This window comes from Rhagoletis zephyria, unplaced genomic scaffold, assembly GCF_001687245.7.
Source record: "Rhagoletis zephyria isolate East Lansing unplaced genomic scaffold, Rhagoletis_zephyria_1.1 Rzeph_scaffold_00140, whole genome shotgun sequence".
In the NCBI taxonomy this organism is placed as follows: Eukaryota; Metazoa; Arthropoda; class Insecta; order Diptera; family Tephritidae; genus Rhagoletis; species Rhagoletis zephyria.
Genome location: NW_016157224.1, coordinates 76,653 through 148,741, shown reverse-complemented (window position 1 = coordinate 148,741; position 72,089 = coordinate 76,653). Strand labels below are relative to the sequence as shown.

At 36.8% G+C, this 72,089-nt stretch overlaps 1 long non-coding RNA gene across 1 annotated transcript; it reads left to right on the top strand.

Moving 5' to 3' along the window:
- The first annotated feature begins 28,623 nt into the window (after positions 1-28,623).
- Positions 28,624-56,079, top strand: LOC108381674 (uncharacterized). The gene is made up of 4 exons (XR_001849642.1): positions 28,624-28,673; positions 55,012-55,572; positions 55,742-55,882; positions 55,998-56,079. It is a non-coding gene; the product is annotated as an uncharacterized LOC108381674 (long non-coding RNA).
- Positions 56,080-72,089: the final 16,010 nt, after the last annotated feature.

The following is a 72,089-nucleotide window of genomic DNA, read 5'->3' as shown; positions in this document are numbered from 1 at the left end:
CATTCACGCGCTAATGAAGCGAGCTAAGCAAATATTTCCTGCAATTATGTCCTTTTTCCACAGATTTCCAGTTGCGTGACCGGCCGTAAGCAAACATACTGATAATATATACACACATGCACGCCGACATGCATGGATAAGCACAGAGAAAAGGACATTCACTTATGCGGCAACTTTTTCAAAATAGAAAGGTATGCGTGAACTTAGCCAAATCTGTTGACGTGTTATTTTTCTTTTTTTCAATTGCGTTAATGTAGGCGGCAATCGGTCACAAAGGCATGAAAAGTAAATATAATTTGGATTTCTGAGAAAAGGCGAGTGCATTTTTCTTCCTTTGCCTGTTTACTAACAAAGAAAAGTGTGCCACTAATTGAAATCAGTGAATGGAACTGAAATGGATAAAAATTAAGATTTACGATCCACCACCTACAAAGAAACCAAAAGAAAACATTTATAAAAGTGAAAGAAATGGGACTGGACATTTATTCACGCAAATGTCCTGTCGCCGTCAATGGCCACTAATGCAGCGGATACCAAGTTGATGGATGTCCCTCGCATTTTAGCCACACTTCAAGGCTTCAAATGGTCATAAAGCATACGAACATACATATGTACATATGTAAAATACATAACCATATACAGTCCATCAGTCACCTCATTTGTGCTCTTAAACGTTCTTACCCTCATTTGTTAGAAACTCATGCAAATCGTATTCATTCATTTATGTACTTACTTACCATTCATTTTGCTCAATCAAATATTCAAGAACTTGTTTTCATCATATCATATCGTATATGTAATTAAAACACAATCTTATCGCTGTTGGTACTCAGTGAGTGCATCCGTTTATAAGTTTTTGACATGTACACTAAAGAGAGAAAGAGGAAAAAGAGAGGAGAAAGAGGTATGTTTGTTTAAAAGTGTTGTGCCCTATGGTAAAAACTGCTAGGTCAGGCCGAATGCTAGCTTGCTATATACCTGTTTATTTTGCAGATAAACTAGTTTTGTGTTCGCACGCACCCCTGAGGCAAAATAGTTTTTTTTTGGAGGAAAATTTTTTTTTGTTCCAAATTTCATTGACCTTTAGTACCCATTGTAATATTTATCACCAGCTCCATCAGAACTGTGAAGGACCCCTCCGAGAAGTTTGATACCAAACGAGATTTCAGGGGCTACGTCTGTTCTGCCTTCTCGGAATTAGAAAGACAAGACAAGTGGATGTGTCTGGTGGTGAACGAGAACAAAACAGTGTATCTCCTGTCATCAGACAAACAGTCATAGCATAACGTTGGCTTAGTTCGCAAACGTGCTAAGTCCACTTTTTAAGAAAATTGAGATTTTAATGCAGTTAGATAGCACAACTGAAAAATACATCATTACAAAAACAAAAGCTACCGTAATGTCGTTCTTACTTGTTGTTATGCAGTGGTATGGAAATGTGCTAAGTAAAAAAAAAATAAAAATCAAGAAAAAAAATATAAACGATAATTCGAGAAAATATTAAGATATCTCAACGAAATTTGGTATGTACCTTTATACAAGGTAGGTTGGTATTAAAATGGGACCGAAACTACGCCCACTTCACATATAAAGGTATTTGCGAAAAATGCAAGGACTACGATATTTCAGTAAATATTCGATGGAAATTGTTGAAAATTGGTATGTGAAGTAGAATTTTGGTAAACGATTATTATTATGAAATTTTTGGAAAAGGGCCTTAAACCGATGCTTTTAATGGCATTGGTACGAAAAAGAAATTCGTTGCAAATTATTCAAATCGGACTAAAATTGCAAAGGCAGTTTGGAGAAAGTTGAAACGACGATATTTCATACCTGCGCCGGGCATATAAATTCGGTGTCGTCCAAACTTATACTTTACTTGTTTTTAATTATTTTCCTTTATAAATTGTACATAAATTTACGACTTAAAATAGTTATTTTTGTTAACAGCAATGAAATACGACGGTATTAGGTTATTATTCATTTTGAAACAATAAAATATATTTAAAATAAACAACAAAATCTTTTAACAATAAAAAGTAAAAAAGAAAATGTCCCAAGTCCACATTAAAAGAGCAAAATCATAAAGAGAAAATGTGGTAAGTCCCAAAAGATCCTAAAATTCCGGAACAGCTACATTTTGAAATTGGCCGATTATTGGCACTGAAACAAGGCGAACTAAGGAAGAAAACTGCATTTACAGATTAGGAAAATATTAACAACGAAAAGAGTTAGACGGCTTTTGTCCCTCCTGAAAAATCGAAAAAAATGGACTTAGCACGTTTGCGAACTAAGCCAACGATAAGCGTCTTGATAACCACGTAATTTTTTACATTTGAAAGTTGAATGGCGCGGCGGCATGGAGAATGAAAGCATCTGCCCCGGCTCTTGGAGTTTTCGAGTGAAAGATACTTAGAAAGTTTAAACTTGGCATTTCCAATTGGCGTCGATTGGCATAGAAGGGAAGCGAGTGGTGCACTCTTCTGTACTCGGCCCAAATCACTTAGGCGATTACAGCGCCAATAAAGAACAAGAAAGTGTCACCGAAAAACCTAAAAAGGCGAAATGGCCTTGCAAAAATACTTTTTACTCAGGGTTCTACGGCAGTCTAATGTATTATAAACAAGTAAAGAAGTATAAGTTCGGGCGAAACCGAACATTATATACCCGGCGCACATATTAAATATCGTTTTTTTCACCTTTCAGTAAACTGCATGATAAGCAAGAATATTTTTCCAAAAATTTCGATAATATACTATGATTTATTGAAATAATTGGACCAAGTTTGGTGGAAATCGGTAAGGCGGTTATCAATATACACTTATGTGGTAAGTAATCAATCATCTTGTGTCTTATTATGTGATTGTTGTAAGTAGCTTATCGTCTTAGCTTATTAAAAAATCGGAGTTTTCGTATTTTTGAAATGTACCGTTATATGATAAGTGGCAGTAATTTTAGTCCGATTTCAAAAATTTTCAACATATCGCTTTTTTGCGCCTAGGTTGATAAATGTACGAGTTTGATAGAAATTGGTAAACCGGTTACCGAGATACACATATGTAGGCATAAGTGGGCGGTGCCACGCCCATTTTCCAAAAATTTCCCTAATTATAATTTTCTGCTAAGAGGTTATTGCATATATCGATTTTGAGTAAATTAGCTTAAATAGTTACTAATTTATCGCAGTTCTCGTATTTCTGTAAATTACCGTTATATCAAAAATTTTCAACAGGTTTCTTAGTCAAGCCCTAAGTAATGTTCTCAGCGAGTTTGGTGGGGATTGGTAAAGGGGATTACAGAGATACAGCTTTTTATCTTAAGTGGGCGGGGCCACGCCCATTTTCCAAAAATTTCCCTAATTATAATTTGCTGCTAAGAGGTTATTGCATATATCGATTTTGAGTAAATTAGCTTAAATAGTTACTAATTTATCGCAGTTCTCGTATTTCTGTAAATTACCGTTATATCAAAAATTTTCAACAGGTTTCTTAGTCAAGCCCTAAGTAATGTTCTCAGCGAGTTTGGTGGGGATTGGTAAAGGGGATTACAGAGATACAGCTTTTTATCTTAAGTGGGCGGGGCCACGCCCATTTTCCAAAAATTTCATAACTGTCTTATTTTATGCCAAATTTCTACTTCGCATACCAACTTTCAACAATTTGGATCCAGTATTTGCGGAAATATCGTAGTTTTTGCATATTACGAAAAATACCGTTATATGGGAGGTGGGCGTGGTTATTGTCCGATTCTGCCCATTTTCAATCCCAACCTACCTTGGATAAAGAGAAACCTACTTACCAAATTTTGTTGACATATCTCAATGTTTTCTCGAGTTATCATGTTCACTGACAGACAGACGGACAGACGGACGGACAGACGCTTAATCGATTTCTCTTTTCATTCTGATAATTTATATATATATATGTCTATATCTATCTCGATTCGTTTTGGCTGTTACAAACAACCGTTATGTGAACAAAATTATAACACCCTTGTGCACAAGTGCGCTCGGGTATAAAAATTATAAAAAAATAGTTAATGAGCTACGTTAGAAGTTCCAGTCTCTAGCTCATCGGGAAGTTGATGCAAAAAGTTATTACACACAGGTTAAACGTAATAAAAGCTTTTAAAAAAACTTTGGACACATTCAGAAACATGTGAAAGGAAAACTCACTGAAGTCTTTCATTTCCCTAATTATACATTTCAAAGTGTTCGCATTCGCTTGAAAATGAATAAGGTTTACGAGAGAAACGTGTAGGGGGACTTATTTGCTGCCTTAAGTCTCCAACCACAGCTTACCACCCCTTTTCGCCATTGTCACACTCAAAAATATTTAAAATCAGCGATTAAATTGAAAACATAAATTTTAAAGTCCCTTTGTTAGTATGACATTAATATTTTCTTGAGATAAATTTATTTGTGTTTTTCTGATTTTATGCGATTTAACAGCGCAGCAGATAAGCGTCATTCAATGGCAGCCGAATCCCATTCCTTGTGATTTATGTGGTCACAAGTGAAGAAAACTAATAACAAACGAAAGCTTGCAAAGGGGCGTCAAATAAAAGAATCCGCAATTTTTAAGAATATTCCCGAAATGAAAATATATTTATTATTTTGAGAGAATATCGCTCGAAAAAATACGCAGTAGGTTCCAATGTAATGTACTAAGAAAAATATTAAAGAAAAATCTACTAAAGCAACGTTCATTCATGGAAAACCCGGCAGGGAAATAAAGTCATCGAAAATGCCTAAATTTATGCAACGCCTTGTCCATATTGTAAAATATGTAAATATGTGCGCTTGTATAAAAACAAATAACGCTGCAGGGGCAAATAGCTCAAGCATACCAAATGGCGAATGATACCGCCGGCGGTTTTATCAACAACAACAAACAAACAACCAAATGCTGTTGCCAATTACTCCTATACTCGCAAGGACAACAAAGGCATTTAAATATTTATTTCGTGCGACGAAAATTTGCCGTTTTGATTATCATAACTCATCCACAAGTAGGCAGCAGTCAACGGGGCCTTTATGCAGTCAAATAAGCGCTCCTAACTAGGGGTAATAGCAGCTCGCAGAGCATAGCACCAACAAGTCAAGTCAGTGAGCTAACGCAATCTATTTGAATAAGCGCGTAAATCCATATACTCAAGTACACGCACACAGTCTCGTAATTCTCCTTTTTCTACTATAGTCAATGTTTTTGTAAGGAAGTTGTGTTGTTTTGGGTCTGAGCTTATGAAAAACGCCTGCGTTGGCTTTAAAAATATGGGCGCTTGTTGTCATTGCGTAGGCGAAAGGATGCTTAGTGGAATCCAGTGTAATGCTGGTTGGTGTGATGTTGAATGCGAAACGGGCTGTTATGTAAGGTGTGGAAAAGGCATCAGCTCGTAAACTGAGGCTAACAACGAAGCACAGCTGAGATTTCGGAAATTTAAATGGGAAATATATTTTGGATTTTTTCAGATTCGTCGGAATATTTTTTTTTTATGTATGTTACCGCATAACCTTGGACTACGTCAACCGATTTCGAGGAAAGTTGTTACCTCAGAGGTGTTCCCATATTTATTTGGTTTAAATCCAATCATTAGATCAAGGAGAAATTAACGATAATCTTAAATTTTTGTATGAGAATTGAAGTCGGTTTTTTCCCTTAAAAATTACGTGTTTAATTAAACAATACTCTTCGAGGGTCTTCTGCAAATCGATCAATTGTTTCAGTGCCCCTCCCCAGCCTGGGTACCTGCGGACGCCCATGAAAATAGTACAGCAGCAATGATTGTGACCACGATAACCAATGGGTTATAAAAGACTAAAGTATCTCTTTGCAATATCACTGCCATAACATCCCCCGCTTAATGTCAGATTGATAATTTTCAACTGAAAACCTCAAAATTGTTTCCGAATTAAAATATCGCCTCCCTTGCTTGCATTTGTGTGCTTCCTCCTGGCGGCCATATTTCATAGCTACAAAGCTTCCCATATCAGTTTTCCATCTCTCATTTCGTATCAACATTGTTGCTCATACGACACGGTGGACGGTCGCCAAGCAACAAAACTGTTACAATAGCAAACAGCTCAAACGACAACAGCATAGGCCTACATACAGCTCGACTCCTGTCTACCACACGCCAAATCATCGCCTACTGCTACGGCATGGAGTTGAAAGTTCAAATTTCATTTTAATAATAAACGCTATAAATTTCATATTATGGCGCATTGTTCTGGTGGCGCGTCCGAATAATGTCCGTGTGCCGTGTGACGCCGGTGTCTTCTGCTTTCCATTCATTTTCAGTTCGGTTCTCAGTAGACCGTATCCTCCTTGATTTTATGTAAAGCGACGGTGTGTCCTGCAGCAACTCACTCTACTTGTCTTATGTACATCCTATCTGCTCCGTCAGAATGAAATGAAACTGAAAATCTGTTGCGTTGATATGAAACCAGTGGTTTGAAAATAACGATGCTGCTCTCTTGCGAGGGGATTTCGAGACATTTGGAAAATAGGAAAAGCGAGAGAAAAAATGCTTAAATCCCTATCTACTTCTCACGTTTTCATCGACTTTTCTTTCGCTCCTTAATTAATGCACTTCCCGCTTTAATACTAAATACTAATGGTGGGTGGAAGTATTTCTCCCACACAATAGTAGGAGTACAGTGGGTGGTTCTTATTTGCATACAAATGTTTTGAATTTTTTCTTAATAAAGCCACCTTAAATTGTCCCCTAAATGGTTATTCACCCTAATGGTATGCGCTGTGACTTTTTAACCGTATTTTAAGATTTCTCAGCTATTTTTAGCAAAAAATGTCGCTGACTGTTGAAGATTTATTAAGTGTGAAAATTTTCACAGCCATCAACTTCAGCAGTTGCAAGTACTCGTACTTATTAATTTCGCGAATCATTTTATTTTAGCGTCACTGCAGTCGTTAAACTTATAAATTGTGAAAAAAGAAATAAAACCAGATTTTGGTGTAAAACGTAAATTTTCCCAATCTACTAAATTGTTACATACTTCTGTATATGGAAAGTTTATGGAAAATGAACTCACACTTTTACAGTTTCATAGCCCTCACATGCGGGTAAATCGGATGAAAAAATTCACTACGGCAAAATGTAATTATGTACATCGTTATAGATATAAGCCTTTGAAGGAGTATTATTATTTCTAGGTAACTCCCTCATCACTCTTTCCGGGGACACACATGTTTTTGAATGAAGATGAGAGAGAGAAGGCAGGCCGTTAGCTGAGTGAGGTCAAGAGAGTAAGTGAAGAGGCGGTTGGTGTTCTGTGGAGTGCCTTCACAAGCCATATTTGTTATGAATTGTCGGGTCGATATTGAATAAGCAGAAGTCTAGCCTGCTACAGGATCCAGGCTTACATCCTGCTTGTTCCTGGACACATACTTCACGAAAACAGAGCCTCTTAAGCACAACAGAAAAAATACAGGCCAATGTCGAAGAGTTGGCTGCGTCAGAGATCGGTAGAACTCCCTCCAGTTGCGGAGAAAGCTACACAATTTATGAGTTTGATTGTAGTGAGGAACAGTGTGCTGGGTGCCGGGACACAGTTGGATCGAAGACAATGAGTTCGCAGGGGAGTTGACACGAGAAGACTCCTAAAGTGCAGTTTTAGGAAGGGGGCCATTTCGTGGTCTCAGTTCTTCCACTTCGAGAGACATAATTACTGTGAAGCCCTTCTGAATGAAATACTTGGGAGAAAAAATTATATTATTTTATTAAATAAAAATTACATCAGGATACTCGCTCGGTGTTTCACTTATCACAACCGACTGTGATTTCACATGCACCGCGAATTAGAGTCAAAATGCCGGCTCTGCCTTGAGAATAGCGCATTTTAAAGCTCCAAAGATAAAAACTTTTGTAGTAAGCAATTTAAGGAAAGCGAATTCATCATAGGCATGCTGGGTTAACACTAGTTTAAACAATTTTTATATGCTTCATTCAATCACTTAAATAAGTAATTAACTAATTGTAGTTGGTTCACATGTTTCTTTACTGTTGGCTTAGAGGTTTATCTCAAAAGCGGACTGATTTTTTACCGCTCAGTTAATTTGCCACTTCAACCACTTTTGTCCCTCTAAGAGTATCGCATTATCAATGAGTTATAGTAACGTGGAATGGCAAACCGTGTCACGAGTTTTTGGCAAATCTAACGCTACTAGAACTGTTCTTACAACAGCCGATTCTAAGCACCAGAATGTAACGGGTTTAACCCAGTTAAGGGCTGTTATTTCTGTGATCAAATCTTCCTCTGATCGAGGAACTCTGCCAATCGCTCAGTGACTTTAGGCGAATACTTGTGCCTAATTTTTTTCGAAAGCAAAATCAGTTCTCTTAAACATTTATGGTGATTTTTTTTTTTGAATTTTTAAGCTACAAAAAATCACTACAATTCGATTGAGTATAATTTTGGCATGCGGTGCCTTTGCTTACACTCCGATTGTTTGCTGCCTACTAATCCTTTTAATCTCAGAAACTTTAGTTTTTCGCTTTAATCTCCTATTCATATAACTTAATTCACTCGCAATTCACTTCAACTGTCCAATACTATTCGCTACTCCAACAAATAGCGCCACCATTTAAATTTCTCAGGTGCACTTAATCTATGTTATGTGTCGTGCTATTGGTTCTTGTTTGGCCATGGTGATCAATTGTCGTTGGCGATACAAAATTGCAAACGGAAGTGAATGGCATGCCATAAAATTTCGAAAAGCAAAGCAAAAGCAAAGCAGACAACGCTCTCTGCATATAAATTCTGGTGGAATGCTTGCTGCAAAGGTACTAAGAAAAAATGGCGAAAAAACGAATGCCATTTTTCTTGTGAACATCGATTTGGACTGGCAACACCATTTTTGTACACCTTTTTTAACTTCCTATCTACAACGCACTTTTTGCTTGCTCCTGCCCCAACAACGGACGCGCTCCAACTAAGTACGTGCCGCTGCCAAGTTAAATTATTCATTTCTTCTTTGGTCGAAAAGTGTTCGATGCTCAAATGAATTTGTCATTTTAAATTTGGTCGGTGAACAGCGGCGAACAACTGCAGCAGATTGCCGGAAGTGGCGACGGAAGACTCGAAAGCGAACAACCAGTGCAATAGTAATGAACGGCAACTATTAAGAGTAGGGTAGAAGCAAAACCAAGGAAAAAAAAATTATCTACACAGCCCGGATGCTAAGTTGAAGAAGAGACAAAAAACGGAAATGACAGGAAGTGCAAACGGAAGCACAGAAAATAGTGTTCAACAACCCAGCCAGCAAGCAATTGAGTAGTCAAGCTTCCCGAAGAGCAAGCAGCCAAACAGGCGTGCAAACAAAGGAACAGCCAGGCGACCCAAAACATGGCCGCAGCATACAACTGATGCGGTCTTTGAACCCAAGTGGTTGTGCGCTGCCTCATGCGCCTGTTAACTGCTCAACTCCTTCTCCACTTGGCTCCTTTAGCGGCAACCTTTATTTGGTTCACTTGGCTTCACTTTGCTGGCGAATGCCCAATATTCGCAAATTTATTTGAAGTCGGTCGCTGGGCTGGCCGCTCTCGGATGGTTAAATTTTCGGAAGCTGGGTGTTGTGCACGCTTGTCCGCAAACCCCTGGAGCGTTGTTGGGCCAGCTGTTGCCTATTCTGTCATGTAAACTCACATACATCTTGTGTACATTTTTGAGTATTTTTGTATGGTTATCGATGCCTTTCGACTGCCAAACTTCACTTATGTGTAATAATTTCATTAATATTGAAGTGTGATCCGGCACAAGTTAAAGAAGATTTTAACTTTTACTCTTGTTAATTTAAAAAATTCTGGTTTTATAGCCAGTGAAAAATGATTTTTTTTCATTACAATTTATTATGAAAATTACCAAACGGGAGAAAATCGTTTTTCATTTGAATTGGTGGTGAATTTAAACTTTAATATCGTAAATTAAAAAAAAACTCGCATTTTGAATTATTTTTAAAAATTGAAGAAGTCTCTCAAAAGTGTTCTAATAAATTATATATCAGATGTATAGATATCTACACCAACCTATGCGTCGTTTATTTGCAAACCAACCAAAATTCGGATAAAGCATATTAACCGCCACATTTTCAAAAAAATAAAATAAAAAAAAGTAAATTTGATTATCTCAAAACTATAATAGTTGCAAAAATGCTTCTAGTTGTTTTAAATGTGATATTTGGCGCTATTTAAAGAAAATACATTAAAGAATTCAAAAAAGTAAATAAAAAATTAGAGCGTTTATGAAATTGGAAAATCGTAAAAGCAAAAACTTATACAAAAATGTAGCTAATTTTTTTGATACAATCAAATTTTCAAGATGCCGTTTTGCTTATGATATGAATTTGTGATATTTGCAAAAAAGACTTATTTTTGCTAACTCTAAATTTAAAATAAATTTAAATAAAGTTAAAATTGTTGAACAGCACTCTAATTAGAGTTGTCAAACATTTTTCTTTAAAGATTCAAAAATTAATTACTTAAAAAAGACCTTCCTGAAACTTTCTGCATCTTTTAAGGTCAGGTAGAGGTGTTGCATAAAAAAATTTTGCCAAAAATTTTTAATAAAAAATTCTGTAATTTTTTGTTTTCCAATATTTTTAAATATATTTTTCTTTATAACCCTAAATATCGCGAAATAACGAGACAGGAATAATTTTTGTAACTATAATAGCTTTTGACATACTTAAAAAATGAACTTGAAAAATCACAGAAATTGTGAAATTTAGAGATCTGCATTGACTCGTATGTATATTGAGCATATTAGAAAATCCCACGAGTAGTTTTTTTTTAGTGTCACTACATTCTCTCAGCAGAAAAAAAAACGCTAAAGCATTCTTCTTGCATTTCTTTCAATCAATGGAGTTCCAGAAACAAGTAGTACATTAAAAAATAGATCAAGTAATTGAACAATTTTAGCCCTGAAACATTTACTTAGGCGAAAAAATACCGAAATTACTAATTTTTTGTTTTCGCTGGCCAACTCTGGATTAAAATGTCAAAATTAAACGGTGAAAAAGTTCTTGTTGCCAAAACGAACGAGTCTAGTGTACTAAAACTTGTGTCTCACCAAATAAAAAAAGATTACATTAAGTTAAAGATTACTCTGATTTGAGAAGCTAAAATTCCGTTTTTAAATTTTTTATTTGAACACTCGAAATTTATTCTAAAATTGTTATATACATGAAGAAAATAGTATACATATATCCATGGCCAATCCTTACTAAACGAAGTAGTAAGGATCACTAAAGTAGGTGTTAAGGATTAGGCATGAATTAGCACTTGAGACATGAGCCACTTAACGGGGTTAAGGGTTTTTATTTTTTGAGTTTTGAGTAAACGTTTTAGACGGCTGCGTATGATGCTGCAGGGCGTATACGTTACATGCTTTTCTTTATTTATTTGGAACGTTTCGAATAAACTTTTTTGTTCACTTATTCTTTAGAACGTTCCTGATGATATCGAGTCCTAACCGCCAAAATAACGCATCAAAAATAAAATTTTGAAAAAAAATGTCGCTTACGTTATTTTGGCGGTTAGGGCTCGATATGTTAACGTATAATGTAACGGAGTGTACAAAAAACGCAGCCAATATAAAGCAACGTTTGCATTGTTCAACTTGTGCGTTCAACTCAATGCAGGGTTGCACGAAAAAATGTTGAATGGCTAAAAATATCAATATATAAAAAATAACAAAATATTCGCCATAAGAAGGCGTTTGCATTTTTCAATTTTGCATTCAACTTTTGGTTGAACGGCCTTTCAACTAATCGCTTTGAACAAAAATGGTCGCCAGCCAATAATTAGCAATTCAATTTTTTTATAAGTATATAAAGAGATATAACCCAGCGATATAACACATATCGTCACTAGACACGAATAAAGGCGCGAACTCAAAAATTTACCGCGAAAAAACATACTTAACATAGTTGACGGGGAAGAAAGACGCGAAAACTTATTTTCGCGGTCAACTATGTTTGCGAGTGTAACAGTATATAACTTCCCCAAAGAGTTTTTGAGGCATAATGCTGAAGTGACAGTCCTTGGTCAGGTTTAAATCTATTTCTTGGTCAACTAGGTTACGCGACTTTCTTCGTATTGTTTTACGCGTCGTTTTTCGCCGCCAAAACACTAGCACACCTTTATTCGTGTCTTGAGATGACATTTACTATGTGATCGTTTAAGTAATATTTTCATAACTTTTTTAAAAAGAAGAAAATGTATGCAGGTTACTAAGTTGATTTATCAGCATATACTGGTTACAGTGTATGTATGTATATTCAACTTTCGCTTATCAGTTATTCTTGAAGATATAAAAAAAAAACACTTCGTACATAAGTGTGCGCATTTTATCCTAGGAAGCAGTGTTTGGCCGAGCTTCTCCTCCGATTTGTGGCGTGCGCCTTGATGTTGTTATACAAAGGGGAGAGACCTAAAGTTTTACACCGACTAGAGATAAATATTTAATACCGATCCCACCCATCCCGAAATTCAATTTTTAAGTCCCGAACACGCCCATACCGAAGTTTTCAGAATTGTACAGCGGGTCCTGTGGGTCCCGAAATCTATCACTAAGAAAAATTCACATGAGTTTCAAATTAATTTTAAATAAAAAGGAAATGAAAGACCAGGCATTTTCCGATTATTTTGCTTTGCTTTGCTGTTCGTTTTCATCTCAATAAAACATAAAAAAATGCCTATTTCATACAACGCATTTAAGGAAGATGTTTGGATTTTACGGAGGCTGTGGTTTTATCGGGAGTGTCGGGAATGGATTTTCGTCCCGTCCCGCTCGCAAAATTTTTACAGAACTTCCCGATACCGCCCATCCGAGCCAATTTGAAATCAGTACCGATGTCCCGCGCCCATCTCTAAAGCCGACTCCGAACGGCGATTGCATTTTCATGAGAAGCTGGCAGAAATACACTCGGAGGTTTGCCATTACCTACCGAGGGGCGACCGATATTAGAAAANTTTTTTTTTTTTTTTTTTTTTTTTTTGGTTCTATGTTTTGATGTTGGGTTAAACCGGGCTTGAACCCATGCCCTGCGGAGTTGTAGTGCGCACTGTTAACCATTGCACCACAGCGGCCGCAGGGAGCAGGATAGGGGATAGACAAAAATCTTGAGCAGGGAAAAATAATGGAGGTTGGTCATGCATTTTATGCTCCTATGAATCTTTCTTTGAAATGGTGGGGTCAATTTTATAAAAATGTAATTTTTGTATCGGGCCTTCCAAAGCAGAGGAGATAGGGCTATGTTCACAGGAAAAAAATGTTGGGGAAGGAAAAATAATGGGGGCCTGTGGTATATTTGATTCCATTAGAGCCAAATCTTGGGTAACCTTATGACCATTTTTTTGGTACGGACTCTGCTTGATATATTATGGAGCTTGACATTGTTGCAAGGTAGTGCAAGGTTTGGCTTAAGCAGTATCTAAGAGTAAGAACCATGCAGAGTCTCACAAAAAAATTTAAGAAAAGTATATGACAGTACGGTGTTTATATTGTCCAAAAAAGGTCGACTTGATTGATATCCTTTGACGAAGAAACCCCTAATTTTGACACATTACTCTACGGCCCTTATGGTATATAAATTATTTTTATTTTATAAAAAAGTATCATTTTCTATGCCAAATAAATTTTTTACAGCCTCCTGGTATGCCACTGCGATTAAAAACAGACCACTTTTTAAAAATGTCTATTTGATTTTTGTACTTCATAGAAAACAAAGTTTCAAAACTTCAAATTTGACCCACAAAAATATAAAACCAAAGCATAACTTTTTATATGTAATTGGGCATTTCTTGACAAGTTGGAATTATCATAACATCAAAATGGTACTTTGATTTTTTCCCGCCTAAAATCGTCACATGGCCCACGCGTCGTGCTTGTTAGAAAGTTTTAGATAAAAGCGAACTTGAAGGATTAACTTTTACTCAGCGAATAATTGTAAATAACTTGAAAGGAGCGGAAGCGATGTACGCGCACAGTTACAGCAACGGATAGTAAAAGCACTAAGGCCCAGCAGTAATTTCCCGCCTTCGTATATGCAAACACATGCACGTACATGCACAATTAAGAGTAACCACAAAACAAAAGGGGTAACTGAATTTGTCCCAGTTTCACCAAAAACTTAGTCGTTCAATATTTCCTTCAACGCTTTTTACTCATATTTACTTGCTATTACAGCAAACGGCAATTTTTTGCAATTTTCTGTCACTTCCGCAACCACATCCTCTGCTGGTTTTCTTTGTCAACATTGGCCCTTTTTATTGCATTTAGCCTATTTTGTTGCTGCAGGCCACACTTTGCCGCTTGCTTCTCGACGTTGTTTTACTTTGTTGACTTTGCATCATGCAATTTCCTGATTATGCTTCTTCTCGCTCCTATTCCTCTTCTTTTTGTTCTTCTTCCAAGCAGCTTTGTCATTTACTGCCAATTGAATTACGTCGACATGAAAGCCAATTTTATAATTGAAACACTTTTATTGCCTAAGGCAGAAGTCTATTTCAATTTACTCTTCAAAAGTCTCATTTCAACGGCGGCAAAGGCGAACATATGTACATACAAGAAAATATGGAGGCTGCTTGAGTTTGCGAAATTGCATAAAAGTTGCACATGCATGCATACTTACATTCATAGGCATTTTACCAAAGCAGCTTGCCTCACATGCATACCATTTTTCCAAATCGACATCAAGGTCTATGTTATCGACATTTCGACTGCCATGTCGTTAAATCGTCGTAATCGCAATTTTCGGCAACCCAGTGCAAGCAAAGTATTTACATACAATCATATCTACACACATTTGTATGTACATTTCCAGGATGTTTTATAGAACCCCAGACTTACTATCATTCAAAATCCTTGTATCTGTTGGTGGCTATCAAAATTAGCTGAATTGCCCGCTCAACGTTCGGATGCTAAGAAAAGCCAGTCAGCAAACCAATGTCAATTGATTCTACCAAGTTATTATAGCCGTCATCTATTCGCCAACAGTTCGCAGCGAGTGGCGAAACGAACGAACTCAATGAGGTACAACCAAACTCGCTATCGTCTATCCGTGCTAGCTAACTTTGTTGTTGCTTTCACATGCAAAATTTTTCGTTAAGCGCCCGGTACTCAAACATAGCGAGCGAGAAGTGGCGAATCGATGACGGCTTATATGTATATCTGCATCGCATATTTCCGAACTTCATCTTGTCTAGTCTCTTCCCTTTTTTTCTGTTTTCATGCCATGCTTTTGATGGAAAGCTTGTGCTGCAATTGAAAATTTTTCCGTTTACATACTTTGAATAACTGGAAGGAGGGTGAGGAAAAATGCACCATGCGCTAAAATACATAGACGCCATATTATACATACATATGCGCCATATTAAAACACCCCAACAAGACGCTAGGATATCGCGTTGATTTTTAGTATTTTTTTTTTTGGCTGACGGTGCTAGGCATTTTCTTCCATATAAAATGCACTATCCTATATCTTATATTTTTAATAAACAATCTTCAATATGGACCACACTAGAAAGCTCCTTTTTATATAAAAATTCGTACGTGCCCCACCCATTCCAAACTTTGTCCCACATGTGACAGAGGAGTTCCGGATTTTTTTTTATAATAAAGCGATCATTTTGTGTAAGTTTTTGCTTTGCTAGCATTCGTACTTATTTCACAGAAAAATTAAGTAAATTCGCAGAGTTTCTGTAAAATATATCTGCTCCAAAAAGAAGGTTCTTTTTTTTTGGTCCAACCCGTGACAGAAGAAAGTACTCAGATTTTTTCCCATACAAAAGTAAATCGGAATTTTTTTCATATTTGGTTATAACTCATATTGGCACTAGACACGAATAAAGGCGTAAGCTCAAAAGTTTACCGCGAAAAAAGACGCAACTATGTTTGCGTGTGTAATAGTATGTATGTACATTCCCCAAAGAGTTTTTGGGAAATAATGCTGAAGTGACAGTCCTTAGCTAGGCATAAATCTATGTTTACCCGCCTTTCTTTGGAGTAAACTAGGTTTACGTGTCTTTTTTCGCCGAAGTTTTTTTCCCTGCTTCTTTTTTTGTCAATGCGTCCTTTTTCGCCGTCAAACAATGGCGCGGTTTTATTCGTGTCTAGTGACGATATAATAGTGAATACCGTCAGAGGCAACATGTAATTTTTAATTTTTGACTTGGTTTTTATTAATTTAGAAAAAGCATTTGAGAAGTGAAGAACAAAAGCGTGTACAAACGAAAAAATATAACAAACATGCCATTGTTAATATGTTGGAGTAGTTTTGTGCTACTCTGATGTAATGCAGGGATGGAGTATATGGTCCTGCCCTAGGACATAGCAATGTTAATTGGACCATATTTTTTATATGAATTGTGGTTAATTTTGGAGTACTCTTTGGTCCTTAGGGAGTACTTTTTACGCGCATGCATGGAGTAGTCGCGATTTTTGCAGGGTATTAACGATTTAATGATATGTACGCACTTAGTCAATGCAATTTCATGTGCGGCGTTGGCAGGCAGGGAGAGTATTCGCCTAACAAAACTGAGCACCCCGGTTCGAATATCAGCTGTCGCAAATTTTAATTTTTATTTTTTAAAAGTGACTAGTAGAATTGTTGAGTACTTTATACAACAAGAAAGTACATTTTTACTTTACAAATGTCCTACCCGTGACGGTGGAATACCCCAAAAACAAAATTCTAATCAAAATGCATCCAAATTAAAAAGGGTCGATTCCAACCATTGGCCGATTTGACATGGATTAACCCATATGTAAAATTACAATTGCCAAGGTATAACTGGGGCTTTATGTTGTTCGTGCCATGCCATTAAATCTCTACCACATGCGTAGGTAAGTATGTTAAACAATCGGGATAGTAAAAAAAATGCGCAATGTTGAAACCGCAGGTGCCACAATACATATGTATGTATATATGAGTGGGATATGATTCTTATATTCCGTTAGATAGGTATGTGTTTGCCACAAATTTTCCTACATATTTTTATTAAATGTTATAAATTTCAGAATATTAACATTCCATATCCGTTCAAGGTTTGTCATTTACAAGAAGCCATATAGTGGTTGTGTGGGTACCATTTATTTTGATTCATTCTCAACCTTCACTCTAGTGTATTTGTAAGCTTATGTTTAGCGTTATCTACAAACTACGTACGTACGTATATAACTCCCAACGACCTCTGCCAACTACCATTAAATTCATGTGAAATTTGTCTTTTGAATTATTGATGAATTATGAGCGACGATTTCTTTTTGTATTTGCTCGTTCATATATTCGCTTGATGAACATCTGTACAAAGCTTAATTTGTATCCTAATGGATGTATATATTTGTGCAAGTTTTGTATATACATAGGTACATACATATTTTTGTATGTCGAATATAATGAATATAAGGGTATTCAATATTTACTGAGTTACTCGTACAAACGTAGATTCTATGTACTTATGCTTTTGAATCGGTTAATGCGCATGGATGAGTCTTTCATATGCGTTTGTAATGTACATAAATCAGTGACGCACTCAACCATGCATAAACTATCAGTATAATTGCATACTACATACCTACTTGCTTTCAACATTTCCTTCGCTTTAGTTACTCTTGCGGCGAGGACAGCATATTCAATTGGGGCAGCTAGGGTAAGTTAGTTTTGATCAACATAGCTTCACAATCTTAGTGAGAGCAGCTTTTCAAGGCTGCTAGGCACTTAATGCATGCTTTACTTCTTGCTATTTTATCTGTGCAAATACTCTCAATAAAAATTATGCGATTCATATGTTAAGTAGTTTCATATCGCATATTACTTAGATGTGCCACACTTGCGTATGCATTAGATATGTATGTATGTATTCAGATAGTATTTACATACAAGGCTACATAAATGGGGCACAACGTCATATATGTACATATTTATACATATATATATTTATATTTCCTCCTTATTCTGGGCGCAATTACTTTACCCACACTCTCTCGTGCTTATTCGCAAAATAAGTAATTTCTGCTTCGCATAGTGTTTGCTTGGAATTTGAATTGCCTTTCCTAGATCACAGCAAATATGCCTACAAGCTCGTACGTATACTTTTGCTTTGATTGCCAACTGGGCTGGTAAAGTTTTGCAACCCTGAAGTTTACTTAATAAAATTCTGTGGCCGAATTTCGTAAAAGGGCAGAGGGATTTCAACATTTTTAAACTTGCAACGTTATAATTGTGTATAACGTCAAATATAACGTTTTCTGTTACGAAATATGACCTACATAATCGATATTTCGCAGTTCAGGAACATGCATAACTATTTCATGCTTTGAATTTTGACGCAGATAAAAACATTAAATACACATACATACATACATATTTATAGGCATGTTTATAGACTACGTGGTTAAAACGAAGTCAAACGAGCCAATTTTTCAGTTTCAACTTAAGATTTAAAAACATAGATCAAGAACTAGTACCGGTACGTTTTAAAGCAGGTCAATACTATGCTTAAATTCAATATGCAATTCGAATATGCAATTGCTGTAGCGTAACTAGATTTGAAGCTGAGAAGAGTTTGAGATGTAAGATAAATATTAGGTATGAATAAGCATTCCATAATTTTTTTTACTGAAAAAAAGGAAAAGCCCATCACGACCAACATCTTTGCGGGATATAGGCACGAAAAAGGACAACAAAAGGATGTCAAAGTGGGACACATTTTCAGATATTAATACATTTTATTCGTTCAAGGAAATTACACTCGTATGATTTTGGCGTCTAAACGAAGCTTTTGAACATGGTTCCGAGGAAAAACAATTGTTTTTTTTTCTGAATCACCCTAATACATATATATCTATCTGCGGGCTGAGTATTAACGAGCTCAAATGGAAGCACTCCCAAATATACATACATATGTATGTATGTATGTATTTCCCTACGCTGCTTAACAAATTGAAAGTAGAATACGAAATTCGCCATCAATGTTGCACAACTGGGTTGTCAGTTAAGAAACAAGTTGCAGCTAATATACATTAACACACGTAGATATGTATGTGTAGTTAAAGATCGTTTAATTATCACTTGTGTTAGGTATTTAGGATGCTATGAAAAGTAATGCCTGCTAAGCCATTGGTAAATTTTTCTGTATGAACGCGCATTCATAGCGCTTTTGCAGCCTTTAATACTCGTACTGACACTGATGTTTTCATACCTACACATAAATACATATACAGTGGTGGAAAAACTAATAGAAACTTTTTATTTTAACCAGTTTTGGCCATATTTATTTTATTTATTCGATGTTCCAAATTTTTTTTATGAAAGTCTAGCTCGTTATATATTAACACGCACATAAACAAATCCACATTTCAAACTTTGTACAAAAGTTATTAAAATTCAATAAATTTTACCAAAATCCCCCTAATATTTAAAATTTTTTATTCAGAAATTTAAAAAAAAAAATTAGGTATGCAGTTTTGTAGCCCAAATATAGCCAAAATTTCAAACTTTATAGTCAGCCATTTTCAAAAATTTTGGGTATGCAGTTTTATAGCCCGTTAAATTTTAGTAGGTCAAAGTGCCAATCTCAAGCCGCTTGAAAATGATTTTGAATTTTTTTTTTTGACTGACGGTGGTGTGCATTTGCTTCCACATAAAATAAGCTCGACCAAGCTCAAAACTTACTTTTATATGAAAGAAAATGTCTAGCAGCGTCAGCAAAAAAATGTATTCAAAGTTAAAGCGATTTTTTGCGTCTTGGAATATGCCTTTTAACCTCCTAAAATTTAATGGAATATAAAACGTCATACCCAAAATATTTGAAAAAAATCTGATTATAAAGTTGGGAATTCTTTTTCTTTTGAGGTATTTAATTTTTAATTTTTGGCAAAGACCGGAGATATATTCTCCCCACGCAACATAATAACGGACCTAGAGTTTATGTGTGCCTTAATATAGGACATCGGATGCAAGGAAACCTTTGCAAACTATAATAGGTCTAAAGTTTGTAATTTACTACGAAAAGAACTGATTCGTGGATGCGTGGGGCACTCCAAAGTATACATATGTGACCTGGTCTACGAAAAGGGAGCTTACGTGCGAAAACTAGTTTTCTGTGAAAAAGCTGTTAAAAGTAAGCAACTAGTTTCGTCAGTTTCTCATTATCTCGTTAATTGTTCTCCGCGCCGGACGTCCAGTAAGTGTTGTTGTTGGTCCAGTAAGTGTTGTTGTTGGTCGGAATATTATTATAGTTCATCGTGTGCGCCTGATCGTTACTTCGGTATTTTCAAAAGTAAGTATGCTGTCAGTAACATCGACACGTATGCAGATTTACTGCAGTGTGTCGAGGCATCATCACCTGGGGGTTATAATAAAGCTGTATCGGCTGAAAAAGTCGTCTGGTATGAATGGGACAGCTATTTTAAACCACTGTACAAGTCACTTGTTGGAATAACGCAATTCCATCATTTCATAATCTCTACAGATTGTGTAAAAACAAAGAAATTCGCAGACAGTGAAGAAGTGCAGTCCTTTAAGCTTCTGTTAAAACCTATCGATCCTGAAATGCCGAAAGTTATACAACCAGCCGGTTTATCTTTGGAACGTCAGTGGTACATCTATCACAATCTTCGCAGCTTAGTTTCGGATATATCTAAAGTAGATATTGTGGCTCCATTGCCGAAAGATTTGCCATCGAAGAAACGGAAGGCAAAAACTAGTGAAGATGTTCTCAAACCAGACGTATTTTTACTCTTCTTTCTCTACATTTTTAGTACACTTCTAAGCAAGTTAGGATTTTCTGCTTTTCACCACGTGAAAAAGCATCTCATCTTCCATCCGAATCAACCAAAAAGTGAAAATTGATTTTTTGACACCTAAGCCCCATTTCCGTAGACCAGGTCAAATATACTTATACATACATCTGTCCAAACAATTAACAGTATTGACAAGGATTTCGTAACAGCTTGTTCATATGACTTGTTACAACTTTGCATCGGTATCCATGACATCCATTAGAAATTTGCAGTATTTTCGTTACATACATACATACATATGTACATATGAATGACGCTGCATCCCATTAAATGCTTGCATATGAGTGTGCGACAGTATGCGTGGGAGAGCATATGTCATGTATGAACGCTCCAATGAATTTCTGTTCACATTGCAATGAGTTTGTGTCGTACGCAGCATGCATACCAAACGCTTACGCGCGTCACTGGTTCAAGCTTTTATTGAAATTTATTTCGAGTTTTTCGCAAAAGTAATGAAAAATTCTGTTTTAAATTCTTTCTTCTTCCATACCCATGAGTTTTATAAAATGAGGCTGAAATAACTATGTGCATGTTTTCACGCCACCCACTCGCTGACTGCTGATTTCTATCAGCCAGGCATCCATGAGAACCGCAGCTAAGTTCCGCTAACGCTAGCTGCTCGCTGCACTTGAAAATGAAAAAGTTTGTTGCAAACTTAGCATAGCAACGGTTACAATGCTTCTCACCAGCGCTCGGTTGAACAAATGTGCCGCCACTCAGGCGGAAGTGCGCTACTGTTGACATTCTCCACAGTGTTTGCGTTCGCTTCCTTTACTTCTCTGATTTTAATGCTTAACGGTTGCACGTAGCTAGCTGGCTCGCGCTTCGCAAGGCATCACGTTCGCTTGAAGAAGTATAAGTTTGGGCGAACCCGAACTTTATATACCCGACGCACGTATCAAATATCGTTTTTTCACCTTTCAGTAAACTGCATGATAAGCAAGAGAATTTTTCCCGATGTCAATCAGTTTCCACAATATGCTATGAGATATTGAATTAATTGGAGCAAGTATTGTGGAAATTGATGGGAGCTCTATCAATATACACTTATGTATGTAGTCATAAGTGGGTAGTGTCACGCCCATTTTACAAAATGCAATAATCTTGCGTCTTGTTAAGAGATTGTTGTAAGTTAACGTGTTTAGTTATCGAAATATCGGAATTTTCGTATTTCTAATTTTAGTTCGATTCTAGGTTGATAAATGCACCGAGTTTGGTAGATTGATAAACCGGTTACCGAGATACACATATGCAGGCGTAAGTGGGCGGTACCACGCCCATTTTCCCATAAATTTCCCTAAGTAGCATTTTGTGCTGAGAGCTTAATAAGAATTAGCTGAAATAGCTACTAATTTATCGCAGTTTTCGGTTTTATGTAAATTACCGTTATTTGGGAGGTGGGCGTGGTTCTTGTCTGATTTCAAAAAGTTTCAAAGAGTTTCTTAGCGAGGCTCCATGTAATGTTCGTACCGAATTTGGTGGGAATTCGTGAAGGGACTACAGAGGTACAGCATTTCATCGTAAGTGGGCGGTGCCACGCCCCTTTTCAAAAAGTTTCATAACTGTCTTATTTTATGCCCAAATTCTACTCCGCGCACCAACTTTTAACAATTTTGATACAGTATTTACGGAAATAGCGTAGTTTTTGCATATTTCGAAAATACCGTTATATGGGAGGTGGGCGTGGTTATTGTCCGATGTCGTCCTTTTTCGTTCCAAATTTCGTGAAAATATCTAAACTTTTTCTCGAGTTATCGTGTACACGGACAGACAGACGGACAGACGGACAGACAGACAGACATGGCTTAATCGACTTCTCTATTCATTCTGAGCATTTATGTATACATTTGTCTATATCTATCTCCATTCTTTTTGGCTGTTACAATCAACCGTTATGCGAACAAAGTTATAATACCCTTGTGCACAAGTGCGCTCGGGTATAATTAAAGTTTTGCACTTACAAACACAAACCTTAAATTAGTATGTACATATATGAGTGTGCTTAGCTTGGCAATATTTTACACAGTCGCTCAAACTAAATGTAGAAATTGATGCATACTTGTGATGAAAGTGAGCGGCCACTGCAGAAACTGTTGAAAATTCTACTGAAAAACAAAAGCAAAGCACACATACATACATATACTCTATGTACCTACATTTACGTGAGTATTTATGTATATATATATATATATGTTGCCCGCAAAATGTACAATTTGCGATATCAACAGTCATCAAGCTGTTGCTGGAAAAATTGCGCTTTCATGCCAATGCTACAGCTAAGCAAGAGCACATTCTAAAAAATCGGTTTAAAAATGCGACTATAAATCGAGTATATTTTTGTTTATTTTATAAAATTTTTGGTAAATTTACACGATGAATATGTGTTTTTCTCGTTCATACATTTTCGTGTGTAAAAATCCTTTTTGTTAGCGGCTTAACACAATTCCACGGGGGAAATCAAACAGCAGATGTGTACTTTGTAGCTTGTACACACTTTCGTAGTAAATTTACGCACGCCACAGCAGCTATATTACACTCTAAAAAGGAAATTTTAGCTAGGAAATTTACACAATTTTTTTAGAGTGCAGCCATACAAAAACGAGAATGAAAAATCAGCGAAAAAACTAACTTTTATAGTTTTACAGTTTCTGCAAGTGTTGATTCGCTAAAACAACTACTGCGATTATACGAAAATTTAAAATTACACACTCACGCAGCTATGTATATACCGACATATATATTTATACCTGTACAACAATTGGACACATTTATAAATTTATAGACGAGAGTGCCTTGAATTTTGTTTGCAATATTTTCGATTTTATGCAATATTCACCCATTTCATCACGAAGAATATATTTCGAAATGTATGCAACCTAGATATTTTGAAGAAGGTACTGGCAGAATTAAATGTATGTACATTAGGGTGGTCCAAAGTAAGTAAAGTCGGAATTTCAATGCTCTCACTTCCTAGGATTGTCCTATTCGAAAAAAAGTTACCCCTATTTTTTATTTTGAAATAAAGCTGAAAGCGTTCAAATTTCTCAATGTATTTTATATGGAAAAAAACTAATTTTCGTAGAAATGGTATGGGATTCTTGAAACTCAATATTTTTCGATCGGAAACCTCTGGTTCTCTTCAGGAGACTTCCTATTATTATTTAATAATTTTTTAATACTAAAGATTTTTTATTTATCCCCCATTGCATATTCTAACATTTTCTGGGGACATTTAAAATATAGTTACTATTTAAAAATGGTTAAATTCATGATTGGTTATTATTTTTGGGAGTCTTCTGAAGAGAAGCAGGGTTTTTCGATAGGAAAATATTGATTTTCAAGAATTCTATACCATTTCTACGAAAAGTGGTTTTTTCCCCATATAAAATACACAAAAAACTTTGAGCGCTTTGAGCGACCTCTAAATAGAGGTACGTTTTTTCGGCATAGAATAATCCTAGTGGGTGAGAGCATAAAAATTCCGACTTTACTTTTTCTCATTTGGACCACCCAAATGTACATACATACAACGTGCATACATTTATAGAGAAAGTGCCTAAACGTATACGTAACCTAGCGCTCGAGGCTAGAAAAGCAGCTGCCGTATCAGAAACTTTAATAATGAAACTCGTTTGCAGTTAACAATAACAAAAAGCGGCAATAATAGCAAACTTGAAAATCCGAAACCGAAACTGGCAAGTAAACTTTGCATTGCAATTTCTTAGCTTTCGCAGGTGAATAACTATGCCATTCGAGGCAAACGCTGGCACGCAGTGAACCGCAATTTTTACGTTGCTTTGCATAAATACATTTTAGATCTTCAAGGCTAGCAAAGTTCATTCGTTCATGAATTATTATTAAACTTTTTGTTTGTTATTTCCTCAATCAATTTAAGAAGAATTTAAAAGCAAAATCTTTGAATATAGTAACGACGATGTATTCTTGAATTCATTCTGCTTAATGTAAACCCTTTTAAGCACTTCATGTTTTCTGGACCAGATGAAATTATTCCTGTTCTAATTCAAATTACCCATCTCCCTTCGGCCGATGATATTCAACTCGCGTTCTCTGGTATGGGCAAATATTTGGTCGTAATTCAGAACAGGAAAATATACTGGAAGTCGAGGTGTGCACGGCCCTGGATATAGCAATAAGTAGTTTTATTGAATACTTCCTCGACATCCAGTAAGGCCCAAAAAAGTCTCCTTAGTTTCGAAAGCACTTTAAATCTTACGATACCTAAATATATCTAATAGAAGAATCTTTGCATTTTTTAATAATTTATCTATCTGTTCAAATATTTGATATTTTTGGCGGGCCTTGTTATCTTATTTAAATAGTGATATTTTTGTTTTTTCTGTAGCATTCAAATCTTTATTCGTTGCCGAACCTAAGTTAACTCGCCACTGTGAAAACAGTATGCGATCACACCCTGACTAGTAGAACTTTAAACTAAATATCTTAATTGAATGACCTTCATTTTGTTTGTTAGGACTTTTTTTAACAAAAGGTGTACTCAAAGTTCTTACTCAGCAATGTACGAGTGCATTTGTAGAACAGCGCAGTTTTGAAAATTAAGCAATAATATTGCACAAAAACTGCAGTCAAAGTCAACAGCAAAGGTATGGCATTAACTGTTGAAAAACTGTCGGACTAAATACAACCGTCAGCTGCACTAAGAGCAAACGTGTGAGGAGAGTATCGAACGAAACACATACATACGCACCCAAATACTTACATATGTATATGAACAGTGTATTTTCTTTCAAACCCATGCATGTTTACGTACACATATTGCGTGTACATATTTAATGTGAGCATGTATAACACGCGACGACAGCGACGATGATACTTGAGAAACTTTTAATCTTTACAACTTTTTAATTACTTTTTCAAGAAGTTTGAGGTACTTTAAATTGTTTAAAAAATGTTGGTGGGGTAGTCAGAAATAGAATGTGAAATAAATCAAAGACACAAAATAGTAGAAGCAATACAACAAAGAGCAAATAGCAAAAGCAAAAAATCAAATCAACCAAAAACTTAAAATTTAGAAGAAAATCAAAAGAATTGCAAACACCAAAGCCAATCTACTGTTGCTTGCGTGCGTAGAAAAGTTTGGCGCACTACCAGACGCATATCACACACTAGAGTTGCCATGTTGAATTTTAGGTATTTTTGGATAGTTTTTATTTGAATTATTGTACCACACCCAAATAATATCTCATTGCATTAAACGAGCAATTCTTGTATATATACAGTGGCGGTCAAAAATGAATGAATTTGTTTCCTTTTTAATATTTGCAATGTTTTTCAAGCTAAATTTTTTTTGATATTTTTTTATAAAAAAGATATTTCTAAACTAAAGATTTCTCAAATACATTCTTTTGATGCCCATATTGTAGTATTTAGCTTATCATAACCATTTAACTGAATTTAATTTTTCAAATAGGTGGCAACATTCTTCGAAAATATTTTCGAAAGTAAATATTTCATTTATTTAATAAATTTAAATGAGTACAATTTTTCAAACAGGTAGAAACTCTCCTTAATAATATTACCAGCAGTAAGTGTTCGTAAACCTCTTTGGTTTGATATGCATATTGCGATATTTAGCTTAACTTATCAATTAAATTAAATTACAATTTTCAAACAGGTGACATATTTCCACAAAAATATTTACGGCTGTAAGCCTTCATACGCCTCTTTCTTTTGACAGCCATATTGCAATATTTACTTTATCTTACCAATTTACTTAACATGATGTTTTCAAACAAGTGGTAACTCTGTAATTTTCTCTTTTTCTATAATTTTAGTTAGACATCTAACAATACATCGGTGAGAACTACATTCAATTCCATCCATTAGTTTTTGAGTTTGATGAAACCGGCAGATACACAAAAATTCTAAAAATGGTTGATTTAGCTTCTGTAGATCTAATAAAGATTCCCCATATACATTTTTATTTATCCATGCAAGGAATGCATACACTGTCCAAATATTCGTTTAGAGTGTTAAGCCCTTTATTAAGAATAAGCTTCACTATCTTCACTGGAATCTGCCACTTCTGTACTGGCAAAAGTGAGTTCTCATAAGGACGACTTGCTTTTGCGCGTAAAAAGTTAGCCACATCAAACTCAACTAGTTTAAAGCTGTTATTTTCCAAAACTTCTTCATTGATTTTATTAAATATTAAATATTAATATTTAGTAGTTTAAATTTAAATTTTTTTTTTCTTTGCAGTAGCGGTGGCCAAAGGTAGTTTAAGAGTTCAAATGAAATTTGAAAAACGTAAGCTGAAAAAGGGTTGTCAAACACATATGTGGCATGCCGAAAATTGCGGTTCTCGTAGGCATGGGCATGCCAACCAAATGCAAAACAGAATAAGAAAAAATTTCACGTTTAGACGAAGCCGTAGAAATGTTGTAAAATCACTGCCAAAATACTAGAGACTTTAGGGGACATAAAAAGCAAAGCTCAGCGACACAACAGCCGCACAGAAACAATCCACAAGCAAAATGAAGCCTGGAAGTTTTCAAAGTTTCTGTTGACGACAGAGAAATGGCATTTGATGACTGGTTGCTTGCCAGAAAATGAAACTAATCGGCAGACAAGCACGAGAACATCTATAGTAACGGAAGTATTAACAATAATACTAGACTGGCGCTTACACAAGGCCTGTTAGTATTTGGCCGAGCTTCTCCTCCGATTTGTGGCGTGCGCCTTGGTGTTGTCACATAAAGAGGAGGGATTATATTTTTATGAGAAGGTGTTCCTGATGACAGAAATGCACTGGTGGGTTTGCTACTGCCTGCCAAGGGGCGACCGCTGTTAAGAGACAACCTTTTTTCTAAATTTTTTTGCGATGTTGCTTTGACCAGGGCTTGAACCCAGGCCCTGCTAAGTGGAAGCGCGCACTGCTTATCACAGCGGTGTTAGCGAAAGGAAAAATACGAACAGCCTCCACAACACTTGTCAACGCAAGAGAAGCAAAGCAACGGCTGTAGCTCCAATAACCAGCAGGATAGCATTAAGCCGCATTAAAACACACTGCTGGCGCCTTCCACGGAACAGACACTGCCACAGGCATTGCATGCATCGAGAAGCCGCAGAAAAAAAACAGCTGATGGAAAGTAAAGCAATCACGCTGTTGGTTGTACGATGCTTCTGGGGAAAGTGCTGCTGGTCAACAACAAGCAATCCAGCCACAAAATAACAACAAAACTAACGCGCGACAATAGTAAAAATGAAAGAAGAGTGAGAAAGAGCAAAGGCATCAAATCACAGTCCTTTGGCAATTCGAGCACATTGAAATTGAAATTGACTAGCGGCAGTAAAATATCTCTCTTTGACGTTGTTATTGTTGTTTGTTTCTACAGTCACTGAACTCAGTTATATTAGGCCGCCAGGTCCTGTCGTTTTTCCTTTTTTTTTATCATCACATCAAGCTGCTAACACTTTCACACCTACGATAAGCAAATAGAGCAAGTAAATTGAAAAATAAGTAAACAAAAAGGCAAGCAAACTGGTCAACCTGTACGAGAAACAAAACCAAATATGGAGAAAAGGCTACGAAACATCGTTAAATCGTTATATTCAGTGAGCAGCTGCCACCAGTAGCACGTTTTTTCTATTCTCTCTAAAGTGGCTCAGCCTCCGATTCATCATTTCAAAAGTTACCGTTAGCAGAATTACAAATCAAGAAGCCCGCTTTCAAAAGCAATTCCTATCAGCGAGATAATATCAAAATTTTGGTTGAACGTTTGGTAAGCGCTGGTCAGCTGGTTCCTACTGCTTAGCGACGGCTATCTGAATGTTTTCGTTAGTCATCGCGAAGTCATCAAATTAATGGGTGAGTAAAATTCTCAAATCTAAAATATGTTGGTATGTATGTATGTACTTGTATATGATCAAATACCATTCAGTCAAAGTAGATTATTGAATTATTGAAATGGAAAATCAAATTTCACACACAAATCATAAAAGTTAAAGCAATGTGTACAGTAGTGGGGGTTAAAAAATGTTGAGTGTGCAAATTTGCATTTTTGAGTTAGTTATGCGCAGTGAACCATAAATGTGGCCCTCTTGATCTGCGTGCGTGCATACCCGCTCTTAATTTATTTTATTGTTGTTAGTGCTCGTCTATATACTACGCTTCTGCAGTTTTGTTAAAGATAAAATATTCATTTATTCATTTCAAAAGCAGATAGAAAATTTTGTATTTTATTCAGCAAAATTGATATTTGTCAACGGGGCGTATACGCAATATATTTTGACTTGACTTATTTTTAATCCATAAAATTTTGATACGGTTTCACATAAAATAATTTATATTTTAAGAACGAAAGGGAAATAATGTAAACGGCATTGTATTATGATTACTAAATAAGTAGTATAAAACAAAAAAAAAAAGCTCCTAAAAAGCAGTTTTCTCCAAAAACAAAAAAATACCAAAAAACCTTGTAATTCCCCAATTTCTGTAGGAATTCCCAATACAAAGATTTAGGAGAATATCTGCATCTGTATATTAACAGGCTAATATAAATTTTGTTCGAGTTCATTTGGCGGTTCTACTGGACCGAGTTTGAAACCAAAAGCACTATTCGAAAGACGTGTTGGTGTAGATTATGATTATGACGATTATGAAGACACAAACGAACACGAGGACGAATACGAAAACCAAGACAAATATGAATACGAATGCGAAGACTAAAACGAAAAGACGACGAAAACGAATACAGATACGAAAACCAAGACGAACATAAATATGAAAACGGAGACAAATACAGGGAAGATTTCGACTACGGATACAAGCAAAGGTTGCCAACTTAGTGCTTTAAGCACTAGATTTAGTGCTTTTTGAAAATTAAAACGCCAAAAAAAAATGGTTTAGTGCCTAGTGCCCTTTTTAGTGCTTTTTTTGAACAAAAGTTTCTGAATTTACAAGAATCTACAAATTTAAACGCACTAAAATGCAAACCATGATTGATAAAAATATGAAGTTGCAAACCCACGTTCTTGCGTTCTTGTAAAATTGTATTCGCGTTGAAAATGCTAGCACGCAGATAAGTTAAGTTTTTATTTTTTTATTTTCTTGATTATTGATTGATTACACAGTTCGAAAAACTTTATCTCTTTTTGCCAGCAGAGTGCATCGGTTTTTGTAGATTTTTCGGTGCTGAATCCAAAACTGGCTGCAGAATTTCTCTACCACGTCAGAATTTTGAGATATCCTAACCTCTAAGTGATACTTAGGGTATCATTAAGTATTACTCTTCCCCTTTAAAATTCAATTTCGTTTGTTGTGATTCGATTGTTTTTTCTCCAGATGTACCAGTTTTAATGTGTACTTCGGTATTACTTCGTAAGCATGAATGGGTATTTATTTATACATGTAAATAGTGTTTATTTTTTCCTTTTGTTTACCACAAACTGTTATGAAAAAAAGAGTATCCTTTGATTAAAAAAGAAATTTAGTGCTTTTAGTACGGTAAAACGCTCTTTTTTCCAAGGTTTGGTGCTTTTTGAAACTCAAAAGTTGGCAACACTGGATACAAGTACGAAGATAAATAGGAAGACGACTACGAAGCCAAATGCGAAGGTCAATACGAATACGAAGACGAATGCAAAAACGAATACCAATCGAGGACAAAAACTAATATTAGGACGAAATACGAAGACAAATGCGAAGAGTAATATGAGTAGTGGTACTAAGACGAATAAGAAAACGAAAACGAATGTGAAGAAGCATACTAAGGCTAAGGATATATTAAGAAAAAGTTAAAGCCTTTATCAAACGATGGTCCAAAGACTTGAGTGATCTTTTATTGCCTTTTGTTTATTCGCATTTTGGTTGTTTGTGTTTCCGACAGGATAAGAGTATGTTGTATTGTAAAACCATTTTCTCTTTTGTTTATCTCTTAGCTCCACTGTGACAGAATAAAATCCGTGAAGAAGCAATTCTTGCTGATCTCTTTGAGAAATTTACCATGGGACCAAACAAAACCGTTTCCCTTCAATAAATAAGAGCCAGTTGAAGCTCTTAACGATTCAAAGTCGTAGGAAGAGGCTTAGTGTGTTAGGCATGTCTAAGCTAGTGCTTAAATGCTTATGCGCATGGTTCAATAATACAAGGTTAGATAATTATTGACAGCAGCGGTTTGACACTCCCTTACAAAAGGTTGCATTTATGAAGGACAAAGAAAGGGGAAGAATGAAATCTCTTGCTGCGAAAATGGTAGTAGAAAAGTACGCAAAGTAGGCAGTTAGTAGTGAAACTCTTTTTGTAAATTCTAATGTATTTGCAGAAAATTTGGCAATATGGAAATATGGAACGTAATATTGATATATCTACGTAAATTATGCAATTTATGTGCTATTTAGCTGTATAAAAACTGCAAAAGAACTCAAAATTAAAATAAAACTACTATGGGATTTATATAAACATACAATTTAAAAATAATTTATGTTTTCATCAGTTAAATATGCTTCATATGCATATACAAATAAATAAATTTTGCCAAAAGCTTATACTTGTATTTCACTCCAAAGCACCAAAGCGGTGCGAGAGAGACAACTGTCAGTTTATCGAACCTTGTATTATTGAATCATGGCTTATGCGATGACTTTGACAGATATTCAAACCAGATTGTGACCTCAGACTTGCTTTTTCGTATCAAATAAAAAAATTAGCTGAATTAAACACATAGTAGATTACTTTTTGCGCAGCTGGTAAGCTAAATTAGTGTATAAAACAAGTGTTTAATACCCAGTTCGATACTCATATATTTCAAAAACTTTATAGTTATGTATTTATTTATTTTTAAAAATTTTCAATTAAAATGCAGTTCATTCTACAAAAAAAACTTTATAGAAAACTAAAATAAAAAAAAACAAATTTTCATCCAAATTTCATAGTATTTGGATATAATGGAATCGTTGTGGAAAAATTGCGCGTAAACGGATAAGCTAACTTTTTGAGCTTTTTATTTATAAAATGCCACAATTCTCTTTCGGTCTCCATAAAATATGTATGTATTTATATTTGTATTCCACCAAAAAAAATTGATTATTCGCCAAAATTACCACTGACACACTTTCTCGCCTACATATTGACTGATTAATAGTGCTTGCACACACCAAAGCATTTCTATTCCGGTTGGCATACAAAGCCAGAAAAATGTAAAAAAAAAAAAACAACAAACCAAATGGCGAACTTTGAAAGTGAAAAACACTTGAAATACATACAGTGACGAACAAAACTATTGGCACAGTGAATTTTTCGCCATATATGCAAAGTTTTTTATTCTAATTTATTTTCGATAATTTTTTATAAAAATGTAGTTCATTCTACACCAGAAAACATAATAATAAAATCTCTAAACTTTGTGCAAAACTCAGGAAAATTCATTAAATTTGCACACTAATTTGCAACTTTTTATTCAGATTTTTTAGAAAAATTCTAAGTATGCAGTTTTATTGCCCATTCAAATTTAGTATAACAAAGTGCAAGTTTAAAGTTGCTAGAAAATCGCGTTATTTTTTGGCAATTTTTTTAGTGGAAGGGGTTGCTCATTTTCTCCATACAAAAAATGATTGTCGAATTACTTTGTATGGAAGAACTTGCGTGAAAAAAAATTACCAAAAATCAATGCGATTTTCTAGCGACTTCAAACTTGCACTTTGCAATTTGAATGGGCCTTAAAACTGCATACCTAGAACTTTTCTAAAAAATCAGAGTAAAGAGTTGCAAATTAGTGTGCAAATTTAATGAATTTTCCTGAGTTTTGCACAAAGTTTAGCGATTTTATTATTATGTTTTCTGGTGTAGAATGAACAATATTTTTATAAAAAATTATCAAAAAAAAATTAGAATAAAGAACTTTGCATATATTGCGGAAAATTCACTGTGCCAATATTTCTGTTCGGCACTGTAAATAAATTGCAGCAAAGTGAAAGTTAAACCAATACAGGCAAGCCAAAAGCTGAAGCGGTTGACAATCAGGAAACGGTTGAACGCAACGGGAACTGCTTTGCCAAGCGAAATGTGAAAATGGTGAAAATAATAGATTACCAGATTAAAAGCGTACTGGAAGCGAAGGAGTGGGCGCACAAAAACACAAACAGAATAAATATATAATGTGCAATTATATACATAAATAACTATGAAAGTTTTCTAGTGGCTTTCGAAGGTATTTACAGACGTATGTATTTATAAGAGATACTGCGAGTGTACTATGGTAAATAGTCCGCGAACGATATACTAAATGGAGCTGAACTTCACAAAATTGTTTGTTAAATTTTCGATAAGTATTTATCAACAACAAATAAAAAGAACTCGATGAACAAGCATACTGGCTGCAAAAATGTGCTTGAACAAAAACTTTCCACGCTTTCGCTAGAACCGTTGTAGTGCTAAACGCTATAGGGTGAGAGGCGTGGCGTCTACAATCGCAACGCCACCATTCACAGCTCGCAGCTTTTCCTCTTTTAATGGATTATCAATTTATTAGTAAAATACTAGTGCTTCCTTGAGGCGCTTTGACAGACGCAATGCATCATTTACCAAAACGCAATCCCACTGATTGGACCGAAGTAAGCGTTTAAATTAGCGTGTTGGTAACTTCTAGCCGGCGGCTGGTAGCGCAACGCTTAAGCTGATGCCACGACCTTGCCGTTGAGCGATTGCCGCTTACATACATGCATGCATACATATTTATTTAGAAAGAACACCCGCTCCAACAAAAGAAAGCAGTCACTGACGCATTCGCTTTGTAATTGATTAATGATTCTTTCCGCGTACCTTATGCCCTTTCCATCATTTATCCACTTACCACAAAGCATTGATTTTGTTGTTGATATTATCGTGGTATTCTTAATGGCAGCCAAGGGACCGGATGTCTCTGCTAATAGACTTCCGCTACTACGCTCACTGTATATTTACTTAGTTTTTTTTTATTATTTCGTGCTCCTCATTTGTCGTTGCTTTCAATAATTTTTATAACAAAAAAAATAAATAAATAGGAAAAACCAATGCAATAGAACCACAACAAAAAGCAAATACGAGCAAATGAATTTTATTATTAATTTTCTAACGAGCCGGCCACGGATGCGCGAGGCTTCGCCACGCGCTGAATGTATGCCTATATATGTACATTTAAATCTTGTCTAAATCCGCTGAGTAGCGAGGTCAAAATACCTCGCCTTTCCTTTATACTATGTATTGAAGACAGTAATTTTAAATAGGTGGCAACCCCAATCAAAAAACGTAAAGTTTTCGTTACATGCGAAGGCCATGCACTCTCAATTGGTATCTTACTTTTTCCTCCAACAAATGGTGAATTTCTTATAGTATTTAAACAGGTGGCAACCCTACTCAGAAAAATAATACATTATTACAGAACCAGAGGCTAAGTCGTTTCGTTTGACAGCTACGGTACAGAACTGATGCCTACGCTTATTATGATTGAAAATGGTAATTTTATTAACAGGTGGCAACCCTACTAAAAACAAAAAAATTTTAGTGATCTTCTAGAGGCCAATCCCTTTCATTTGACATCTCATCTTTTGTAATCCAACGAACGGTGAGGATCTTATAGTTTTTTAGACAGGTGGCAACCCTATTAAAATTCTAAGTACAAAAAGATCCCTCTCCTGTCGATACAGAGTATATTTGAGAAAATCTCGTCAAAATCCGTTCAGTAGTTTTCGAGATTACCGCGTACAAAAATCACGACTTTCCTTTATACTATGTATTGATAAAGCACCAACAACTAAAACATAACTATGGATTTCGTTTATTTCAACCACTCGTGTTCATAGTGTTCATACTGTGGGCGCATTGGCTTCTAAATGAGGAAGAACAGCTCAGAATTAACTAAGCGCAATATTTGAAATTAGGGTCTGCCAGCTAATTGCTCCGAAAGGTCTTCTAGAAAACTATTGGAGACACAAGTTTGGACAAAGTAAATAAGAGCGAACAGGAAATCTTTTGAAAGGTACAAAGAGCTTCATGTGTCGGCATTTCAACTTCAGGGTAAAATCATATCAATTCTTCACCTTTCACTGTTACAGACAGTCATTCATACTATGGGTACAAAGGATATATGTATGTTCTTTAACTTTAAAGAGGTCTAGCAGCCAATTTCATAGGACAGTACTGAATTAAGTAGAAGTAGGCTGGCTAAATGGAATACAAGTTGGCTTAAAAGCCAGCATAGATTACGTCGTGAATACCTAAATATACATAATAATAATAATAATAATAGATCGGCGCTTACACATATGTTAGTGTTTGGCCGAGCTCCTCCTCTGACTTGTAGCGTGCGCCTTGATGTTGTCACACAAATCGGAGGGACCTACAGTTTTACGCCGACTCCGAACGGCGATTGTATTTTTATGAGAAGCTGTTTTTCATGGCAGAAATACATTCGGAGGTTTGCCATTGCCTGCCGAGGGGCGACCCCTGTTAGAAAAAAACATTTCCAATTTACATAAGTTCCAATAAAAATAAAAATAAAAACCAAATGATAAAGTAGAAAAAGTAAGAACAGTTAACGTGGCGAACTTAGCTCAGCGGATTGACCACTGGCTTTGTAATTTGAGGTCGCTGGTTCATATCCCAGCATAGCAACTATAACTTCTACCTTTGGAAATTATTGTTGTTTTTCCAAATCATTTTTTCATTTGAAAGAAACAGCGGCATCAAGCTCAATAAAATTGTTGAATAAGTTGCAATATGTCAAAAAAAATTGCAACTAACTTTAGAATCGATTACTGTTATTTTTTTTTATGAAAATAGCACAAATTTTTTGTTAAAAACCCGTTTATTTCACAACATAGTCTCCGTTTAGCTCGATAAATTTCGGCCAGCGTTTTTCAAATTATTAGATAAATTTCTTCCAAATACATAATAGTTTCCTTCAAGGTCACAAACTAAACTTTTGTTTTAATGATGACATTTCTCTTGGTTTGGAAATACGGAATAGTCGCTGGGAGCTAAATCTGGTGAATATGACGGATGGGGTAAGAGTTCGTGGCCCAATTGATGGATCTTTTCGACGGTGATTACACACCTCCTTCTTGGCCAAATGTGGTCCTTTTTTCTTCTAATCTATATAGTTCTGTCCAAAACCTCTGAATAGTTTTCGTCAGTGATCGTTTAGCCCTTTTCAAGATAATTGATTTGATCTATTTTGGTACACTTATTGATTGTTCCTTGGTCGCTTGTGTATTGCAAAAATGCATTCGAATTGCGCCTATGGTCGAGTTGCACCCATCTCATGGATGACATTTTCATATTAAACTATTCATGTAAAACTTGACGCATCCACTCGGTTGAGATGCTTAGGGCTTCAGCCATCTCACACACTTTTATTCACCGATCGCCTAATATATTACATGGATTTTATCGGCGATGTCTGGCGTGACGACCTCTTTTGGGCCATCTGAACGTTCGAAACTCAATAAATCGCTTTTTACGCAATGAAATTGATAGCACAGAATCTTCATAGCATTTCGCAAACCTTTTCTTGACTTCGGTAATGGATTTTTTACACAAAAAATAATGCTTCATTGGCACACGAAATTCACTTTTTCTCGTTTTCGTTGAAATTCCTTATCCTTTCACATAATCATTTCTAGAGGGAAAGAAAATAAATTTGCTTAGCATTATAACCATGAATTAAAATAAGGGTAAATGACAATATTAAATTACAATACTTTCCAAGAAACTCAACTAACAATACGTCTGTTGGTGCATAAAGCCGAGGAATAAGTGCATCTGAAGTATAATCCTTACATACATTAACTTACATGAATACAAAGTAGACAAGTTTTTAGTAAAGTTGTATCGCAGTAAATCAGCACAGATAAAAGATAAAACAGCAAAGCGGCTTAAGCATGGAAAAAGTACATATGTATGTAAATAATAAGAAGAAATGTAGAAAACTTTCAAAAATAGTATTCGGTAGAAGCACATTGCTAACATCACTGCTGTACCTCTTTAACAACAAATACAGGGTGTCTCGAGACAAAAGCAGAAATTTTAGTTTATGCGAAAATCATAAACATACATAATAATTTGCATATAAATTTTAATTTATTGCGGATCGCAATCGGTTACACCATTGTCAAAGATATCACATATAAGAAGCATATAGAGGAGCAGTACAGTTTTTTTAACGAATTGAAAAATACAAATTTCAAAATAAAATTTTCCTTTTTCAAGGTTTTTTTTTATTTAAATTCTCCAGTTTCCACCTTTAGTTGCAGTATTCCATGGAAAACAATCTCCTCCCAACTTTTCGATTCAAAAATTTTCAAACCAAGCCAAGGCCTGTAATGAGGTTGCGCCAGCATATAATGCGGACGTATGTGGGTTTTCCTGCTGAGCCACTTTTGCCAATACGGATTGTATTTATTTCAGTCTCTTCTGATATTTTTCTATAACAATAAAGTTTCGAACCCAGACTTTGAATATTTTGTTGCGCCATCACGAAGGCCTCTCCTTATCTTCCGTGGTTTGCTAGGAAGCAGACTACGGTTGATTGCACAAACTTGAGGGACGGCTCTAGAGTAGTGTTTTTTTTTAGATGTACTTGCTGTATGGCCCGGGTTGTTAGCTTAATACTTGAGCGCGGAGTACCCCCGTATTTCCGCTGCAAGTATTTTGGTTCATTCATCTTGTTTGAGTGGATTTTTTGTACATCGCGCACCATGATATGAATGCTAGTGAGTGCGGTTGCATTTACTGTGTGCCTTTGTAGTGAACTTTTACTGTCGCAGAAGAGACCGGTGTTGCCGTATCTTTAATTTAGGCGAAGATGGTTGCTTAAGCCGGTCTTGTTTGAGCAGCGCTTTGCGTTTTGTATCCACAATTAAAATCGAACCCATTACTGGCAAAAAAAATACGACCCTCCTATCGGGCCGAATGCATTGTAACCACAATGGCGGAGGTCGCCCGGTGTCCAAGTACTCCGTTGAGACTGGGTTTTACGAAATCTGCCAGTCTGGCTTATCTTTGGTACGGGTCTAATGATACCTTTACTTTGCTTAAATGTCTAAAGTTATGCATATATATCGGTTTAAACCTTTTCTTGGAAAATATTTTCGAGGGTACCTTTCAGACCAGCTCTCAGTTCACGCTTAACGATATTTTTATTGATGTAATACATCCAAAATTGTATAATTTCTTAAACATGCATCAACTTATTTTGTTGAGAGATCCTACATTTATCTACAAGCATATTAATTTAAGCATTATTATCTTTTTATTAGCCCACCCGAGAATGTGTGCCTCTATGCCAGCGTGCTTAAGGTGAGAGCTTATACTTTTTGTTGCTACACAAATGTGTGCACATTTGATACTATGAAAAGTGCATATGGTGTGACGGAAATAGTGATGACGATGCACATTCACCTTTTCCAACTCTTACACGTGTGTAGGCTTATTGGGCTTATTGGGATGCCTGTAAATCGTACGACACCATATGGGAAAATATGCACTTGCACTCAGCATATTGTTTCGAATCATATGTATCCCAACTTTTACTGTAAATGGAAACTTGTGCATGGCATGGCAGTATTTGTGCACATAGAGGTATGCATAAGTTTTTGCAAGTAATGTATACTCATAACGCCTTTCCAATGAACTCCAACGAAGCGCTTACGGCAGATACATAAGCAGCAAACTCAGAAACGTGACCCAGACAGAGTGGCACTCAAAAACTGAAAATTGCACTATAATCTTGTAGGGGTTATTTCATAAATTTAAATTTGTTACGTTGATTCATTTTAAATGCATTTATGTGCATTAGGGTGGTCCTTAAAAATCAAGTGAAAGAATTTTTCAGTCTCACCCCCTCAATCGGTAATACCACAGCCACAGACCATCGCATATAAATTTTGGTCCCGATTGGAGACGGTTAAGGCGTCCGCAGGGCACGGGTTCAAGTCCTGGTCAAAGAAACATCGCAAAAAATTAAAAAAAAGGTCCTTTTTTAACAGCGGTCGCCCCTCGGCTGGCAATGGTAAACCTCCGAGGTTCTCATAAATACACAATCGCCGTTCGGAGTCGGCGTAAAACTGTAGGCCCCTCGTCTTTGCGTGACAACATCAAGGCGCCCGCCACGAATCGGAGTAGAAGCTCGGCCAAACACTAACTTATGTGTAAGTGCCAATCTAGTATTATTATCAAAAGTAGACGCTTAATTTTTTTGTTGTAGTTATGATTTCATTTCGTTTCAGAGCAACCAATACGAATGCCTATAGTTCGTTTCACGTAAGGTCTCGGTCCAATGGTCCTGAGACTTCACAGTCGTCTTTGTCATTTTTGGCGGCTACGGTATATTCGTCAGTTTTGCTTCGAAAATCATAAATACATAGGTGATAATAAATAGATAGGCGCTTCGCTGATTTGCATTATCAAAACGTATGTAGCATATCATCGGCTATCTACCATGTTCAGGAACTCAGAAAAGAGGAACTTCACAACTTTAATTCTTAATGCTTTTAATACTACACAGACTTAAAAAAAAAAAGCTTGATCTACAAGTTATCGTATAAAAGCCCACTCGAAATCATGTTTTTTCGTCTTTGAGTCATCGATGTAGATGGTAATACCAACATTTTTCGTCATTAGCCCGGCGTGCCATTCTCTAACTGCAAATCATATACAAATTCTGAAGCGGAAGTCCCAAACCACATAATGTAATAGGGTGAGCTTTGATTTCAATATCGTATCATCTTCAAGATTCCCTCAAGATCGAAGCGTTATGATGAACTATGCCAGATATGCCGTGGTATGTGAGTTTCTGCACCCTTCAGATTACATTCTGTTAGCTGCTTTTAAGCAGTACTTTTCACCAGAATACCGCTCCATATATTATGATGGGTCGCAGGACTTTGGTATGTTATATTTCGGTGAGTAGGTAATTTAATTCCCCTGCTTTAGAATAGTTATGGGCTCCCCTTAAGATTTGGATGCATTCCCACCTAACAAGTCGCCTATCACAAGCATTTGTAAAGATATTTATAGCATAGCCGGCACCACCCTATCCAGACCTGCTGATTTTAGGGGGTCGAAAGATTTCTTTCCTTCTATTCACTATGCCTATAACGCCATCGCACAGCCTGAAAATTTTCAATTATTCCTGGGTAGGCTCAGTCCACGAGCCTCATTTGTTGTTCCAAAAATTTTTTCAACCGAAACTCTTCCGTTGCGTTCCTAATGCGTCATGCCCTACAGTTTCCCTAATCCCTTCTACATCCACTACATTTGGTAATACGTATTAAAGAGTTCTCTCTTTCCACGTTCCTAGTTTCATTAACTCTGCATTCCACTAATCTGCTTTTGTTCGTGTAACTACATACATATGTGGCCTAGCAGCAGTACAGAAAATATCGAATGTGGTAGTCAGTAGCGGTAACGGTTAACCGACCGATCAGTGTTCATTATCGCTCATTTAAATTCTACCTGGGCCGTAAGTAGTTTGTGGAAAACAATTTTAGAAAACCTTTGTTAACCTAAGTACATATCGCACACCATCTTCAAAAGAGACCCAACTCAAAATTACACGCTCGTCAGAAAATGTGAAAAGCTATTTCTTAGCACATGCTAATCATATGGTCAAGGAAGATCAACAAATTTTCAACAAACTATAACAAAAATTTGCTGAAAGGTGAATAAAAGCTCTGTGTACATTTTTAGTGCATAATTTCAAAAATGCCAAATTTTGAGTTGTGTCACTTTTGAAGGTCGTGTGCGATATATGCCTAAAAAACTAAATATCCCTTTTTGTGAGACGCTCTTTCGTGACAGAGATATACCGATGCTGATCGTTTCTAGAAAAAAAAAAAAACGTTTGTTGTAATTTGCATTTCCCACTGGCCAAGCATCGTAACACTCGACTAAAGCGATCGCCTTTGAGCCTACAAAGTACACATACATATTTATGCAAACATATATGGATGTAAAAAAATCTAACTTATAAGACTTCCCTTAATTTAACTTTAATTATGCCACTTGGCCCATTTCAGGCGGAAGTCAGTTCGACAGGCGACACCAAGTTAACATCACTATACATATGTTTGTATGTAAAGTTAGCTAAACCATAAATGCAAGCTGTTAGTTCCTATGCATGTATGTACATATGTAAATCTAAATGTATGTCCGCTATCACACGTACTTGAAAAAGATAAAGACAGCAATTAGCATAAAGTTGCAGTAGATAATTAGTGCCATTAACTTACTTTAGTTGCAAGCTAACTTCGCAAAGTTGTTCTACAAACACCAACAACAATGGTGCGAACAGGAAAGCAGCAGCAGCAGCAGCAATGCGCCACAACGCCACAAAGGCAATGTTGATGATTAGTGATGTGCTGAATTGTCGGTACCCAATACTTCAAAAATATTTCGGTTCCCAGTTCTTCCTTTTGGGTACCCAATACCGATTCTTTACATTAAACCATCGCCGCTTTATATATTTAAAGTTTATAAAAAAAAAATAATAATTTTAATACCATTTTATTTGCTATCGGCCAAAAAAATTAAACTTGTCGCAACAGTAAAATATTATGTTATCAGTTTTCACCTTAGTAAATGCGAGGTTTGAGTACAATGCTTTGAGAGATGAAGAAGCCCTTCAAAAGCCCTGAAAAGATAATATCATCCGATTCATCTAGGACACAAATTTTTCAGACAAGTAATAGTTCCTCTGCATTATGGCGACGGACAATCATATGTGCATTACATATACATTTTACATTTGAAACAATATTAAAAGTTCTCTTTACCCCTACATTCGGCTTCTGATTAGCGAGTCTCCCCTGAACAGGGTTTTCCATATTTTTTGGCCAATGTGCGAATTTTAGAAACTTAACTATTACGATACCGAGTATCGAGAGTATTGGATACTTTTTAAATCGGTACCGAGTATCTACCAATACTTAAAAGTATCGACTCAGCACATCACTAGCGGTGATGACGAAAAGTGCTGCCTGTAGTGGTTATTGTGGCACTCGTGGTGGTGGTGGTGGTGGTAAAGTGTTGGGAAGAGAATGATGCGCGACACTGTAAAATGCTAATAAGAAAAACGAATAGAAGACAGGATGAAAAGAATACGATAAAAAACGAAAGGAAATAAATAGGAATCAGATTAAGAAGATGTCTGTCATACGTCAGACATTATTACGGGAAACTTTTTTTATACCAAAAGCACATATTAGCTGCTTACATGTGCTCGGAAACTTTTAAAAGCCGTCTGAAGTTAGCTGGACGAGCTTAACATAGATTATTAGGGTAGAGGGATAATAGTAAGACATAACTAGGATCTCGCAAAATTGGTTTGGAAATCAATCGTCGCTGAATTTCGTCCATTTTTCAGATATAAAATTTTCAAAACATGCTGGCGAGAAGTTCAATGCCTAAATTTCATTTACATCTGCATGCATTGGGCACAAAAATGATGTAGAAAATATGTCGCACTAACTTGAAGCAGGCGACCAAAGTTGTGGTAGGATAAACTTTTTTACTACATTTATTTTCCTTCTATACCTTTTGACTTCCTTTCGCTACTGATTTATCGGACAGGTCGCATATTGTCAAGATGCGCGGATGGTAGCAGGTGCGCTAATGGGACTAAAAACTACAAGTGGGCCATGTGACCTAAAAAGAATGTGCACCACCGAAGCAAAAACGCCTCTCTCAAATGTGAGGGCAATATGAAAATGCACAAGGAAGTATAAGCAAAACTAAAGTATATGAAATTAAAGTTGCTAAATTGTATAAGCGAAGCAGCTACAAGGGATTCAACTAATAAACGCTTGGCCGCCCAGCCAAATACCTGCTGATACCAACCAAAACATAAAAGTTTAAAAGAGTCAGGCACGTGACAGCAGAAAGCGGGACAAAGACAATAACGACAACCAAAAACTAAGCGTAAACGTAAGCAGAGTAAAGAAAATTAGCGCGACGTGCCGCATTGGCAATGCAAGGAAAGTAATGTTGAGCAACTTAGACCAGCTAGGCGTGACATAAAGCGCGCTTTCGAATGCGGATGCACGCAAAGTAATAAAAATCGCTTCTTATGGTCTCATTTCTTTGGGTTGCTCTCAAAAGAAACTTGCTTAATTTCCTTTATTCCAACATCAAAGTTAGATTTTCTTATGCTACACTGAATGCTGTAAGTAGACGTTTTGCACAAATGAGCGAATGAAGAGCAAAGTAAACCGCAATACGAGATTGCAGAAGCAGCTTTAATTTATTTTTAAATAAATAATTATAATAAAATCGTCGACAAAATGTTTGCACAGACGTAGCCTAGCACGAATGTCAGTGGCCAAAGCAGCAAGCTGTAACAACAACTACAAATTTTCATCCTTGCAGGATGAAGCAGGGTTTTGGTACGGCAACAAGTTAAAGTACTTTGTACTGGTTGTACTATTTTCTCAGCCACAGTCATTTCTTCGTCCTTTTTCTTCGGCACTCTTTCAACCTACAGCTTAAACTAACGCATTTCGTTTAAGCAATTCTAAATGAAAATTCTTTCAACCTGCTTATCTGTTTCTCTTTAAACTTGATTGCCTGTGCCACCACAGATTTCCACACCGCCGATCTTGATCGTTATCAACGGCACACCCAATGCCTCATCAAGTTGATTGCCAATGTCCATGGTAGCATGAGTTCACCAAATCGCTCTACTATCGCTATCGGGAAAGCAACAAACAACAATACCATTTTACGCATTTTCCATATGAGTGGATAGCCAAAGGAATGCAACGCAAAGCAAAGCAATACAAACTTAATAAAAGCGCAACCAGCACACATATTAACATTTATACGAATACTCAAGCAAGTACAGCAACAAAATCGTATTTCTTAGCAACAACCACAAAACGACATGTAATAACAGCTACAGTTCAGTGGAATTAAATTAAGTAGAGCACAGTGGAGTTCAGTTGAGTTGAGTTCAGTTTCGTTTAGGTTCAGTTCATCTTTTCAGTGGCACCAACTGCCATCAGCTCGACTTGAACTGGTACAGTGTACTGGTTTGGAATGCCTTTTTATTACTTTTTTGCCAAGAATTCTATGAATTAGCAAATATCTTTCGATGACGTAGTTGATTAGTAATTAAAATGCTGTTAAAAGAACAGGGGTAAGTCCATAACCCCGACATCCCAAGACTCTATCTTTGTTTACCTTTAGTCTGGCGGTAGATCTGACCAAGGAGGGACAATCATGTCAAGTATAACAATGACGTCTTTTCGGCTACAAGGCAAAGATGGCATTCCATTTTCGTTGTCAAACGAACGCGCCCAGATAATCAGTAACCATTCCAATATTTTCAATATCTAAAAAATGTCAGTAGTTCTCTTCTGTCTAGGTCCGTCCACTGCTCCCATGCGCTCACTGTGTTCTGAGTTTACACAATCAATTATTGTAAGTCTCGTAGAAAACCAACTGAGTTTATAAAATCGCTAGGGCGGCACAAGGACAGATGATGAGCGTTCCCTTGCCCAGTTCCCGCACCTTGTAGGTAGCCCCCTGTATCCAGTACTGGGTTAATGTTTTTTTATCACCACAAGAGTTAAATAGTGTCGAGATACTCCTTGACGAGCTCGAAAGTGATTATCGTATTCAAAAGGGTTCGACTGGTGAGAAAAGATAACTGCAAAACTTTTGTGTAAGTTCTTTTCAAGGTTTGATTGCGAATATGTAGAGATTGTATAGGTGGCTCACTGCACTAAAAACCCACGCCTGCTCCGTTTCCCTCCTTCCGCGGAACAACCGCGGCCTATTGCCTTTATATGAAGATCTGCGGAGTTGTTCCGCTTGACGCCATTTTCTTAGGATAGTGCTTGCCATATGACAAACAACGGACTAATTTACTGTGCCATCTGCGCATTGCAATGGAGAGCCGAGTGGCTGTTCCACCTCTACCTGTTCTGTCCTCCGTCCTTTAATGTCTAGTACCTATTATGCACTAATATAATAAGTGATCGTTTACTACTTGTAGCAGCGTATGTTACGCGAGATACCCATTTTAGTATCTAGTACTTAAATTGTCGTATTCTGGTCGTTCGGTGTTTCACTTTACCCTATTTCAACCATTTGCTTACCCTGAAATTCCACTTCTTTCTTAGTTGTTTCTATTGACGTTGTCTCTATTACGGGTTCATCAACAGAGGCTCTTTCACCTCTCTTTTGTTGTGTTTGTAATGGACTCCCTACTAACAGAACCAGCAATAGAGCCCTAGTCTTGTTTACACGGAAAAGGAAGGTCTCAACCTTCCAGTGTTTAGGGACATCTGTCCGAGGAGGTGTACTACCTAGATACGATGCTGATATGGAAAACTCACGTCGAGCTGAAGGTAAATCGAGCACTGAAAGTTTTCGGACAGTGTCGGAGAACATTTATGGCGTTTTCTTTTCTACAAAAAATTTTGCCTTTAATTTCCCTCTCCTTAGTATTTTCGCGTAGTGGGCAGAGAGAAGGGAAAATTTTCCTGGGGAAAAGAACACGCCGTTTGGTATCTAGACCGGCTATGGTATTCTGGATATAAATACATAGTTATAATCAGGTCAATCGTCACGTACTCTACTGTAGGATGGTGGCGCAGAACCATGGCCAAAACCACGGTTTCTTTGTTAAACAACCTCCAAAGGAGTGTGTGTATAGGCACTACGAAGGCCATGATTACAACGTTAGGACCGGTTCTTAATGATTTATTGGATTTGCCACCTCTGAATATAGCGATCCAAGAGGAGGCAATGAAATCGATGTGTCGACTGCACTCTTTTGGTTTGTGACATGACGATCGGAGTTCAGCGCACAGCGAGTCCTTCAGAAGGTTGCCAGAGAAATACGCTTTCTTTTTGGCATCTAATGAAAAACGATATCTGGAGTATCTTTTGGAAGAAAATACGTCATTCGATTTCTTAATGGGAAACAATAGAGAGACTTAGACACTCTCTTGGGAAGCTTGGTGAAAACTTTCCCATCTTTACCAACGGCTCAAAGACTTAAATTAATATTGGAGCTGGATAGCATCTGGATGGTAACTTCAGATGCTTTACTGCTGTGGGTGGAATAGCAACGGTCTTTCAATCGGAAGTATTTGCAGTACTGAAAGCGGCAGACTGGATAATTGGTGAAAGGTGGCGCGGACATAAAATCATGATCTGCAGCGACAGCCAAGCTGCTCAAAGATGGCCTAGGAATGTAAGTTCAGACTAAACTTCGTTACAAGCTGAAATGAGCTTGAACTTGTGTGGGTGCCAAGATACTACGGTGTGAGCGGCAACCAACTGGCTGATAATTGGCGAACTGCGGTTCTCTGGACCGGAGCCAATTTTAGGGCCAAGCATAGCGGCAACGATCGGGTACATCAAGTATCTTAAAAACAAAAGTCATGAGAGCCGTTGGCGTGGTATTGACACCTGTCGAACAACCAAGTGTTTTCTGAAGAGGCCTGACAGGGTTTTGGCATAGAAGGAGTGATCTACGGGCCCTGAATGGGCTGATTACATGTCACAATCAATGCCGACGACATATGGTCACCATAGGCATCATCGACGATCCACTGACTATATATCTTGCTTGGAGGAGGAGGATAATACAGAACTTTTTCTCCGCCGCTGTCCGGCTTTCGTTAGGCTCAGATGGTAAATTTTTTGGTAGGATGTATTGTCCCTCAACAAACTGCTAGGATTCATAAAGGAGCCTGGTAAGTTTGCTGAGCAACATTGCCTAAGTGTTTGTAAAAATTGCTTTGGTTTCTCAGGCCACCTACAATTCCATTCCATTACAGAGTTTACGTAGTTCAGGTGATAATAAAAGTCAGGTGTTAGTGTGCTATATCCAACTAGTATAAAACCTTGCGGATCCCCCAGATATTCCGCAATCACTAGAAAACTGTTTCCCAATCAAATCGTTAGACGCGATAAAAAAAAAATTCAGAAACTTCCAATGAGCGACCCAAAATCAAAATTCGAGTCCGAAATATAGCTCCTTTGCATAAATATTTTTCCATTAAGCATTTTTTTACACAGTAATTCGTTACAGGCATAGGGACACGCACCAAGCAACTGGGCTAATCTGAAATTCGTTTGATTTCACAGCATTCGCACAAATTCGCAACCTTTGCATTGGCTTCGTAATTGCTGTTTATATTACCGTTATTGTTGTATACGTTTAAATTAAAGCTTTTTTGTGTAATTTAATTTAACAGTTTTCCGTTTTCAATTTTTTGCCTCTGCTTTTATTTCATTAACTTAAATTGGTACTTGGTTGTATAAAGGACATGCAGCAGTAGAGCAGCTGAATGCAAATGAAAAGAGGAAATGGGGCAATTGAAGAACAGGAGTGGGGGCATACAGTGAGTGTGGCCGTAAGGCTGAGTAGTGAGTAACTGGGTAACCGCCTGTTGATGTCTACGATGTATGACTGTTTGTTGGCATCGCAGTTGCATATAAATAAACGCGTTTATTTCGTTTCTAGGACACTTCGTCTGCTTGCAGAAAGAAAGCCTAAAGGAAGGCTGGCAACAGATTGGGCAAGCAACAAGGCAAACGGTGAAGCGGTCCTAAGGAAGCGGTAGTGGGTGCGGTTTTTGCACGCTTGCGTGAGTTGTTGCTTTTACACTCTGAATACTTGACTGCTTCATTTAAATTAATAATCAAAAAGAAATGAAAATAATTCGCAAGCAAAGAATGTTTACGTTATGTGCTTCGTTAGCATTCAACAACGTCTGAATGGAGTGTGGCAATGTGTTTATATGCATTTGATTTATGTATTTGTGTTGACGAGTCCTTCATTAGCGCTTACCATGAGCCTTGTGTTGGAGGATAAAACGAAATAGCAGCGGAAAAGGGCACTCACCAAGGCAATTAACCGAAATTTGCAACTCAGAAAATTATTGAATGAAAATTGTGGAGGGTGTGCCCATTTCAAATGGAATGGACCCGATTTAAACCCCACTTTCTAGGACCATATACTACAGAAATTATTTAAATGCTTGTCTTAGATTGACGGCTAGCTACACTTATTGGCTCAATAGGAAGCAGTTCACAAGTGGCTAATAACGCTTGAACGAACAAAACAAATCGTCGTTTAAAGTACAAAAGCGCGTATCAACAAAATGCAAAACCGCGTATGTGAGGTTGCATAAATTATTTTCAAACACCCAAATTGCCAAATGGTTGTCTTTTTTATAAAGCAATCGCATTCCTGGCTAGTATATTTCAGGACGAAATGGTAAGGATTGAGCCAAGAGCTTGTGTGAGCAAATCCAATTCTTGGCAGTAAATAACAATTACGTGGTTTTGCAGAATGACGATAAGCGGTTTTGTACTTTAAACGACGATATGTTGTGTGAACCCACCTGGAGTTTGTTCAGGGTAAGTTACCAATTGATAATGAGTTCAACTTTCAGGTTGATAAATTTATCAACTCATCAGGTTTGCAAGGCTTTTATCAGTTTATGTGAGTACCCCTATTATGTTATACCGCGTTATGTTATGCTTTGATATATTATACTGCTATGTTATGTTATTATATTTTATGTTTTCTTGTATTATGTTATGAAATGTTATGTTATTTTACTTATCTTAATGTTATGCTATGTTTATGTTATGTTATATTATATTAGGTTATGTTGCGAAACCTAATAAGCTCAGCATCTCGATACTCTAAATTTCTTTGAATTTCTGATATGGCTGCAAGCAGCTTTTCGGTACACACATTCCCTTTAGTGATGAAAAAAATATCTGGGAGTGTTCTGCCATAATTGCTTCAAGCTTAGGCTATCAGACTTCTGCAGTGTTTTCTAGACGGAAATGACTGCCATTAACCCTGCCGAGATAACTTAATTTTTTGTACTGAAAGGATGTCCTTTAAGGATGTCAATGAAAACACTTTTTCAAACTTTTGTTTACTTTTTTCATTTATTTAGTCCCTCATTTTCAATATTTTTTAAAGAAATTTAATAAACAAAGAATAAAATTCAAAAAGTGTACGTCGCGCAGACGAACGTTATCTCAGCAGGGTCAAGGAAGCAGTAGACATACTGCTCTAGAGCGTGACGTCAGTAAAGGAGGTAAGCATCTGTTCCGATAAACAAGAAGCAATCAGTGCACTGAGATCACTTATGTTGTGCAAGAAATTGGTCAAGGAATACCTGATATGTTTCTTAATTGCGTTGGAAAACGGGTAGCCACCTGAAGCTTTATTTCGAACAGGATAAATCGGGAGCGATCAAAGAAGATCCTTGCTTCCACAGTCACAACTATCATATGTGGCGGAGATTTTGATTTGCATATACATATGTATCCAAAAATCAGTTTACCGATTGATAAAATATGTTGAGGAAGACGTTACTCTTCTGTTTTCATCATGATCATGAGCCTTGTGAAGGAAATAGAACACATGACGATCTCTAATTTTTATTTTTTTAAGAGGAAGCATCGACAGCCCTTACCCGCCAGTGTGGGACTTTGACGCGAAATAAACCTCCTACTGGCCAAGTACCAATCCGCCAGGTCCCACCGTCAAGTACTTCGTCGGGAGGCGGTCTGATTACTAGGCTTGCACGTTCGTCTCACTTCTGCTACCTAGTAGGTTTTGCAATGTCTTTTTCAAAGCGAAAGACCTTTATTTAAACTACTTTTTCACCTCTTAAAGTCTTTTGACGAGCTTGGATTACATCGGGTACAATGCAGATACAAAAACAGAAAAGGCGAGTTTCAAACCTGTATGCGGATGTATATGTACTGTCATTGCGGTTGAAACGGCCTAGGTTCTAGTCCGCGCCTACTCTTTGGTTGGTGTGTTTTAGCTTGCATCACCCGTTATTCCTCTGCCATCAGTATTTCTTTCGCTTTTCTTACTGTATGTAATTTTATTAGCAATTCAAACTACGATTAAAACGCACTTAATCCCAATCAAATTGGCCACGAAAATGATGTGCTAAATTGAATATCTGTGAAAGTTTGCTCCCCTTCATGTGCTCTTCGCTCCTTGCAAAACTTTTTTAAGCAGCCATTACGAAAAACATCAATTGTCAGTGGCCGAAATGCCAAGAGGGGAACAGTGAATGCATAAATGAATTCCAGCGAAAAGTTGATGTCAAATATATTTTCAACGAAGATTGCTTGGAAAACTCATTTTGCCTCATTGTCCAAATGCTGCTAACATTTAAGTGTCTTTTGATGGGTGATATTGTGCTGGCAAACAAGCAGCGTTAGATTTCCATATTTAGTCATGCATCCCTCCATTTCGTGGGCGCTTGCTATTGTCTGTCGCACCGTAGCCCACGGTGGCTTCTTTGTCTGTATGGCGTAGTGCACTTAAAAGCACAAGATGTGAAATTAAATTTCTTTGCTGCATTATTCAATCTTTGGGATTATTGCTAATCCATTCACCATTCGCAATTGACAAAAGCGTCTTTTACCAAGCGACAAAGCCAATGACAGCGGCATCGCCAGAAACAACAAAAACGACAATATTGAAATGAAACTTTTGCTGGCACAAGGAAAAGGTCGCTATCGTCTAAACAAACCCATCGACAGTAGTAGATGAGTCAATGCGCAAACACCCAGGCGCACAGACGCGGGTTAGACGAGCAACGACGGACAATCAAAGCAAGATAAAGTCAGCAAATAACCAACACTGCTCTCCGTTTGGTATTCTTGTTATCCTATTTTGCCTTGCTTCCTGCGTGGCTGAGCCGGTGATGTGATAGTTTTGGTATATAATGCCAATGTGTCTGAAATTTCGTTTCCTCAATTGATAGACCTAGCAAACCGCGAGCCCTTTGGGTAGTGCGTTGTGGTTGGCGGGTACTATGGCCATGAGATTAAAGGTGAAGTAAGCAGAAATATTAATATTCTTATGCAAGACAGCTAGATCGAGAAGATTGGACAAGTGGGTTCAGTACTGTTAGTTAGGGGTGCAGAATGTAAAAAACCGATACCGGCATCTAAGGAACTGACGGTCCACTGTATTCCATGCTGATGTATAAACAATCGTAGGCTGCGCCAACATTAAAATTGAAAAAGGTTTAACGGCGAGTTTTAGTTATCGGCCATCGGGCCATTCTCCTACAATATTTTCAAATACAAGCTTGTTAAAGACTAACTTATAGTAAGGTATCAGGCCAGTTGTCACGAAAATGATCCTCAACAATCTTTTTGTAACCACAATCACTTCTTTGTCGCAGTTAGCCTTCTTAGAAAACTATAATTATACTCAGAATCCAGTACGGATATGGAGGGGTAGGAAGTCTTACTGATATAAGTTGGTTTTTTTTTGGGTTTCTCAGCGGTCAAGTTTGTGTGCCCAAGAGTCACAACATCAGCTCCCGGTATTCAGGGTCCAGGTACATCCAATCGATCCGCACAACCAACACCAAGCTCATGACCTGCCTTCCCTCAAGCGAAATATAATCAATACCTGTTTATACGGGGTGGTAAAATTGGGAGGGTGGGATTGTATTCGTAATTTTTATGACCTTAATGTAAGCCTATTTCGTGCTTTATAGCAGAATGGGGATAATTGTAAAACTCATACGGTATCAAAGATGAGCCTGAGTCGGGGTGAGTCGTAATGAAGACTGTCGCTCAATCTAACCTAACCTTCCTTGGCCTGCGCCTGTCCTCTTCTACGCCCAATTAGCTCTTAGATAACTATTCGGTTTTTAGCAAAAAAGCATAAAATGTAGTCAAGAGGTAGCGTTTGTAAAGTAAAGTAAAATTATATAGTATTATGTCGACACCTGAGTGGGAGATCGGCCTATCTCGGCAGCCAGTTCGAAAACACCTAATCTTATAAAACTTTTCAAGAACGCCCTATTTCAGAATTTGGTTCAAAATCGCCCCATATCAACTAAAAATGTATTGAAAATATTTTGAGAATTTGAACGGAATTCTCAAATAGAATGTACTTGAAAAGTTTCCTAAGATAGCGCGTTTCTCAATCAAAATCTGAAATAGGACCCTTTTGAACTGGCTGTCGAGATAGGTCGATCTTCCAATCAGGTGCCGATATGTACTAACTTATATGTAAAACACAAAATACAAATATTTGCGATATACTCGCACTTGTGTTTCAATAACGGCATGGCTCTTTTTTCTAGCAAAAACTGTTGACAGACCAACTGAAAAACCAACAAGCCCAGCAGGTAGATATTCATGCCAACTCGTCTGCTTCGATGTCCACTTATTTTGAAACAATTTTTAATCCAATTACGCGCTACAGAGAGAATGCATTTGTAGGGCAAAAAACTCAGAAAGAGTAGCAAAAAACCTCTACCAAAAAAAAATCTAAGAGCATTGAATTGGAGTTTCGAAAAAGGGAAAATGGATTTATAGCCCCAGTTTGTGTTCGATGAAAATTCAAATTGACATTGTGTTGCTAAAGCTGCTTTGGTTGTCGATGCTGGTAATGATGGCCGTCATGTTGAACGACACGCTGCTGAAAAGTACTGTATGTGTGTTCAATTATCGAAAATTATGCCGATATCCGTGGCCAAGTGTTGAGCTGTTCTATTGGCCACACTACTGACGGATACTCATTTAGGCACTGAACCGTTTGGTCGTGTAAAAACCGGCCGGCATTTGCGAGTAATTGGCGATTTCCATAGGCATTCTGCTTACCATTCACACTGCGGGTGAGTATTGTGTTTGATGTTTTCGTTGAAGAGAGTGCATGGGTACGTGATTTAAATTTGTTTCGCAAATGGAAAGCACCACTGGTTTTACATGCAAACATAAAGCAAAAATAATATAAAAAAAAAACTTTTTAATATACAACGCTTTTATAAATGGACTAAAAAGTAGAAAATAATATTTCTCAGTCCCATAGAATTTGTTTTGATAACTTTTGATTTTGAAATTTTAGCAAAAGTCGTTATAACCAACTTATGAGATTGAAAATGAAAAGCGTGGGGCGCATATAATAGCCACCTGAATTGATATGAAGGGTAATGGATATATGAATAACGACCGCTTAAAATCGATCTCAAATTTGTACTTTCGCTGAAGAAATTTTAGGTCTACCTTATGTAGTTTGCCTATTGTCAATTAAATATAATGCTTTGTATTGCATGCGCCCCACGCTTTTCATTTTCAATCTCATAAATTGGTTATAACGACTTTTGCTAAAATTTCAAAATCAAAAGTTATCAAAACAAATTCTAGGGACTGAGAAATATTATTTTCTACTTTTTAGTCCATTTATAAAAGCGTTGTATATTAAAAAGTTTTTTTTTATATTATTTATTTTCTACTTTTTAGTCCTGTCTGAATAAAATTTTGCGATAGATATTAAAATAATTCAACGATATTAATAGAAAGGTGCACACACATGCATTTACATATGTATGTACATACAAACGAGCACCAATTAATTTTATTTAAAGAAATGGCGTTTCGTCTATTTCCGCTGTAGCAAACGTAGTACATAGGGCGACATCTAGATGTCATCTACCTCGCCCTATTCACTACAGATGTCGCCCTATGCACTAGACTTTTTATAGGAACTTTGCAAAGCACAGGTTTTATGGTGTCGGACACACAACATTGAAAGTTTCTGGATCCACAACATTGAAAGTTTCTGGAGCCACAACATTGCAAGTTGATAAAAGCGTTGTAAAATAAAGTTAAACTTGAAGGTAAAGATAAATCTAAAGATAAAGACAAAGATAAGGATGAAAGCGAAAAAATTTAAGATTAAAATTAAAATTTTGGTGAATTTTAAGATTAATTTTAGGATGGAGATTGGGATTAGGACTAAGATTAAAGTTAAGATTGAGTTTAAGTTTCACTTCACGTGGCACTCGCAATAATTCTCTGTGGGGGTTTATTACGATGTAAAAATTTTTGTGAGTAGGCTGGTAGACTTCAATTAGCTCTACGACGAATACGTCGGAGCTGGCACACCAAAGCCCTCGACCCAAGGCTTCACACGGGTTGGTTACCGCATCTCGCACATGGGTGCCGGTGCGAAAATATGGTATATATCTACTTTTTGAATCAGTGATGGCCATTTATACAGATGGGTTTTAAGCATAATTTGAGACGACCTAAGTTTTTTAAGATTATCTTACCATACGGGCTATACTTGAAGATAAATCATAGGAACCCTTTTTAATGATCCAATAATTACAAACACATTATGAGAAATGGTCAAAGGTATAAAAAACCATAAAATAGAACGTGTGCAATCGCTCTACAACAAAGCAAGAAAATTCATAAAAAAAATTCGAGTCCTTTAAAGCTGCAAACTCTTGGGAGAGCTGATAATCTTTTGCCATTTGCCATTTCACCTCATTTGAAATAAAACGGCATTTTTTATGCGGCTCTAAATGCAAAGACACACATATATCTTTGCGTGTATTTTTGATAAGCTTGGGCGAAAAAATCACTATTCGAATAAAGACATTCATAAAAGAGACATAAAAAGTGAAAAATACATAAGCATTTAAAAGCACTGGCAAAAACAGTTGCCCTTTAAAACGGTGCTAAAAGTCGCGTACAAATAATATACTATGTCTGCATTTTTTTTTTTGACAGCACATCACAGCCAAATACAACCACTAATAATAAATGGGGAAGTGTTTTTCACCCACAGTTGGGTGAAATTCGAACATTCGCGTTTTTCACCCCAACTCGGTGCGATTGCACGCAGCAAGTTTTGCCAAGGTGAAACATTTTGTAGTTTGCAATTGCCAGAAATTCATTTTCAAGTACAAAGCAGCTTTGTCAAAGCTATAAAATTTGATTGCACGATGATGAAGGTGTCGCATTCAAAGGGAAATAGGAAACATTCTTTCTGCTATTTGTACAATTTTTACTTTACTTCACTCCCTTTTTTTGAGATAAAGTATGTAATACAAGAATTCTTTTTCTAACCAATGCAAGATCAAAGCAGTGAAAAAGCCTGCAGCAGGAGTGAAATTGTTTGCATTAGTTACTCAAGTGTATTGGCGCAACTTTCAGGGGTTGCTATCAGTTCGTTGGTAGTGTTGGTTACTTCTTTGGTTCGCCAACGAAGATCTAAAAGGGCAGCGAATTTCTTTGAAAATTGATGCAATACTAAATTGCGTATTAATGCTCAACGTGCGAGCAAACATATTTCTTATAACTGTTTTTTTTTTTCATTCTTATTTCTTCTCGATTCGCCAACTCACCCCAGGCATGGAAGCGGATTTGTTCTGCGTATGTGCATGAAGGCGCCATCAACACATGCGCCATGCATTTCACGGTACCAGTGCCAGCAGATGTGCACGCTAGCAGAGTTAGACCGCGTATTCGATAAATTTACTGGGGGAGCGCACCTTTCTTGTTTCCCCTGTACGCAGAATTTTTTCTGCCAGGCTGTTTGTATTTGTGTATGTGGCTGTGTGTGACCCAACTTGTACACCACTCAAAGTCTAATTTGCACTCCATTAACTTCCTCGCCAACATGTAACCAAAAACCAAAACGGCGAGAACAACAATGGATTGTACCGAAGGACTTCCACTGCTTACCCATACATGCCGACTGCAGTAACCCTACACCAACAACATGGATTATGAGCAAGACCATCCACGCTCATCATACCCGACAAGGGCTATGTGCCACAGCAAATGAAGACGTTTCTGGTGCATTTGCCATGCACGGCGAATGGCAACAAGGACGTGCTGCTGGTGAGCGGTCCGCCACGCACTAATGCTACCAAATTGCATTTTAAACGGGATGAAATCTGCCTCAAAGGTAAGCCCTCATCCAGCCGGGCTAATCTATTTATGTATGCAGCCCGCTGAGTATCCATCCATTCTCATGAAATTATTGCCATCGGGCATCATTGCATTTTTAATCACGCATTTGCAACTTTCTCTTCTCATCCGCATATTCTACTTGTTGTTCTTCTTCCATCCTTTAGGCTTATTTCCCAATGAGAGCGCTCTCGCCAGGACACGCGCTGCTGCGTGCAAGCGGCTTCTACACTCTACCGGGTTGTTTGACTGATTGCGTCCGTCTTGTATGTGCGCGCATGCAAGCAGATACGCCAGGATTCGCTGCGGTAAGTATTTGATAGGGGCGAGTGTGGGAGTTTGTGGAGGGAACGAAAATGCACTTGCTTTATGAGATTTCATAACTCTCTTTTTCTCTTTTTTATTTGCTTGTTATTTTTGTAGTACTACAAGTTTAACCACTGCTTATAGCTTATAGCAGCCACATCACATTGTTTTTTGGAACGTTGGATCCATTGGCAAGACCGCCAAGCACGAATAGTGCTTCTACGCGACTATGGCCAGCCTGAATAAATATCCTTCGGAATCAAAGAAGTCCCGACAGTAAGTAAGGAAGAATTATACAAATATGTATACGAGGGCGGAGTAACTTGTTCGGAACTAATTTTTAAAAGAAATTGTATAGCAAATTCAAATTCTACAATTGATTCTAAGCAAAAATGACGATTAAACTATATACCAAAAATGACGTTTGACCCTCCCAATTTTTAAAAGAGAAAGCATAAAATTTTTGTTTGTTAAGGCACGTCTTGTCAGACATAATATTTAAGGGTAGTCCTACAAATTTGTCTAGCCGCCTGACTAACTAATTAAACTAAAAGTAATTATCAGCATAGACCAAAGAATAATTAGGATTGCATGCAAATTAATTTTTTACAAAATTTGCACTACGAACAAGTAATGTGTCTTCGGCTGAGGGCAAAGTAAACATAAACAACTCAACGCGGTGCGAATGAGAAAGCGAAAATGCTATAGGGGTCCTCACTAAATTGAGCAAATGACCTGGCGCTTGGGACAAAGGGCTGATCAGTTCAAGCAACAATTTTGACTACTTTCGTTGCTTTGAGCTAATCAGCTCTTTTTCCCGACTGCCTGGTCCCTTGCTAAATTCGGTGAATACCACTTAAAAATTGGTCCACTGCAACAAAATAGCAAAACGACATAATAATAAGAACTCAATGTTGGCTATTTTCTAGCAAAAAAGCGCTTCAAAATATCTCATGAAGTTCAATCCTTATAAATTAACAAGGAGAAAAAATGCCATTACTTCTATAAAAGCGTTTTTTCATTATTTCTAGCTTATTTACATTTTAAATTATACATTTCGCTTGTCTCCCTTCAACACAGTTCCATTGCAGCGTAATTAACTCCAACTCATCTGAGCATCGAAGCCATCAATCTAATGGAAAAATATAAAAATTCGGCTTGAAATTAAATTTTTGTTTACTTGTTGGAATTTATGACAAAAGTAGCAGCACGACGATGCATCGCAATGTTTACTTTTTTGGTCATTTGAAGTAAGTTGCAACTCATAACCTTTCAGGATAATAACATCCATGCCATGGAGAACTTAATGCGTGACTGCATGCGGGTGGGTGGAGGCAGTGCCTCAATAAAGGGCATAGCGACACATGCCGACGACTTGTTTACTTAATGTTTTTTTTTTATATTTGTTTAGACTTCAGTTTCAACCCTTGATATAATTGCCGAAACAACAACAGCAAAAACAACAAAATAATTTAAAAAACAGAGGGGGGGGGGGGGCGGGGGAATTTTAGCCATTAGCATTGGCATGCCACAGCAAACCATTTGAATGCCACGCGCCCAAATCTTCAGCGACGGTATCTGCTAGAAACAGCAGCGGTGCAGCATCAAAATCATTTGCAAGCTGCTAATGTTGGCTGCCGCAGGGTGGTAATGGTGGTTGGCTGGTAAGCTGTACAGTGTAGCTTAGTGACAAATCCAGGGGTTAGCTGCGAGCCACTTGGTATTGCTGGACGAGTAAATCGAGTGAGGAGCGAAGCACAGTGTTTGACATTCCACAGCCAACAAACAGAGACACACAGCTGTATGTACAAATATGCATATAGGAATTCATACATACATACATAAACACACTCAGTCATTTAGTCGCAGTTCTACGTATCCACCCATTCCCCTCTAAAAGCACTTGGGGCGCAACCGGTCGGAAGAGGAAATTAAATGAATTGCCGTAAAGGCAGCAAAGTGCGGGTCGGGTAGGACTGCAGTACTCGAGGTTATATACAAAAATAATATAGTACATAATTGTTCTTTTTGAGCATTCCGAATTTACTTTTGTGTTACTGTGTGTGCTTACGTCAAGCGTCTGATGTGATACAGTCACCATAGTCGAAACCACTCGTCCTTCGCATTGGGAGTGCGGCGGGCGCTCCGCACTTGTTATCCTCTCCATTAACCCATATCGTTTATTTTCTATTAAATCAGTCCATAAACTTTGAAAACCGCTCGAATGAGAGTTTAGAGTTTAACGCCAAATTGTCAAAGCAGCTGAAGATTGGTACATATAACAAATATTAAGAAGAATACAAGGGGTTTATTTGGCATAGCGCACATATACTTAGTACTTGGACGATTTGAAGAATCGTTAAATGACAACAACAGCTTTGCATTTGTGCAATTAGTCAGTTGACTTTTTGCTATTCGTCTGCGCTAAATGCGCCGCCACATCATACCAACAATCGGCAACGAACAGATGGCGTAGTGAAGCAAACTGTATGCAAGAAGATAGAAGAAAACCCATAAAACTGATAACAATCAGAACAAAATTGCACACTGACCGAGAGAATAGATACGATTGTTAGTGTATAGGTCAGTGCGAAGACAATTGTAGCATAAACAGCAGAAACTACCACATCAAAAAAGCTCTAATAGCATGCTGTTGCTTGTGAAATTGATGCCAGGGATACTGATTGCTTTTCTTTATTCCTGTTTGAAGCTAAATTTATTGCAACATAGCTTTCAAGTTGTAAGAGAATAGCGAGCCATGCACGCCAGCTCTCAAATTCAATTAGAATTACAAACGTTGGAACGGATAGGCAAAGAAAAGTGCTGCCAAGTAACATGTAAAAATTTAAAATTTTCAAAATTGAGAAAAGCGAAAAAATAGTTTATTTTGGGCATGTGTTTGCGAGGGCACTTAATATCGTAAATTCTAGAGTCAAGAATCTAGAGAATCTAGAAGAAACGATCAAATCGAGTTTTACGTTAGATGGATAAATAAGAAATGAAGTAGTTGTCAAGTGAAATTGCACTAGGATGTTCTGTATGAAGTATGAGCTGAAATAAATGCGGTTATTCATGTGTACATGGCGTATGAGTAACATTATTTCCTGTTAATTTTTCATACAATAAATTCTTGCTCATTTTCATTTCCACTCATTCCTTTTTTACTTACTTTACTTATCCATTTTCTTAATTATTAGCTTCATTTTTTTCTGTAACAGAACAGGCTTCAACAAAAATGCAAAAAATTTAGACAGAATCTGTTATTTTTATAATATTTTCTCTGCTAAAAATTGAATTTCTTTCATTTTATCATCAAAAAAAAAAATAAATCTGGAATTATTAATTACTGTTTCCGAAACTATCACGTCGATCGAAAAGTGATCTATAAATAAATATAAATTTTTTCGTAAGATATGCGTAATTAATTGCAACCACTTTTTATCTCGAAATTATCCATAGAAAAAATTATCAACTCGATTTTTGAATCACCGAGTAATTCTACATAGGAATTGGAAAGTAGCAACCATAAAAAAATTTTGGTGTTATTTTGAAGAAAATGTTTCCACCTAGATATTTAGCGCTTAACTAAGTCATATCATATATTCATAAACCTTCTGCAATAGAACCTATTGTTTTGGTTTATTAAAATTAAATGATTTATGTATATGCAGAGCTGAATTCACTTCAACTAGTAGCCCGACGAAAAAACTATGAAATCATTTATATTTTGTAGGCGATCTGGCAACCTTAAAAAATGTCTGTCGAATTATGCAAATACCAATAAAAGCTACCAAGGGCAGCAACATTCAAAAGTGAATGAAATTGCGTAAAATAGTAAACAGCAAATGTTCCAACAACATGTATGTATGTATGTGTTTACATTAAGGTGGTCCAAAAATGCATATGAAATAGTAAAGTTGGAATTTTAATGTTCTCACCACCTAGCATTGTTCTATATCGAAAAAAATATACCTCTGTTCTTTTTTTTTGAAATCAAAAATATTTAGAGGTATCCTCAAAGCGCCAAAGTTTTCCATGTATTTTGTATGGGAAAAAATAAGTTTTCGTAGAAATGGTACAGAATTCTTAAAAATCTATATTTTTCGATCAGAAGACTCTGTTTCTTTTCTTAGTAAAAATACCCAATTATTTATTTAAGAATTTTTTCATTGTAACTATATTTTATAGGTCTGCCAGAAAATGCCAGAATATACAAAGGGGGGATAAATAAAAAAGCGTTAGTATTAAAAATTGGTTAAATAAACAATTTGATATTGTTATTGGAAGTCTCCTGGATAGAACCAAAAACGAAAAATATTGATTTTCAAGAATTCGATACCATTTCTACGAAAATTCGTTTTTCCCATATAAAATACAAAAAAAAAAAATTGAGCGTTTTGTGCGACCTCTAAATATTTTTTGATTTCAAAATAAAAAAAGTGGTATATTTTTTTTTGATATAGAACAATCCTAGGGGGTGAGATTATATAAATTCCGACTTTACTTGTTTTGGACCACCCTAATGTACATAGTTAACAATCGTACGAGTGTACAAAAATACGATAGGAAATTATAAGCCCGCTAGGCTACAAAATTTTTGATGTCGCCACAAAGCACCCTCAGAAGCATCGTATGCACACACATATTTCCATACCCAAAGTCAGGAATCACAAATGAGTGAATTGAGGGAAAACTACAATTAAAAGAGCCAGTGCTACTGTAAGAAAACTGCGGAATAACAAATTTACGGAGCAATGAATTAATGTACGCACTTCATATACTGGTATTTTAGCTTGTGCTGACATATAAACATTTACTTGTATGTCAGATATTCCCCCCAAAACATTTTGATGTTGCAGAACTAACGGTGTTCATTACCTTAGTGGTGAATTAACGCTATGAGAGGTATGTGCGATGGTAGGGGTTGGCTGAAAAAACTGGTTGCGAAGGAGCATGGCTGCTTGTGGGATGGGTGACTACAGCTTGCAAATTAATTTTATGAGCCAGTTGAACAACGCGACAACAACACTACGCACTTTCTTTCTGTGAACGAGGGAAGCAATGGCGCGCGGAATTTACCCCTTATACCCATTAGCAGCTGCAGCAAACATTTCTGCACTTAAGTTAAATGTCGATGAAGTAAAAGGTACGCTAATTAAAAGCGTTGTCGCTTCATTAAGAAAATTTTTAAATCAACATAAATGGCAGGATGGAATATGGAGTGAACTCCTGATTTACTTGGTGGGGACGTTTTGGATTTTTGACGTCGGTCGAGATGTAAAAGAGAAAAATTAAATACTGACAACAGCAATAGATGCACAAAATAACGGCACATGTTTTTATGTACGCAGTGACATTTAAGCTACTTTGGAGGATTGGAGTGTGGAAGGGGTGCAATGAGTGACAGCAATCTAAAAGTAGGCGACATGTACGTCTTTTGCTTGCCTTGCATAATGGAGAAAAGCGATAATAACGCCAAGTTTCTGCTAATAATTCCTTCGCAGCACATTCTACTCCTCACAGCGAACAAGACGCGTAGTTGCTAGACAGCGCACGCAAACGAGTGAGTTAATTAAAATTCAAGAAAGTTGAAACTCCAATGCTGCAGAGACGCATTAATCATAGGCAGTAGTAGGTAGGCAGTGAGCGCAGCTGGTGCTAGAGAATTAACCGAAAAACCAATGTACATTACTACCATCACTGGCAAGATTTACAACCTCACCTCACCAGCACCCATACTCGCACACATTCAACAGACAGATTCTCGTTTTCCATCATTTTTTCAGTAACATTGGCAGCAGCCTGCAGTGATTGTAATTATACTTGGATATAAATTTTCTATGATGCATGAAAAATGTGTGCTGCCACATTGATATATCGCTCGGCAATGTTGCCAGCCCAAACAATAGCTCGTTCACTCAAATGCAACTGGCAGTCCATTCGAGCATCTTCCGTTTTGTTACCAAAGTCAGAACGTCAGCCAAGTGTGCTAGCAAAAGCTGCAGTTAACCGCAAGGTTGACAAATTGTAAGCCACACCAAGCTGGTTGACTCTTACGGCGCACATGCTCAATACAAACATTCATCTACAAAGTTGCTATCTGATCCATAGTGGCTGACCAGTTAGTTCCCCTTTTACCAATTTTGTTCTTTTTTTTTGTCTTTTTATTGCTGCTTCACATTTATGTCCGTAATCGAATCTAAAACTTCATACACCACTACTTACAAATGTAATGTGTTTCCTCGCATGCTGCCCTCTATGCTCCCAATACGATTGTTCTATCGATAGTTTATAGTAGAGGTAGGCGTTCGCATCTACACTATTGGCGTTGGTGATTGTGGTTACCGTGGCGGATGCTATCCATTGTCCAGCTGGGTCACAACTATTGATTACTTCCTGTCTGCCACAGACACAAAAACCGAAACGGCACTAACGGATGTGATTTCATTTACGATGGACTAATGTACGACCATACACCCTGCAGGGAAACCTTGAATTAGTTAACCAAATTTCGACTTTTTACTACATCTTCTACAATTCGTTTGAATAGAATTGAAAATATAGTTGAATTTTTTCAATTCAGTTTAAAGGAATTGCAATTTTTTTTCCAATTCCATTCCACAAAGTAATTTAAAATTAATCGAAAAATGTATTAAATTTTTTTTTACTGCGGAATGGCAATGGGCGCGTTCATACGACGTACCTGTTGCGTAACCGTTGGCTATTTGTATTAGAAACGCATAGTTGAGTAGTTCCGCTCAGCTCAACAGTTGGCAACTTTCCGCCATTTTTTCCAGCGGAAAATATTTACGCTACCTGAACTCGACGTGTTGGGCTCAGCCTAAACAGCTGACCGAAAAGACTTACGCCGCTTATGTTAAATTTAGCGCCGCTTTGTTGCAGTTGCAAATAAATTTATTCTATTTTATATTATTATATTGGCAAATGTAACCCTTACGCCATGTCTGAGTACGTTCATGTACGATATGGCGTATGAGTAGCATTATTTCCTACTCCTATTTCAGACAAAAAATTATTGCACTTTCACCTAACCGTTGCAAACTTGTTTATTTATCGATCGATTTTCATCGTTAATAGAGTTTTAAGGCGCCGCAAATCAAGCAGTTTATACTAATATATATGTTGTACGCATACTGTAATATTTCATTTATTTTGTCAATTTAATTGAGTTAAATTTGCAAACAGGTGACAACCCTCTTCGAAAATATTTTTGACTGTAAGCTTTCATAAAACTCTCTAGTTTGACACCCACATTGCAATATTTCCTTTATTTTATCAATTTAACTGAGTTAAAATTTTCAAACGGGTGGCAACGCTCCTTAGGAATATCTTCATTGGTTATCTTTTTTAAACTTCTTTGATTTAATACCCATATTGCTATATTTCATTATTTTTATCAATTTAATTGAGTTTAATATTTTCAAACAGATGCCAACCCTCCAGATTTTTGTATCATAAATCCTGGTATAATACCGAACAATTAAAAAAACTATTCAAATCGGTTCAGCCGTTTTCGAGTTTTGAGGCCTCGTACAAACGAACACAACATTTTTATATACACATACACTACACATAGATATACAGGCATATTCTGAAATTTAAAAATTTTAAATCGACTCGATTTCGATAATTTTTTCGATGGTTTTTAACCCAAAAATTTACAAGTCTCGCATTAAAATGATTTATCGCTGCTGCTTCTTTTACGGTTTTCAATTAGAATATTCAGTCTTTTTATCAGATATAATAAAAAACTATTTGGCAATTCGAGTCGATTTCAAAGTTTCGAATTTCAGAACATGCCCTATAGATAGAAAATGTCTAAAATCCAATGAGCTACAAAACTGCATACCCAAAAATTTTCTAAAAATTTTAAATAAAACGTTTAAAAATTTTCGGTGCAATTCTTAAAGCTTGTGGAATTTTCATAACTTTTTTACGATGTTTGAAATGTAGATTTATGTGCCGCTGGTTAGGCAAAGTGCAAAGCCAAAACCAGTCAAAATGTCACTTGACTTAATCAACTGACCACACGTGTATGTAGTTGGGAAATGTTTTTCAGCTGAGCGAATGTCCGGCACTCCAAAATGTATACGAGGGCAATTTGGAAAGTCTGTGACTTTTTGGAATAAAAAAGGCGTTTTATTTGGTCCACCGGTTTTCCAATTTTTTTGTTCCTTCGAAATAACAAGGTTTCCTCAGGGCCCTCAAAATAAACGTTTGTTTCAGGTATCTATCGTATTTTTTATTAATGTTCAAGGTGTCCAGCTCTCGCATTTTTATTCTCCGATCGTCCAATATCGTTCCATGGATTTTACCGATGATTTCCAGCCTGGCTACCTCTTTTGGTCGACCTGAAAATTGGAGGCCACTTGTGCTGTTACGACCACAACGGAACTCAGTAAATTACTTTTTAACTATAGAAAATTATGGTCCAGGATTTTTTAAGTATTTATCAAGCCTTTTCTTGATTTTGGCAATAGACTTTTCTCAACTTCAGCTGTCTTCTATCAATAATAAGCTTTTTCCATATGGGATCCCACCGAATAATGAATAAAACCAATTCGGTATCTTGCCTTAACTATCTTATTCTTGACAGCCAAATGGAGAGGAGAGACGAAGAATAAGATCCCTGTAGCGACTGCCACTTGCGATACAATGGAGACCGAAAAGTCTGAAGTGTAGCTAGCTTAAGCTTGGTGTCCAAAAAAGTAGTGATTCGAACTATTCTAATCGCCGTTTTCGGTAACTTTTATGTATACTCTAACAGGTCTATTCTGCGCTGGTAACAAAGATTTTGTAACTGTTAAATAAAGTTCCTGTAAAATTTTAAGTCTTTTTAGCATTCTGTGTACTCTTGTAACCGGTAAATTTAGTTACCATCTCATAAGCTGGTAACAAAATACTGACCCGTGAAATATGCAATGTCAGAATTTGCACAAATCTTCATAGCTGAATTGCTGAATATTTTAACTGCATTGCCAACGGGCCTAGAATCGCGGTGGCAGGAAATAGTAACATTTTTAGGTAATAAAATTTTAGGGTTGCATAACCATCGGGTAACGTGCAGAATAGACCTGTAAGTGTACAATTTCCAACTGGGCTGCAGGCGGCACTATAGATTATACAACAAACTAAAGTTGAGAGTTTGATAGTTGATATTGCCGAAATTGTCAAGACCAGTAAGTGGGCCGCCGGTGTCTAACCGCTAACAAATTCGATAGCCGCAGCGTACATATTAAACCATTCGAAACGCTATATAAGCAAAGAAAACAGAAAAACGCTGAAGCAAATCATTCATGTCAGAATATACGTACATATGTGCCTGAGTATTGTATTAATATGCATATATACTTACATACATACATATGTATGCGGTCATCAACAATATGTGGATTGTCAACATTGGATTGCGCCAAAAGCGAAAATTGATTAGACTAAAATACGGAAAATGTACGGACAGATTGGCGAGCTAGAGAATGCAGAAATAAAAACAAGCAGCAAAGTTTTTGCCACAACGAAAACCAAAAGTAAATATGTAAATAAAATATGTGTGGGTAGAGCAACTGAAATACGCAGGAAATGGAAAAATATCAACGAAAACAATAACAAAAGGAAAAAACTAATAATGAATTAGGTCAACAAATAAATACGGAGAATCAACGAGTAGCGCAGCATACACAAACATACATACATACGTAAGGATAAGCCAAGCTGGAGCCATAGATTAAATGGATAGGAGCCTACGAAATTTATGAAGTGCCTGACTTTCAGAGCACAACTGCTTTAAAAAGTTATGCGAATATTCAGGAAGTACACACGAATGAGTTAGGGGAGTGAGAAAAGTATTCACAAATAGAGTTTCAATGCGTGGCAAATCGCGGCGAACCTGAACGAAATTATTTATGATAAAATTTTATTAATTCGACCATATCACAAAATTTACGATAACAATGTTTCCATCAGGGAAACCGCTTTTATCTGTTATTTGATATATTTTTAAATTTTTATTATTTTTATCATTTGTATGAGTAGCTGTTTTTCAATATTTTTTATTTCGTAAACACTTACATTATTCATTAGTTTGGCACCCATGTTTTAATACTGCATTTATCTTATATTTATGTTTTTAATTTAATCGAAAACAACTTTTCAAACAGGTGGCTACAATCTTAAAAATATTTTGGAAATTAAGCTTTCTTTAAGCTTTGTTACGATCGTATCAATTTAATTGGATTAAATTTTTGAAATATGTGGCAATCCCCCAAAATATTTTCCAAATTACGCTTTCTGAAACCTCATTATTTTGGTTTCCAGATTGTAATACTTCATTTATTTTATCACTTTATTTAATTAAACATTTGCTACTCTTTTTTTTTGTATTTAAATCATCTGGAGTTGCCAGCAATAAACCAAAAGAAGAATTTTTCAAATCGGTTAAGCTATGTCCACCAAGAGATTTTTTCCGCCGAACAGAAGAACTTCACATTTTTATATATGTACATACTTTGTATTTCGCTGCCAAAGTAGCAATATGGGACAGCGTTAGTATGCCCGCCACTGAGGTAGATGCACGCATGCATACATACATATGTGTACTTCCATTCATTTTCCTACTCATACCAAAAGGGCTTTCTATCGCCTTTTCTAATTAGTATATATGTACAACAATAGTTGGTAGTCCAATTGACGGCACCACAGCTTTATCGACGCAGCAGCCTAATTAGGCTTTTCGTTAGAACTACCGACTAAGCTTTTCATTTACATATTGCCGCTCCCCTATAGCGAAAATCTTACTACGGGGTGATGCAAAGGCTGGCCTGCATTAAAATTCTGACAGTCGCTACGCTACATTTTCCTCGCCAAAATTTAACTAAATCAAAGCAGTGAGACTTAAAAGTATACATACATAATGGAAAGTAACAGGTGCAGTGTGTAATCAGCCAAATCTGGCAGTATGAGGGGCACGTAACCAGAAGTTTCATGTCGTTATGTGCGACAGCTATTATTTTGGAGAATTCGGCCATCAAAATTAGCGATAACGGTTTTCAGCAGCAGTCGGATTCTAACATTCGCTAGCGCTAATTTTGATCGCCAAAAATCTCCAAAAGAATCGCAAGTGGTCCTAACAACATGGTACATCTAGTTACATGTGCCCATATTGCCATATTTGTCTGATTACACACCGCGTCTGTTACGTTTTCATGTTGCACAATTCTAGGCATCACTGTTTTTTTTTAGAGAATTTTGGCGACGAAAATGTTACGTAGCGATTGTCAAAATCCCACCGCTGGTATCACATCCAAATGATACTATTTTGGCATGTTTCAGCATATTTAGTCAGTACCAGTAATATGTATGTGGAGTCGTATTGTCAATGCAATAAACTTAATTGTGCTGTGAATTGCGAGGAGGCTGTTATCAGATAATATTTATTGTTAGTTTGCGGCACGTCTTCAATGACGTCTTCATCTATCTATAAATAAATTTAAACACACACGCATGATTACATAAATATGTACATATGGAAATGTAAGCAGTGTTGCCACGGACAAAATTTTTTTCCTACCAAAACCAACCAAAACTTACCAAAAATGTATTTGAGTTTTGAATAATTTTTTCAATGTCAAGTTTATTAAAAATTAAGATAACATAACATTTAGTAAAACCAAATAAGAGCTATTAAAATAAAAACAATAATTCATTTCCTGTACAGACTTAAACATACAAATATATGTGTCTTTACAGTTTACACATATTTACATATTATTATTACGTCGCGACTACCCCCGCTACGACGTTAGATGATCTATTGTGCTAAACCTTAATTGGTGTGACTCCCATCTTAGACTAATTTGGATGAAAAAAAAAAAATTTCCCCAAAGTGTATCAGTCTGCAATTCGTGAGACGTGGGGTTTCCTCCACCAGCCCACAAAAGGCTCGGGACCATGCAAGCGCTCTTGGACTCCATGCTTTGCGAGCCAGTCAGTCGTTTCGTTGTCTTATGACTCTTCATGTCAAGGAACCTGCTACATCGTTACGCTATTGGGGGCTCCCAGGGGGTTCGAAAAAGTTTTACAGCTGTCCACAAGCATTCATGCCGTTTAAAAAGAGTCTAAAGGCTGCCTGACTATCCGAGTAATATTTATCCTGGCCCCATTTGTCCTTCTACGAAGACATTCGCGAACGCAGACTTTGATTGCGAAGACTTTCACTTGGTTTATGATGGATGTGCCCATTGGCAAACTTTCCTCGAATCTTGGTCCAAATACGTCTGTCACAGTACTTCCGTCATCCATCTTCGATCCATCGGTATACCATATTGGAACCCTTCGTCAATCATAGTTATTATCGCTTAACAGGAATTCTAACTATGTAGGGCTTGTAGAAGGATAACTTGGAGTCATCCAGGAATGGCTTGAGAACCTCCAAATGACGCCGAAGATCTCCACTTTTCATGTTGATCGTATTGGGCAGCGGCAGGGCGCCCCAGAAGGTCTCTTTTTTCAATCAGAAAAGATAAAGGAGAAATGCCCGTAATGACACCAACGGTGGAGTTCAATAAGGCCCGCGGAAATAACGCCCATGCGCTTTCTTTCATAAAAAAAAAAAATAAAAATAAAGCCCGCGGGCGTTATTGCCTTTGCGAAAGAGCTATAATTGCCGTGGGCTTCGAAATGTAAATAACACCAATGGGCGTTATTTCCGCAGGCCTTATTGCACTCCAAAGACACCAACGGCATCCGTTGAGATGGCTACGCGAACCATTCAGTGCGGCTGCTCAAGGTGGGAACAGCTTTTACTTGCTTACCTTTTGGCCACCAGGCCAGTGTTGCATATGTAAGAACGGGTTTGACTACCGTATTGAAATACCAATACGTTAGTTTGGGTGGTATTCACCAAGCCTTACCATGAAGCCTCTGAGGCATAAAACGCCCTTGTAGCCTTGTTGGTAACATTCGAGAGATATGAGTTTCAATTGAGTCTTTTGTCCGGAGTGAAAGCTCAACCAGCCACCGACGGAGCGCCTTCCGTACCTGCCGTCGGTATCAACATATAAAATTGCTGTTGATAGAGAGAGAGAAAAGCAACGACAACGTCATCATCATTCTGTGATGAGGCTCCTTTAAAACACAAACTCCATAAGATAGGTCGTGCCAGCTGACACGGTCTACGTTTTGACGTCGGCGGCTGGTTGAGCTATTACCCATAGATACATCCCCTGAGAACTCAATTTCTGTCCCTGGCAGGATGGGTCTAGTGAAGTTGACTTTCCTTGTTTTGGTAAATGGGACAATGGTGGAATTCAGTAGGTTTATGTGTAAGTCCTTTTTCAGCGCACCAGTATATATTCCAGTAAACAAGGTTGCTAAAATGTTTGCAGATAAATATTTTCTATTTGTCGTAAATAACTGTTAGTGTCGCTGAACCTACCAAAATCCAATCTAGCCTACCAACCTAAAAAATGGAAATAAACCTACCATTTGGGTAGGAAAAGCTCATGTATGGCAACACTGAATGTACGTACAAAGGTGCATAAGATACATTAATATGTAAGTAAGTATGTTTGGCTCTGCTTGCAAATGCAATTATCTCATACCTTTTGTATTAGTGTCAAGCATTGCAAACGCATTTGTATGCTTATTTGTTTGCATCTTTTTATGTTGGTGTGAGTTGCCATAATTCGAATTCGATTTTATCAAGAAAAGTGGCAAAACGTGACATTCGACCATTTGTCATTTACACTTTCACCTCATTTGACATGTACGTTGTTGCTCTAGCATCACCCTTTCACAAAAGCATAAGACCCCACTCCTTGCTGGTATGAATAAATAAACGCATGAAATTGTTAATTCAAACACACTCTGGGGAAAATTTACTTAGGCGATGAACCCATTGGTATATTTTTGAAATTTTTTTAAGCGTGGTAATTCTAAAGTCTCTTTTCCAAACCCTCAAAACTCAGATAGCAGAAATTTTTCAAAATAATGATGGCGCAGTCCATAGATCATAATTTGATTTTCAAAACCGTGCCTTTTTCGGAAAAACAGTTGTGAGGCCCGTGGCCATGTATCAAGAATTAGGCGGTATTTAAAGAATTTGAATCTATTTATTTATTTTTCAAATGGTCGCCATTTTGAGCCAAACTATGTATTGTATGTAGATAATTTTTTTTTCAAAATGTGGGAACTTTTTTCAGCTTTCACGCGGCCATTTTAGATGTTACATACATACATAGCTCAAAGATTTTCCAAGATAACCAAAAAATTTAAAACGTCAAAATTCGATTTCTCAAAGAGGGCCACTCCGATTAACGCAAATTTCGGATATGTTTTCCAGGACCATATGAGCTACCTTTCTAGCAAATAGTAAAGTGTTATCCCGCACATGGTTTTTTTTTTGATCGTTCATCCCCATTGAAGCAACTGCGACAATAAAAGTCTTAAACTATTCTCTTTTCTCTCTCCCTCTTTTTCAGAAGAAATTACTTTGAGAAATAAAATGTCAACACTCTTACTTTCGCACGCACTCATCACGAGTTTTCACATATGTGTACCGAGGTGAATTAGAGCAGCTGTTCCAGCAACATCACCTTATATGAATTCGTCTTGCAAACAGTTGAAAACGCTAGTAGTTGCTAAATCTAATTGAAACGCCCAGCAGAAATATGGAATTATACATTTATGGGGAGTTCTTTAAGGAATTAAAAATTTCTGAATCCACGTCGAAATTGAATCTATTCTCCATCAAACTATTTGAAATAATCGATAGTAAATGCATACATTCTACATACTTATTACATTTTATTAACATTCCATTTTCTTTGCAGATAAAACGCTTTTCATACACCACCAACTCAGAGAATTCCACAAGCGCTCCCAAAATTTGGTTCCAGGATGGACGAAGGTTTTTATTAAAAGGAAGAAAAAATTATGAATTTTCATTGAATCCAGGTCAAGGTGTGCGTCTAAACAAATCGCCAAATTGAAAAACTACATATTATGTATGTATATACGATGACAAATAAAAATGTACCTGCAACTTTTTGCTATTCAAATCTACAGTCAAATAACTTATATGTGATTTTAAAATATATGATTATTGCAATAAACTACTAACATAAAAGTATGTATACATTTGTCGTTGTTTTATTGCATTTTGAGAAGCAGGGTGAGTTATTTCCGGAAAATATATTTCAAAAGAGCAGAACGTGTTAGGTAAGTTGACGTAGGCCTCAAGTCTCTATAGGTTATGGCAAAAGTGGAGTGATATTTACCAGTAGTAAGGAGGAGAAGATGAAACGTCTCTTAGATTCTCACTTTTCTGTATCTATTTCATATTCTAAGACAGAGCGAACTAAACAGGGTTGAAAAAAAGACGAAACTGAATAGCGGCTAGAGAAACTTAAAATGAGCCTCCACTGCGCTGGTTGGTGTACACCTTTAAATAACTTAAGTCAGTGGAGTGGAGTGCGGATGGTAAGCTACAGAAGAGCATAAAAAGCGTCATTAAATCACTATTAACAAAAATCAGAAGTGGAAAAGAGGGAGGCGGCTTTCATCCTGAAGGTGGGTAGCTTAGAAAGTAAGGATAAATTAATTTGTGCTTTTCTGAACATCAAGTGTTTGATACCACCGGGGATAATACCCTCGTGGTCTGTATAAATTGCAAGCTGAGTACCAGAAGGGTAGAAATAAAAACCTGCACGAATAATATCGTTACAATAGGAACAACAGGACTGTCTAATATCTTCACTACTATGTAACTTCGATGTGCTGCTTCAAGAGCTAACGAATACTGGGTTAAATTGCCAGGGGTACGTTGATGTCATCGTTATCATATCGAGGTGAATTTCGAAGACACCTCGTGCGATAGAAAATAATGGTATGCCAAAGAGGCGCTGTATGTAAACTCATGCAAAAGAAACCAAAGTGGCGTTCACAATTAAATACAAACTTAACGGCCTGAAAACATTAGGTATGTAGCAAGAAAAAAGTGTTCAAATTCCAGGTGTCGTACTAAGAAACTGCAGGGAAGGATGCAAGATAATTTATGTCCTGTAGGTTCAATTGGGACTTCCCTCCTAAAATACTGAGATGTATCTATACGACGACCCGGCGAAGAGGGCTCTCCCAAGGTTAATTGGTCCAACATCGTAGCAGAAGGATGTCTTGTTGTAGGTAGATCGC